Here is a 71,377-nt window from a genome sequence, read left to right on the forward strand (position 1 = left end):
ATTTGAGAATTGAGCCTCCTTACCCTCCAATGGCCCCAGAGGAAGTGGAGAGCGAGCCTAAGGTGTTTGAGGATCCTTGGGCTTGGTAGATAGTGCTCAAGGTACAGCCACCGGCACCGGCACTTCTGCTTCTACTCATGTTCTTATTAGTAGTAATGAGGAAGCTTCCGAAGAAAAGAAGAAGAGGATGATGTTGGAGGAGCTAAGGATAGCTCCAACAATGATGATGATGCCGACGATGGTGCTAGTAGAGATGGCAACGATGATGATGAGGACAGTGTCTGAGTCTTTGGTTTAGCTTCTCTTTCCTTTTTGGTGTCTTGATGCCAAAGGGGAGGAGATCTTATTTACTGTCTGTTTCTTCTAGCCTGAACCTAGAAGTACCAGGTTAACCCGGAAGTTCCGAGTTTTGGCAGTGTCAGTCTCTTCTTCAGCTTTGTCTTTATCTTTCCTGATGTTGGACATGTAAGGCTATTTAATATAATGGTGTAATGAACTATGTGTCATGTGCTAGATGAACTTTTAAATTTATAAGAACTTATAAATGTTAGTGTAAGACTTTTGTGATGCTTTGGTGTAATGTCGTTTTTATCTTCTTTGTGTGATCTATCTTGTCATACGGTTTTATGTTCATTTGCAATCGTTGCACCCCACAAACACTAAGATATAGGGGGGCTCTCGCAAAAATCCTTTTTAATATGTGCATTTGATGTCAAAATTAAATTTTAACCAATGCACTCATTTAGGGGGAGCTTACCATATACCTAAGGATTTAAAATCTTTGATTAAATTATCTTTTATAAGCTTTAATTGTGTTATCATCAATCACCAAAAAAGGAGAGATTGAAAATACATCTAGGCCCCCATGTGACTTTTGGATAATTGATGATAAATGATTAATGGACTAATGAGATTATGAACAGTTTTAGTCCTGTTACAGATGTTAAACGATATTGGCGTCCTTCAAAAAGAAAGCGGCACATGGGTACTCAATAGTTTTAATTGATTTTATTTTTTGAATTTGAGTATAGGCATGTCGTACTATAAAGAGGGATGTGTTTAGAATGTCTTGAGGATGTCTCAGTGCTCAAAGTATCCTTTTATTCAAAAGATGAGAAACACAAATCAACCCACGAACACCGGGTTTTTCAAAGTTGCTCCCGGAACTTTTGAGTAGCCAGAATATATGGGTGGAGCTCTGAGCAAGGGTACTTTGTTTGCTTTTTTAATCCAACCTAGAAGTTCCAGGCTAGCCCGGAAGTTCCAGGTAATCAAAACCTCTGAATTCTTTTCGAGCAGGGGTCCTCGGTTACTTTGTCTCGAGCTAACCTGGAAGTTCTGGGTTGAACCTGGAAGTTCTGGGTTAGTGCAGAAAAGCTACATAACGGCTAGTTTTTAAGGGTTGGGTATAAATACCTTCCACCCCCTCCCTTCATTGGTTGATGAGAATCCACGAAGACAAAAGCATTCATAGCCATTAAATAGCTCTCCCACTCCCTTAGGCATTAAATCTTGAAAGGTAGTAGGGTTGAGTAATCGATTGCTAGTGAGCTCCATTCAAACCTTTGAGCACTCAAGTGTGTCGTCAAGCTGGTCGGTCGATTTCGCGTTTGTTATACTTGCAGCTTTGAGCTCTTAGACGGCTAGGCATCGCCCACCGAGTATCCAAGCTTGTGAAGTGTCACAGGACGTTTGTGAAGGTTCACCCTCGTCTCCGCAAAGAAAGAGGACTTTGAGTAAGCCCAAGCTCGATCTTCATGATCACTTGGTGAGGAATAGGATTGAAAAAGAACTTGCTCTTTGTGTGCACCTCAACGGATATGTAGGATCACTCGATTTGTTTAATTACTAAAGCCACCAATTCCACCACGCTCCGAATCGTAGAGGCTGACACGAAGAAGAAGAGGGGGTGGCAAGAAGTAACTCATCAAGTTCATTGCTGCGGCAGAGGTGTGGAGGATAACATGGTGGCGGTGATGCAAAGAGCAAAGAGGTGATTGCGACAGGCAGCTAGTGAGGTGAATGGGATCGGGGAAAATGAGGGAACAAAGGAGACAGATATGAGAAGACACGCTGTGTTGGTCCAGTCAGATGGTTGAATCTTACTAGAAACTCATAGTTCGGCTTGATGCCCACTGGAACGCTATTTAGTGGGCAGGGGCAAAAGGTAAATAGAGACTTCTCACTACAACATAAACATTTAACACTGTCGACTGTGAAACTCCCTTCTACCAATTTTAGAGTCGACAATAGACAACGGATAATAATAGTCCCCGACTATCCTTATCGGTCCGGGAACCGACAATGAAAGGGTTATCATTGTAGGCTAAAGGCTTCAGCCGGCAGTGATTGTCGATCTCCGATTCAACGTGTGTGTGACCGAAAAAAGCAAAAAAAAAATCTTTTGCGACCAGAGGCACCCGACTAACTACTTGTCGGAGAGTGAACTCCTGTCGCAGGGATCCCGAGAGACCCCTTTTTAGAGATTCGGCCGGGGGGATGATCCTAGAAAAGCTTGCACGGGAAATGAGCGGAAAAGGAAATAAAATGCGATGGCTTGCGGGGACACCGGGTTTTTGGACAGGTTCGGGCCGCGCGGAGGCGTAACACCCTACTCCTGTATGAGTGTTATATCTATCCTTGAAGGAGATCCTTCAAGGGTATATCTGGTTCTCGAGGGAGAGCTGTTTACAAAGAGCAGGAGGCTCTTATGTTCTAGCTAGCTGGTTTCTTGATTGTCTTGTGATCGGGGGTGGTGATTTCTTGTTCTTCGACTGACCTCTTGTTTTTCTCTTGTCCTCCTCTTTTTCGTTGTTCGTCTCTCTGTCTCCTCTAGCGTCCTCCTTCCTTTCCTTTTATAGATGCGCCGACCTCGACATATCCTGAATGGGAAAGAGGGGATGCCAATGCCCAGGTGCCACGGAGAAAGGCCTAATCATCTCATTTTGGCGAAGTGACAGGGGCGGTGGAGGAAGGCGGCGCGCATTCGACCACTAGCCGCTGCGGAAGCTTCGGGGTGCCAAAAAAAAGGCCCACCGGACAGCCTCAGAGGTGCCCGGTGCGCCCACTCTGTCTTGTTCTCCTGCCAGGGCAGGGTGGCAGGCCGAGTGCTTCGATTCTGGTAACGTTATCCCGAGGTGCGCAAGTGGAAACGGGACGGGACCCGTGCATTTAATGAACCCACGCCCCCCAGCCAGGGCATGGCCGGGTCTGACACTGGGGCGTGGGCAGCCGAGAATGTCAGGATGTCAGAATGCCAGGCCACGCGCGCCTATTAAATGCGGCATCGGGCCCTTGACTGGATGACACTCTGGCGACGGGGCCCTTTGAGTCTTTGAACGATCTTGCGCGAACCCTCTGGGGACCGAGTCCCCGGGGGCTGCCACGTGCAGCCCCGAGCACTATTTCCCGAGCATCTTGGGGGGACCTTCGGGGCACCGAGTCCTCGGGGGCTGCCACGTGCAGCCCCGAGCACCCTCTCCCGAGTACTTCAGTGAGACCTTCGGGGCACCGAGTCCTCGCGGGCTGCCACGTGCAGCCCCGAGCACCCTCTCCCGAGTACTTGAGTGAGACCTTCGGGGCACCGAGTCCTCGCGGGCTGCCACGTGCAGCCCCGAGCACCCTCTCCCGAGCACTTTAGAGGGACCTTCGGGGCACCGAGTCCTCGGGGGCTGCCACGCGCAGCCCCGAGCACCCTCTCCCGAGTACTTGAGTGAGACCTTCGGGGCACCGAGTCCTCGCGGGCTGCCACGTGCAGCCCCGAGCACCCTCTCCCGAGTACTTGAGTGAGACCTTCGGGGCACCGAGTCCTCGCGGGCTGCCACGTGCAGCCCCGAGCACCCTCTCCCGAGTACTTGCTTTTACCTTGCAGGGTGGTGATATGTGGTGGGCGGCCGGTTTGGCCTCGGGACTTAGGGACCCCTGGTTCTAAATACACCGACAGTAGCCCCCGGGCCCGTTTGGCAGCCGATGGGACAGAGACTGCGAATGGGCCCTTCGTCGCGACCGAGGTCAAGGCGGGCCGAATGCCACGCGGCAAGCTTTCCGGAGGTGGCCCCTGCGGTTTCTAGACATCAAGCAGACCCCAACGGGCAAATGAGTGGACGCGTGTCCATACAACTTCCGAGGGGTGTGATAATCATACGGGCGGCCCGTGCGGTTGCCGCGCAGATCGAGGAAAATACGCCTGGCAAAATGCTGACATCGCGCGATCGGCGGGAGATTCGCCTGTCAGTTGCGTCGATCGAGGCGACACTTCGCCGAGCGAACCGTCGGGGCGGCAGTTTTTGAATTTTGAGATATAAAAGGGGGGAAGGATCGGTCCGTTCCCTTTTTTTCACGCTCCCTCGCACTCGCGCTTCTGCTTCCTTCGTGCTTCTACTTTTCTCTCTCCTTCCACCGAAAACCACCCTCTTCTCCGACGAGATGTCGAAGGTCGGAGGGGGACGCCGGGATCGGGCTCCGATCAGCGTTTTGCCGGAGTCTCGCCTGAGGAATGAGGAGGCGGCGGACAAAATTAGGAAGCTGCTGGTGCCGGAGGGTCAGGAAGGCGCTGTGGCGGTGAAGCCGGCAACTCTGACGCCGGCGACGACCGTTCCCGGACGAACGGTCCTCTTCACCTCCTTCGTGGCGGCGGGGCTGGTGCCGCCGTTCTCCGCATTCTTCATGCAAGTGCTGGAGACTTACGGCATCCAGATGGCGCACCTGAGCCCCAACTCCGTCGTGGCGCTGGCGGTCTTCGCCCATCTCTGCGAAATGTTCGTGGGGGTGGTGCCGTCGGCGACGCTGCTTCGCCATTTCTTCGTCCTTCGACCGGTGGGGAAGAAGAGGGGGCACTCCACGGCGGATGTTGCGGGGTGCTGCAACCTTCGGCTTCGGGAAGGCCTGGGGGACCAATATATCCCCCAGGTGGTGCGCAGCAAGTGGGAGGAGTGGCGACGGGACTGGTTCTTCGTCGACACCGACCCCCACGAGCGGCTCGAACTGCCAGAGAAGGCGGCGGAACCTCGGCGATCGACGTGGGAGGCGCCGCCGCCAGAAGATGCGAGGCTAAAGCCGGTGCTGGAGCGCATCCTGGAGCTGCGCGAGTCCGGGCTAACCTCCGTTATGGTGGTCGCGGACTTCCTGCGACGTCGACTGGCGCCCTTGCGGGAGCGGGCCCGGCCAAGCTGGTTCTACACCGGGCCGGAGGACATCACCAGGACCCAGATCGGCGCGAGCTGGGATCTGGGGCAGGCGGAGCTGCGAGGGATGATCCGAGTGATCACCGGGTCGGAGGACATGAGCCGGGCGGAGCTTCCGTGGCCGGAGATGGCGCTCTGCGCCAATCCCGACCGGGTGGCTATCCTGAAGCGGCTGCCGGAGTTCGACGCCCAAGGGCCCGTGGACCGGCCAAGAAGCCGGAGTCCCGAGGCCTCCGAACTCCCCGGGCTGGAAGATCTCCTGGGCGAGGAGGGCGTTGGCAGCGCGGCGCAGGCCGGCGACGGGGCTGCCGCAACCAGCAGCCGCCGCGCCGGAGAAGAGGCTGCCCCCGAAGCTGCCGCGGAGTCGACGCCGGGAGACCGGGGAAAAAAGACCCCGGAATTTGATCCTGCCGCCGGAGTCTCCGCCGTCGCCGACGGCAGCGGCGGCGTTCCCGGTACTGGAGCCGCGCCTGGTGCGGATGGGGCCCGCGCCGACGCCTGCGACCACGCCGGCGACCTGCACGGCGGAGTCCGAGACTCGGGCGGCGGCACCCGAGGCCCGTGCTGTGGCCCAGCCGAGCCCCCAGCGAAAGAGGCGGCGGGAGGGGTCCGGACCGACGTCACCGGACCCGGACGTCCGGCTCCCAGCGGCCAAGTGGCGATATCGGTGAGTTATTTCTCTTGCTTTCCCATGGGTATTTTCGGCCCGAACTAAGTTTTGACTCTTTTACTTGTCTCCCGTAGGCCGGCCGCAGCCGTTGCGGCGTCGGAGAAGGAGCAGGCGCCAAGGGCGGAGCCGAACCTGCCCGCTGCGCCAGCGCAGGCAAGTGTAGGAACGGCGGAGGCGCCGATTGACGTGGAGGCGTCAATCGACGGGGCGGCTGTGGGGAGAGAGGTAGTGGCGGCGACTACGGAAACGGCGCCGGCGGAGCCTACCCCGGGCGCGGAGAGCCCGGGGCGGAGAATAGTGGAGGCGGATGCCTCGTCGGGACCGGTGGCCAAGGCGGCTGATGCAGGAGCGCAGCCGCCGTCCGAGGCCTTGGTTCCGGAGGAGCCTACCCCGGTCAGTCAGAGCCCGGGGCGGATGGCGGCGCAGGGCCCGGCGGAGAGCTTGGCCCCCCTGGAGGGATCCGGCGGAGAAGCCCGGGAGCCCTCGGCGCTCGCGGTGCCCGGCCGGCCTACCGATCCCTTCTCGGCCGCCATTGAAGGCGTCCGAGCTGCCGTCGAGCAGTTGGGCGCGGCGGTGGATGCCAAGGAGGGGGAGCTCGAAGCCGAGCGCGCCCGCCTGGCACTGGAGAGGGCGCAGCTGGCCGGCGCCCGAGAGGAGGCCCGTGCGGCAACCGTGCGGGAGCAAAAACTCCTTGATGACATCCGCGCGGGAGCCGCGCGGGAACTTGAAGACGCCGCCCGCCTGGCCGAGGCGTCGAGGCGGCAGGCTGCCGATGCCCTTGCCAGGATGGGGCAGGCGCAGGTGAGGGAGGCGGCGGTCACGTCCCGGGAGCGGCTTGCAGAGGAGCGGCAGGCCGAGCTGGCCCGCCGAGAGGGCGCGGTCGAGAAGACGCGCGCCGACCTCCAGCGCTGGGAAGACGACCTCCAGAGGATCAGAGGAGAAATCAAGCGCTGGGAAGAAGACGTCTCCATCCGGGAAGTGGACAACGCGCTGTCTGCGTCTGACCTCGGAGCCCGGGAGGACTCGGTGGTCCAGCAGGAGGAGGCGCTGGCCCGGCGGGAGAGTGAGCTGAGTCGCCGGGAAGGCGAGCTGAGTCGCCGGGAAGGCGAGGCAGCTGCCGCGGCGGCCGCCGCGGCTACCAGGGCGGAAGAGAACGCGAAACACGAGGCGGAACTGACCGCCCGTGAACAGGCCCTGTCCGAGGTGGTGGCCAAGGCGAAGCAGGATGCTGCCCCTGCCGCAGCCGGCGGTTCTTCTGGTCCGGCCGGGGACCAGGGACTTGAGGCACAGCTGCGGGTCGCCAAGGAGAAGCTCGAGGCGGCCTTCGTCTCGCGGGTTAACCTGGTGCAGATGCTGGAGGATATACTCCGGCGGATGCGACGGGCCATGGAGAAAGGCGGCCTTGGGCGGCTTGTCGGCGGCACGAAGGGCGACGGCCCCGCACGGCAAGTGCTGGAGCTGCAGCAAGTCTGCGAGCGCCTCGAGACCCTGCCCTGGGCAGTCCAGGAGCTCGCTGCCCGGGAGGGACGTGGCCTGGCTCATGCCGTGGCTGAGCATGTCCTGGCCTGCTACCGAAGCAGGGACCCGAACTTCCCGCTGGAGCCGGCGCGGGAGGGAGTGGTCGAGGCTGAGGAGGAGGCCGCCCGGGCAGCGGTTAGCAGTACCGCCTCTGCGGTGGCGGCCGGCTTCAGGCGGGAGGTGCCACCATCGCCAGCCCCCGGGGACGACTCAGAAGACTCAGCCGACGCCTCTGCCGCAGACTAGGCCGTCGGCGCCCTTATCTTTTTTGTTGCAGATGTAGGAGTGAACCTTTAGAAAAAGCTTTGTCCAGGTCTTGTGAATATAATGGCAGCTTTTCCTTGGGCTCGAAACTCCAATTTCTTTTGTATGCTTGAGGTTTCTTTCCGGCGCTCTGTCTGGAAGTCCCGAGGAGTACTCAGTCGGGCCGCTCCCGACCTTTCCATCCCCGAAAAACGAAGTAGTTGTAGTCGCTGGTGTGTGTTGGCGCAGCCAGCCTTCGAGCTCTCGCGAGTCCGTACTGCCTAGCTTAAGAAACAAAGACACAGACTCCCTGCTCGGGAGATAGAACGGCCCTGCCCGGAACACGCCGTGCCCAGTGAACACCTTTTCACTTTGCGACCACTCAGCCGGTAGAAGGGAGACGCGTGCGAGCGAGAATGTGACCAAGAGTCCTCGCGGTTCGGTGGTGCCCGGGCTCAAAAAAGGGCCGGACCGAGTACTGACAGCCTGCCCCCAAGGCCTGAGCTCCGGACTACTCGAGCAGCTCGAGTGATAGGATTACCCAGGGCACCTGAGGACTCGGTAGTGCTCGGGGTCCTTAAGAGCGGACCGACCACCACGACCACCACGAAGGGCTTCGGTCGAACGTTATCGCACGCACGGTACTCCTTTCTACGAACCGCTCTGTCGTTCTAGAAAAAGGCCGACACGCGGCAGGGTTTGTTCACGGGCCAGGAGACCACCTCACCGAGCAGATTAAAGTGCGAGAGCCCCCGAGAATGACTCGGGAACATAAAGTTACTGAAAGCAGATTTGTTTGAATATAACCACTCACCGGGCAGCCGTCGGCCTTCCGGCCAGCCGACCCAGAAGGGGTTGATTCCGAGCCCGGGGGCCCGGGAACTTGATCCTTTCAACGGAGCGCCCGACCGCCCATGGGCATACGAGGCTCCTAGGGTCGGGTGATCCCGACCACCCAAGCCTAGGCGGTAGGACCATCCGAAGAACCCTGGGGGCCGACCAGAGACCGGGGCATTGAAGCCCTCGCGGCCGAGCTGCTTGTGATTGCTGTCCTGTGACTTGATAGAGAAAATGTAGAATTTCTTTGTCTGGTGCGCTCTGTTAGTGCGGTACTTGCCTTAGACTGCTCTTGTTTTTTCGACCCGAGACCTCTCGAATACCCGAACCGGAAGACAAGGGCGGACAGAGGCATAACCTAGAGGTCCTATGGTTCGGTGGCACCCGGGTATGACAGGCCAGACCGAGCACCGACAGCTCGCTCCGGGGGCCTGAGCTCCGGCCTACTCGAGCAGCTCGAGTGATGGGATTACTCAGAGCGCCCCGAAACTCGGTTAGTGCCCGGGAGCCCGTCACGACACCGAACACCACAGCCTACCACGTCGGACGTAAGTCAGCGGCGACTGCCCGCATGTATACCGATTGGGATTCTTTTATCAATGGGAAAAAACGAGAGAGCGAACTTTTTCTCGCACAACCGAGCACCTCACCAGACAGGTTAAACATAGGGAATCCAGAGAAATAATTCGCCATAGTGATTGCTTTATTAAAATACTGAATGTACGATATTTACAAGGTTGGGCGACAGCGATTTACCATACGGGGCGAAGCCTCCAGATTGCTCGGGCGAGGAGAAGCCCCCGGCCTTATCAACCTGAACCGCGAGCTTGACCATCTACGGGTAGAAGCGTCGGAGATGCTCGATGTTCCACGGATTCGGGAGTGGCTGCCCCTCCTCCGTTGCCAACCTGAAAGAACCTGCCCGGGGGACCGCGATCACGGTGAACGGACCTTCCCACACAGACGAAGAACACTGGAAGTGGAGCCGGAACACTGGAGACGATGCCCACCGGCCATCTTTTCCTGTGGAGAAAAAAGGGAAACAAACAATCTAGGGATATTCCCCCCTACCTGGCGCGCCAGCTGTCGGAGAGTGAACTCCTGTCGCAGGGATCCCGAGAGACCCCTTTTTAGAGATTCGGCCGGGGGGATGATCCTAGAAAAGCTTGCACGGGAAATGAGCGGAAAAGGAAATAAAATGCGATGGCTTGCGGGGACACCGGGTTTTTGGACAGGTTCGGGCCGCGCGGAGGCGTAACACCCTACTCCTGTATGAGTGTTATATCTATCCTTGAAGGAGATCCTTCAAGGGTATATCTGGTTCTCGAGGGAGAGCTGTTTACAAAGAGCAGGAGGCTCTTATGTTCTAGCTAGCTGGTTTCTTGATTGTCTTGTGATCGGGGGTGGTGATTTCTTGTTCTTCGACTGACCTCTTGTTTTTCTCTTGTCCTCCTCTTTTTCGTTGTTCGTCTCTCTGTCTCCTCTAGCGTCCTCCTTCCTTTCCTTTTATAGATGCGCCGACCTCGACATATCCTGAATGGGAAAGAGGGGATGCCAATGCCCAGGTGCCACGGAGAAAGGCCTAATCATCTCATTTTGGCGAAGTGACAGGGGCGGTGGAGGAAGGCGGCGCGCATTCGACCACTAGCCGCTGCGGAAGCTTCGGGGTGCCAAAAAAAAGGCCCACCGGACAGCCTCAGAGGTGCCCGGTGCGCCCACTCTGTCTTGTTCTCCTGCCAGGGCAGGGTGGCAGGCCGAGTGCTTCGATTCTGGTAACGTTATCCCGAGGTGCGCAAGTGGAAACGGGACGGGACCCGTGCATTTAATGAACCCACGCCCCCCAGCCAGGGCATGGCCGGGTCTGACACTGGGGCGTGGGCAGCCGAGAATGTCAGGATGTCAGAATGCCAGGCCACGCGCGCCTATTAAATGCGGCATCGGGCCCTTGACTGGATGACACTCTGGCGACGGGGCCCTTTGAGTCTTTGAACGATCTTGCGCGAACCCTCTGGGGACCGAGTCCCCGGGGGCTGCCACGTGCAGCCCCGAGCACTATTTCCCGAGCATCTTGGGGGGACCTTCGGGGCACCGAGTCCTCGGGGGCTGCCACGTGCAGCCCCGAGCACCCTCTCCCGAGTACTTCAGTGAGACCTTCGGGGCACCGAGTCCTCGCGGGCTGCCACGTGCAGCCCCGAGCACCCTCTCCCGAGTACTTGAGTGAGACCTTCGGGGCACCGAGTCCTCGCGGGCTGCCACGTGCAGCCCCGAGCACCCTCTCCCGAGCACTTTAGAGGGACCTTCGGGGCACCGAGTCCTCGGGGGCTGCCACGCGCAGCCCCGAGCACCCTCTCCCGAGTACTTGAGTGAGACCTTCGGGGCACCGAGTCCTCGCGGGCTGCCACGTGCAGCCCCGAGCACCCTCTCCCGAGTACTTGAGTGAGACCTTCGGGGCACCGAGTCCTCGCGGGCTGCCACGTGCAGCCCCGAGCACCCTCTCCCGAGTACTTGCTTTTACCTTGCAGGGTGGTGATATGTGGTGGGCGGCCGGTTTGGCCTCGGGACTTAGGGACCCCTGGTTCTAAATACACCGACACTACTGCTCACCCACCCACAACCGGAAGCTTGGATACTAATCACTGCTCACTCGCAATTTTTTCACGTAAGTTCCAAGACTCGAACTCACGACCTAAATTAAAAGCTCCACGTTTGTGACCTCTCTAACCATCTCACCACTCACTCGTTCTTTAGTACAATAGCAAAATTAATCTTTTTTACCTCTTCTGTATTAACATTTAAACGGCTATTTACACATCTAAATTATCCTAAATGAAAAGGTTATCAACTACAAAGTTGTACATCTCATCGAGTTCTACAATAGTAATGTAAAGTTTGTCTCCATCTGGCTCCATATGAAAAAGTTTATGTCCAATCTGTGTAGTATTCAGTAAAATAGTTATAATTTTTGCATACAAAGTCCAATTTCTACGTCCAACCTCTACTTTCAAAGCTAACGAGGAGACGCATCTGTAGCGAAAATAGCCCTATTAAGTCATGATTGTGATGTTGATAATTAATGACAATATAATCATTGGTACTAACATGTTTGTCAAGAATATATGTTAGTAGGTCTCATAGATGCAATACATCAAGAAGTCACTGCAGTCGGGATAAAATTTAATTGAATTGGAGAAGTCTCAGAAGAATTAACCTCACAAGAAGGTCTAGTGTAGAAGAGTTATACACACCGGAGCATTATGCACAGTGGCTGATAGCCTCACAAGATAGGTCGGTGCTCTATGTGTTGATGACCTCACCGGATAGTCCGGTGATCTGCACTGGGTAACACCAGAGTATTTCTTGCAGAGAGAAATGCGAGTGTAGAAATCAACACATCCCGGAAGGTATACAATGATTAAATACTTTAATTGGTATCATTGTCAATTCATTTCTACATTTAAGCTACCTCCATACATGATACGACTTAAACTTCCTACCTCTACTTAATGTCTAGATGTGCCTATATTTCTACATTCCTACAAGTGGTATTCACATGTCGGTCTTATTATATGTATATATAAAGGGGGAGTTTAGATTATATCATGTGAGTTTCATGAATTATGATTCTTTCTTATCTTTTTCAATTGATATTAATGTCTCTTATCCTCATAATTGGTATCATGAATTATGTTCTTACAATTGGTATATCTTTTCAATTGGTATTAATTCATTGGATTATGATTTATAAAACTCTCTCCCTTGTCCTCTAACGCTTTTCGTCGAGTTCAACATATGTTTGTAGCCCTTTTTGAGATTATTGACAAAGAAGGAGAAGGTTGATGACCAAAGCAAGAAGCAAAGATACAAGATATCTAGGAATGTTGAAGTTGATAAAGTGGAGAAGAAGAAGATACAAGAAGCAACATAAGGCACCTAGGTTGACAAAGAGGGAGAAGCTTTTGCATGGATCGATCAAGGGAGATAGTGACAATGGAGAAAGGGGAGCCACAACAAAGGGGGACTAAATGGTAAGAACATGTATCCAAACAATGTGGTAAACCTTTGTGCTCTTTATGATTGGTATTATTTATTATTTTTCACTTGTTACTGAAGAATGAAGATTAACTCACTGAATAGTCTAGTGATCACAGAGATAGTTGTACCGTAGCATTTCTACGGAAAAGAAAAGAAGGTTCAACTCACTGGATGGTCTGGTGTGAATGGAATTAACACTGGATGAATGCACCAGAGCATTTTATACAGAGAGGCTGGCTCAAGATAACTCATCGAATGATTCGGTGATGGATTTGAAGGCACACCGTATTGTACGGTGTTCACAGAGGCAGTGAGTGGAATTTCAACGGCTAGTTTCTGACTTTGTACTCACCGGATGATCTAATATTAGTACTACTGTTCTCACTGAATCATCCGGTGTTAACAGCTTTTCTGAGCCATTGAAAAAATGGCTAGTTGGCAGATTTGAAGCTATAAATATTCCTCCACTCAATCATTTGACGTGTGGCATACTGCTGAAGTTTAGAAAAAGCTCATATACACTTGAGAAGATATCGAAGCCACTAAAGTGCTTAAAGTGGTCATCTAAGGTAATTAAGTACAGATTAGAGAGTGTTTAGTGCTTATAGGCCTAGTGTGAGTTATAGCTAGGTGTTGCAGCTTGAAGAAGGGATCAAGAAGTGATCCTAACTTATACCGAGTGGTACGTCGGCATCTTGGAGTCTTGGTAACTCGTTAGCATCTTGGGCCTTGGTGGCTCAACCTTGTTGACCCTCCGACTTGGTGTGAAGCGGCGGGAAGACACGTGTACGTGGACGCGAAGACCCTTGTCTTGGTGGCTCAAGCTCTGAAGTAATCACGATGGCAAGTGACCGAAAGAGAAACTAGTGGTGAAACCTTGCCTTGATAGCTTGCTGGCTCATCGTGTTTGAGATCTTGTCTTGGTGACTTGGTAGCTCAAGAGCCGTGATTAGAAGAGACTTGATAAGTGGGACCATATCCTTTGTGGAGCTCCAACGTGGACTAGGGATGTCATTCATGTCATTGATACCACAGGATAAAAATCCCTTATGTTGAGTTTATCTCTCTACCTTATTTATATTTCTGGCATTTACATACTTGCAATTTACCTTGCTAAAGTAGGTTGCAATCCTCTTGAGCCGTAAATTAGACACACTAGATAAACCTAGAGCACATTTAGATAAAAATTAATATAGGTTTATCTTGTTAAGTTTTTATTAGCTAATTTATTTTATGTCCTAATTCACCCCCTCTTCTCTTAGAATGTCACTGTTCCTCATAGCATCTAAAAAAATTAATCTTCTTGACCCTAAAAAATTGATCTTCTTTAGACTTGTACCTTTCTTGACCTAAAAAGGCTCAAAAGACGCTCGACGGGACCTCTGAAGTTTTTGGTCGAAAACTGACTTTCTCTGATTTGCCTGAAAATTTTTATAGACATAATGTTACGTTTGAAAGTTAGTACTGCACAAAAGTTTATCAATCCAAGTTACCAAACTCATGATAAAAAATTTTAAATTTATAGTTTTTAACTTTATGGTCATGTATATGTCTTTTCCCATGATTCCTACTAGTGTTTTACACTAGATCTAGATCAAAAGTTTGTAATTAGGTATATGGCTCCCTCTATACTAGTTTTAGACATTTATTTGTGCATCTATATGTCTTTAAATTAAAAAATGATCAATTATAAAGTTGTAGATCTTATCGAGAGCTATAATTTTCATATAAAGTTTGTCTTCGTCAGACTTTGCATGAAAATGTTATGAATTTTTTAAGATGAGTTATCATCGACCACGGCTAAAACTTTGTTAAGATTATTTGAGCATTTAAATAACCTCAAATTAAAAAGTTTTCAACTACAAAATTGTAGATCTCGTCGAGTGCTACAATTTTCATATAAAGTTTTTCCCATTCAACTTCATATGAAAAATTATAATTTTTAAAAATTAGTTATCATCCATTATCACTGGAGGCTCGTCACACGAAACGACAATAATACTCATTATCAATGTCGATTCATAACACGAACCGATAGTGATACTTGATAAACTATCACTGTCGAGTCATGGCTAGAATCGGCTGTGATATTTCAGGTATCACTGATGGCTGGTACCCTCACTTGGCAGTGAAGCATCACAATCGGCTCAAGCCATCAGCCGGCAATGATGCCCTTTATTCCTGCTGATTCATAAGCCACATTCGTTGATTCTTCTCGTATGGCTTTTGAACATACAGTAATGTCTTATAACTATTAGCCTATTAACAACCGGTAGTGATGGGTCGGTATACGGTAGTGATGGGTCGGTATATATATTTGGCTTTGTAGTAGTGTCTAGGTGCATGAGTACCTGTATGAATAGTATTTTGGTAGTAATTATTACATATTCATCATATGTGCACCCCTTTAGCTCAAATTGTGCAATACCATATAGCTCGAATTGACCATGTTCCATTCAAATTTATACATGTTGCTTTACCTATGGTGAAATGGTGCACCCAGTCATCTCTAGTAGCTTCACTCGTGCCAGCAGGTACCCGTTGAATAACAATTTTACAAACATTTGCGGTCACGCATCGTCAACTTCGTAACGGACGCAAGAAAACAAATCAACTAGTGCCTTCACTTTTCTTTGTTTGATCTTCTTGCTCACATTGTGTTTGTTGTAAATTAGCGTCGTCGCGACTCGATGGATCCTTTTCCTAATTCCCGATCCTAGAAAGTGGCGTGAGAGGGTGGTAGAGAGATTCCGTTCCCTTCCCAAAACCTGAGCACAACACCGGAGAAAGAACACAGTCATGTAGATGGAGCTTCAGACCTTTTCTCGTTAGTCGGTAGATGAGTACAATTGTACAATATATAGAGAGAGGGAAAACCCACCAATAGTACGTTTGATTGGAGGTAATTGATGGGAGGGGTAGTGTTTTAAAAATATCTCATTTCTTTAGTGGGAGTGGGGGGTTGGTGGGATGAGGAATGGGAGTTTGGATGCGAACTCCTGCCGATCTCTTCTTAGGTGAGGGGTAGTAATTATATGGAAATTATGTGTTTAGTGAAAAATGATCACAACTACAATGCTTATAGTAACTTATGTTCAATTTTTCACTCTAAAACTCACTAACCAAACAGTGAAAAAGAACACTCTTTAATTCTCTCACTTAATTCTCATCACATGCCAAACGAAGGATTTAGACTAAAAATCAAACTCATATATTTAGGGTTGTTTGGTAGAGTTTTTTTTAATCTAAATTTTTGGAGGGAGTGATCATCTAAAGAAAATAATTTTATGGCTGAAAATAATTCTCTACAATAAACTTTATAGAGGAAGTGATTCTGTGCAAGAAGTGAATCATGGGAAACTACTTTTTTCAGTACCCAGTATCTAGTTTATTTTAGGAAATTACTCCTATAAATTTTACTCTAAGAACTAAAACTAAAAACTGCTATTTAGTAGAGCTTCCTCTAATTTTACTCAAAAAACTATTCTATAAACTTTATTAAACAGATTCTTAATTCCTCTGCTAACTCCTACCTCTAGTTCCCATACCCATTCCCATAAGCTGCCAAACAAGCCGCGAGGGTATATTCGGTATTAAGCCCAGTTAACCCTAATCAAAGGGTTTCACAACAATGCTTACGTGACTCTAATTGGCCTTATAAAGGCTGGCTAGGCGGCAGACCAGTGGGACGCGGGTGCCCCCTCGGGCCTCGGTTCGACCGGCGCATGAGAACACGCGCGTGGATGGACGGAACCGAACGAATTGGGGCTCTGCTGCCCCAAGACCTGCGCAGGGATGGGGCGAACCGAACGATTTGAATGTGTGGGTGGGCTGCACCAAAACCTGCGCGGCTGCGCCCTCACCGGTCATCAGCGGCCCGTGACTTCGCGCACGCAGCCCAAAGGGAACGGAGGCTCGCGAGGATCAGTCTGGCCCGGACGGACCTCCCGTTCGCTCGCTTGCAATCGAGCAGTCAGCAGTCTCTCAAGACCACTGCGGCCCGCGTAACGCTGCCGCGTGCGGTGTTTTTTTTATTTTTATATTTTTTAACATTAATATTTAAATAAATAGATTTTTATAATAAAATTTATATAAATAGATGTCTACCATCCTTAAAAAACGGTTAGATCATTAACACCCTTTGAGTAAACGATAAATAGTCTCCACATTGTTCTATAACAGCAAAGGTGCTAACCGTCCTTTGATTGGGCGGGTTGGCTCTTACGTCCTCCTCAAATGGCAGTTACCACTCGGTGAACAGTACCCACGCCTAGTACTATTCATATCTCAATTTTTCCTTCTTATATTCTCTGTACAAAACAATAGTGTTCTGTGGTTTAAAAATCTTAGAATTTTTTTAGTATTTCATAATCTATGTGCAACCCATTTTAATTAAATTCACTTAAAAAGTCTATGTAGAATTTAAACTAAAATTCTCCAAAAAGTTTACTTTTATAAATTTAAATAATTGTTAATGTCTCCAATAAAATTTCAAAAATCTGAAAAAAAAATCATAAATATTTTTCTTATGTGATGGACTAATTTCTAAAATTATTTGCATCTCTAGGTTATATGATGAAAAAGTAAGTTCTTTTGTGATGCTCTATTTATATGCATTTTTATCATTTCATGTGATATTCTTCTTTTAATTCAATTTGAATTCAAACATATATGCCCCTTGATTTTTATTAATAATTTGAGAAATATCATGTATTTAATGAGACACAGCTAGAACTCAGTGTACATCCTAGAGAAGAAGTCAGACTCTTTCGAAAATATCAACTACGGCTACACGGAGGCTGAGGCAATGAGACGCGCGGACGTTCAACGGTCGAAAATGTTTATTGTGCAAATAGTTATCCAAACGGTATAACGGAGTGCTTTAATTATCGTATAGTCGAAAATGTTATTGTACAAATACTAATTTTGCGAATAATAGTAGTTGTAAAGCACAATTATCATATAACCTAGTACAGAGGTTACATACGCTGATAAATATTTTATAGGATATAGTGTTTATCATTGTTGTACGAATGTATCTTAGCCATAAAGAGATGAGGATAACAAACTTTTGCATATATGACATACCTAAAGACTAACCTAATAGCGTACCACTGCTAAACGTAACATGCATTAGAGAATGAAAATGTACTAGGTTACAATAGATACTCTCTACTGAGTGTACCTAAAGACTAACCCAATAGGGTGTATATATTTGAATTCAAATTGAATTAAAAGAAAAATATCATATGAAATGATAAATATGCATATAAATAGAGTATTACAAAGAAACTAACTTTTTCACCATATAATTTAAAGCTATAAATAATTTTAGAAATTAGTCCATCACATAAGAAATATTAGTGAATTTTTCTAGATATTTTGAAATTTATTTGAAGCCCTAACAATTGTTCGAAGTTATAAAAGTAGTATTTTTTAAGAATTTTAGTTTAAATCCTACAAAGGTTTTTTGGTGAATAAATTTAAAATAGGTTTCACATGGATTATGAAACATATATATAAAAAATTCTAAGATTTTTAGAACTACAGAAGACTACTATTTTGTACAGAGAATATAGGACGAAAAAACTGAGATGTGAACAGTACTTGGCACCGTTACTATTCATCCCAACGGTAACAGTTCTCTAAGGAGGCGGTAAGACTATCCGCCCCATCAGAATGCGGTTAGTACCCACGCTGCCACAAAGCGACGTGGGGATTGCTTACCTCCATCTGAAGGAGCAGTAAGGGCCTAACCGCTTTTTTAAAGGGCGGTAGGTGCATATTTGTGTAAATCTTTTTATCAGGGGTCTATTTATTTAAATATTAATATTAGAAAATATAAAGATAAAAAAACTTGTTGCGTGCGTTCTTCCGAAGTGGGGTTTCGCAGGTTGCGTCGGTTGCTCTATGGTGTAGCCCATGCGCGGTTGTAGCATATGTTGATGTGCGTACAGACATCTCAATCTTACACACGCACATCACAACTCATATTTATATACCTACACATATAACTAGACATAGCTGAAAAGTCGCATCCTTATACCTAGTTTAGAAGTGTAAAAAAAAAAAAACCTTACCACTGTTCTGTGTGTGTTTTCCTGGTGTTGTCTGTTTGCTTGCTGACTTCGGGTGACTACTCAAATCAAGATGCTGCTCTGTTTTAGATTATTGTGATTTTGTAATTCATGCTCAGGTGCTCAGCTCCTTTTCAGCTGCAAATTGCCGCAGATTTAGCATAGGGAGGTGCATCATCCGGAAAGAAAACTGAAGTATGCCTGCACTTTAGCGGGCATAATAAACTGGGCGTGATTTGCTCTCCAAAAACAGTTAATCCTTCCCGTGCCGGAAATATGTTTTCGTCTGCCAAGTGAACCATCACAGCATCGACGACTTTGTTGCCCGCAAACAGGTGCCATGCTGATGTTCTCTCCCCAACCTTTCGAAGGAGATCACAGTTCTGAAATCCGGATTCATATCCTCTGGTACATTTATTCCGGATTTAACAGTTAGGACTAATATTATGATACTGTTTATCCTCTGATTTTGCTGATACAAATCCCTGAAACCCATAACAACTTCAACAGAGAGAAGGAAAGGAGGCCTTTTTCTGAAGCTGTTTTGGTGGAGATCCATGACTAGAAAAGGGCTGTTTGGTTGCCAGAATTCTGGTGCTATTAACGCGTTTTGGCATTAATTTGTACAGTCGGATGACGATATATTGGTAAGATTCAGTTGATATTTTCATTGTAACTCTTATTTGCCAATTTTCTAGTCAACTAGCTTGGCATCCTGTAAATTTTTTTGCTTTCCCCCTGTTCATTCTTTCATGGCCAGCTGCTGTGCTGTTTCAGCCAATTCGTTTCGATCAGGCCGTCACCAGTTTCATGGTCATTCAACCGTGGCATGGTAAGTTCTCTCAATGCATTTAATTTCCACGCTCTCCGAACGATAGAACGAGCACAAGTCGGGCAGAGCACATATTGGCTGGTACCTAACGATTTACTCACGATCCATTTCTTCGTCGTCCATTGCGCTTGAGTGCCCGCACGCGCGATTTCGAGTGCTGGCTTTCCGTGGTTTTCACCGCTTTCTGCAGGCTGCATCCTTGTGTTTCGACCCATGTTGATCTTGGTTGGAGCGGCCAGAGACGCAAAGCGGTTCCATGATTTAACGGTGCACGCCTTCGCTTTTCTCAGGGGACCATCATAGTACTCCTCGGAGCTATTGATCGCTGTGGAGCTGGTTGGTGCGAAATGAGTTGCTCGCTCGGCCTTGATTGCATGGGGTCATGGGATGGTTCGAACTTTGGCCCTATTTGTTTCTATTTGGATTATAAATTCTAGCTTTTATAATTTTAAACTGAAACAAATAGATTATTTGTAGTCTTAGATTCTAAGAATTCGATTATTGGACTGTTATAATCTAATAATCTAGACTCCTCCTGTGGCTCCAATTTACGCACTGCCACTGGCCACCGAGCCGCGCTACCTCCATCTCGTAGCTCTTTCGACACCGTCGCCTCCCCACCGGCCCGCTGTCGCAGGGCGCTATCGCCCACGCCACCGTGTCGTGCCTCCTCATCGCTCCACACCTGTGCAGCCTCCACATCGTCACCGCGCTTGTGCAGCCTCATTACCGCCGCCCTTGTGCGGGCTGCCGCCGATCGGTGTCGCCTGGAGCACAACCCTCCCCCTTCGTGCTCCTGCTGCATCGCTCCGGCCTCCCCAGTCGTCGCCTCCCTCGCTCGCTCGTCCTACTGTCAGTAAGCTCCACCTGACTATTCCTCCCCTCGAGCCTCCTCTCTCTTCCTCCCCTCTAACCCCTCTTCCTCTTCTCTGGCCTCCTCTCTCTCCCTCCGGCCTCTCTTACTACTCTCCGTCCTCCTCTCTCTTCCTCCCCTCTGGCCTCCTCTCTCCCTCCAGCCTCTTTTCTTCTTTGTGAGCCACCGACTGGCCTTATCCACACGCACCCCCTCCCTCTCTCACGTTGTCGAGTGGGCCCCACCTCCTCTGTGAGCAATAATCCAACCATTATAATTCAGATAGCCAAATAGTTCTTAGCTTTTACTACTTTAGCTTTTCACAATATACAATCCAAAAGTTATTTGTCACAATCCAAAGCTGAAACAAATAGAACTTGACCGTGCATGTAATTAATGGCGGAGCCAGAACAAAAATAATCAAGTATCCCACTTATTAAATTAGAGATTCGAGTGTTTCCATCGTTAGGTTAGAAATATCCTATAAATTTGTTACATATGATATATCGTTAAAAAATAAAAAGTTACCTAAGTATACTGTACACCCCTGGCCTTAACGCGGTCCGTCTCTGCATGCAATCCAAGTCGCCATGCAAAAGTCAAGGCGGGTTCCGCGAGATCTGCCGCTGCACAGGAAGAGGACGGTCCCCAAGATCGGCGGCCTTGATGACCCAGATCCACCGAACACCGGAGCAGAGGAAAAGACACGACGCGGACGCACGACAGGACGGGAGCTGAAGTCTGAAAGACTCGAGGGTGGGTGAAAGAGACAGGGAGAAAGAAGGCGTCGATGGAGGGGACAGCATTGGGCCACCCGTCGGCGAGGCGAGGCCCGCCTGATGCATGGGCGGAGCAGAGTCCCAGTCTCGCCGCGGAAGCTGAGGGCTGAGAGGCAGAGGACTGGGGAGGCACCGGCACCGCAAATGCCGCAGGCCACGTGGACCCAACCCCACCACATGGGGCGTTCCCCTGAGACTTGCCTGAAATGGGGTGTAACTGCCTCTCAACTTCCCATGATCTCACCAAACACCGCGATCCCGCTTGCCTCTACGGGGAAGAGGCCGAAAGAGACGGGTACCGGGGTACTAGCGATGGATTACACTGACGAGCGTGGTGGAAGTGGAACCAGCCGGCCGCCGGTCGAGGGGGCCATGGCCATCCAACGTGTATGTAAGCGCCTGGCACGGATCTGCAGCAGCCCTGCAGCGAAGGTACGCCTAGATCGACGTGACAACGTTCAAGGGATCTGCTGCTCTGCAACGGATACATGCATTCAGCTCCTGCTGGTCGCTCAGGACAAACAACAATAATCGACGCTCTTGGGCAAAGCATTGATTCTTTTGCTCGTCCTGAAGAAAAAAAAGGAGATAAAACGGTATCAACTATATATATCTATGATCGCAGAACCAAAAAATAGGTACACCGACAAGAATATGTCGGGTCGGATGTTGCCGCGATGGAGCACGCCCAAGGTGTGGTGTACCGCGCTGCGATCGCACGGCATCCATCCATCCAAGATCCACCGGCAGTTCCGAGTCCGTCGCTGTCCGTCTGATCCGATCCATGTGCCTCCACATCCACATCGATGCCGGTACATACTACATATACGTTGTACGCAAGTATAGAATAGATAGATGGATTCCAGTGTACTGTGTACGTCTACTGTGCACCCATGCTGATCTATGCCGAAGGACGAGAGTAATGCATTTTACAGTGTACTGTTTGAGATTCACTCGCTACACGACGGCACAGTTTCATCGACAGAGCAAGTTCGATGAGCAAGTTCTATGGACGCTGTGTATAGGAACGCCACTTGGACAAAGGCATTGCAAGCTTGTATGATAGGTAAGGACAGAGGGATTTACCGTGGGGTCTGGGTGGACTCAAGCCGTCCTAGCCAAGAAGAGGAAGAGTGATATTTTCTCCATCTCAAAATAGATAATATTTTATTTTTTTCTATAATATTCAAAATATATAATGTTTAATGATTTTGAGGTAATTTTAGTTCAAAATTTTCAGTGTTACCTCTCTATTAAATAGTTTTTTTTTCTAATACAAATCTTATTTCTCATACAATGAATGATATTAAAGAAGATAATATGATTATTTTTCTTTCACTTAATACTTATACTTAACCCTAGAACGTTATCTATTTTCAGACAGAGAAAATATAAAATAAAAGGAGGAGGAAGAACAACCTTACCCTACTTAGTTTCCATGCGTCCCACACACCTACTCTCACAATTGCTTAGTTCCTCAATGATCTTGCATCCTTGGATTAGGTAGGGGTAAAGTACACAAATCAAGCCTCGGCTGGCTTGAATAGGTAGTAGAAGTGGTGGTATCTTTGTTTATTAGAGACTAAACTCTAAGTTTGTTCTATTAAGATAAAATTTTCTTAGTGATGTATTCATCGACAGTGATACATCTATGATAATTTTATTAGTTTCTAAGTTTTACGTCTTTAGTAAGTAATATGTGAATATATACATATATCTACGAATTATATTAGTGTTTCTTAAAAAAAAATACACTAGTTTATTGGCCAAATGCACCTCAAAAGCGCCAAACCGTACTCCTCCATGTGCTAAATCATCAGAAGATCGAGCGAGGTCACATGCACATGGGGCCATGCTAAATCATCAGAATATCATGTACGCATGTTCTTTTCTCTACTCCATAACAAGCGTTACCGAGAAGAGTTGACGAGCTAAAGAGAATGGTAGTGGTACACTAGTCATCGCCTCGTCGCGGGAGTTGTACCACCACTACTAGTCGAAGTCTACTACGATGACCTTGTAGGTCGAAGCCTAGGTAGCTCGATGTACTAAGCCAGGTGCGAATGGCTCATGGCCCGGGAGGTAGGAGCTCCCGATGGTTAGTGGGGCCGTGTGTGGCAGTAAATCTATCAAAATAGTTCATGTTTACTGGGTCGGCTTGAGACTCATCATGGTAGACATTGTCCAGGTATGACACGGTTCAAGCGTAGATAAGTCGTGCCTAGGACGAGCGCATTGCACAGCGGGCCAGCACGGCTTGGCTGATATGGGTCGACCTGGGTACAGCATAGCACGGGTTGGCACGGTATGACCTGGTCGAGCACGGCCTGTCCTGGCACCCTAATGGCTCGTGTCGCCCGGCTGGCCTGGCTATACACGGCGAGGCCTGACGGGCCCAGCATGGCAGCAACCCGATGCGCCCCGGCTAGGAATGCTGCGGCACACCTAGCCCGGCCCGACACGACACGCCAACGGCTAGCACAGCATGCAGTAGCATGGCTAGCCCGGTCGACACGACAGGCCTGGCATTAGCCGTTGGGTGCATGGGGTCGGCACGGCCAAAGCACGGGCAGCACCGGCGGCACGTGAAAGCACATAGGGGCACGACCGGTTAACGGGTTAAATGAGTTATGCCTAGCCTGTTTAACCCGTTAACCTGATTTTTTTGAATTTTATAGTCGTTTTATGACTGTTTGAGATATGAAAAATTCAAAAAAAAAAAGCAAAAATCACTATTTTTCACCTATAAATAGAGCACTACCCTACCATTTTATTCTACACCAGCAACATCATTTGCTCTCTTATTTCATCTTCTCATTCTTGTCTTGAAGTTCTTGCGAATTTGCAAAATTTGGCACAATTAGGTTGAATTGTTGCCAAAAATCTAAGAAATTTCAACACCGTCATTTTGCTATCTTGAAGAAATCTTGGTGATTTTTTTTCATCGTCGTTCTTTGTTGTTTCTTCCTATTCCAATCTTTATTTTATTATTTGATTATTTCTAACTCTGAATATTTGAATTATTTGTAGTGCTATTTGGTATTGATCATGGATGCTAGTGATCATGATGATACGTCCATCAATCATGATTTTTTTTCTTCAAGGATTCTTAGGGGACTATAGCAACTTTGATACCAGTGTTGCAGATGAAAAAGGACCTAACAGTGAACTTCCAGCTGGTTCACATACAGCATCACCTCTGTCGCCAGACTCTACAAGTGCACATATGTTAGTAAGCACCGGCTCCAAAAGACCAAGCGTCACTACTTCCGAAGTTTGGCAAGACTTCGAAAAGATATACAGAGAGGAAGATGGGGTAAGTGTCAGGTATGCTAAGTATTATATTTGTAAACATAAATTATCTGTAAAGTCCTAATGTGAAACATAACACTTGAAGAGGCACGTCATAACTTGCAAGCGAAAGAGTGGGGCAGCCATGAAGCAGACAATGCTGCAGTACAACACCGACGGCTTTGTTCATCATTGGGGGTATAACTCCACCAATGCTAAAAAGAGTTATGCCTCTTCATTGCAAGAGCGGATTTACCACTCAACATTGATAAGTCTGCTACATTTGAAGATTACATTAAGAAGCTCATAATCCTATGTTCACGCATATTTTTAGACAGACAACTATTAGAGATATGGTAAAATACTATAATGTGTGTCATAACAAACTTAAAAAAATTTGCAAACATGTATATTTTCAGTTGCTTTGACTTCGGATATATATGTGCAGGTAGGGCTAGAGAGGATTATCTTAGTGTGGTTTCTCATTTTATTAATAATAATTGAGAACTAGAAAAGATAATAATAGATTTTCGGTTGATTGATAATGCGCATACCCGTGAAAATATTGCTGAAAAATTATCTCAAATAGTTGAAGATTTTGGGCTCATAAATAAATAAATTTCTATCATTTTAGATAATGCTGGTGTAAACTCTAGAGCAATGAATATTCTTACGCCGTTGTTTAATATATATGTTGAATCTTTCTAGTTGCATCAATGTTGTGCTTGTCATATTATCAATTTTATAGTAAAATCTGGTTTGAAGAGGTTGAAGCAATACATAAACATTTTCATACTGTAATACCTTTTGTAAACTTCTCTAATCAACGAATTGCAATATATAAGCAGGATTGTATTATAATGGATGTACGTCTATATAAGTTTATTGTGGACATGTCGGTAAGGTAGAGCTCTACTTTCTTGATGCTCAAAAATATTCTACCATATAAGAGCACATTTGGTGTATTTATTCATACACACTATCATCAGTATGCGTCCAGACTTTACTCATAGAAGCGCATTGATATGTTTCCAAAAGGATACTTGAGTTTTTTAAAAAAAAATTATGATACAACTGTGAGTTTATCATAAGTTAATTATCCAATATATTATTTAGTAGTGCATAATATTGTTAAAATTACTACTAATTTAAACAGCTATAAAAAATGGCAATCTTCTAAGAGATTGTGTAGTTACCATGAAATCTATTTTTTTAAAAACATTAGAAAAACATTCCTTTATTATATGCATTTGCCTTTATTTTAGATCCTAGAGAAAAAATTGCAGGTTTGTAGAGTTCTCACAATTCTAAGTGATGCTCTTGATCACGATTATTCTACTTATTACATTAATATTCGTTCTAAGTTATTTGATATTTATAGTAAATATGAAACAAAGTATGCCGGAATTCGCCTACAATGACCTCTACTAGTACCCACAACAAGTAAGGAGACGACAACGTGTGAAAAATAATTGGAGGAGGTTCTTCATCAATAAGTTCAAACTCTTCATCACGATCGTCTATGTGCGTCGGAATTCCAGCATTTGGAGGGGAGCTGACAACCTTCATCTACAGTGACGCTATCAGCCATAAACAAGAAAATTTTAACATACTGCAATGGCAGCACGACCACAAGACGAATTATCTAGTACTTTCACTGTTAGCATAAGATTTATTAACGGTCCCCGTATCTACAGTTTCTTTTAAGGCTGTCTTTAGTCTTACTGGAAGGATAATCTAGGAGAAAAGAACAAGTCTTACAAGTGAGATAGTGGAACATTATCGTAAAAGATTGGGAACAATCTGAAGTGTAAATGCAACATACTATAAAGAACATTGAGCTTGAAGATTCATTCGAAAAATTGTATCTAGATGTTGATAAGAACGTGTAATTTTTGATTTTTTTTAAAGCTAGTTTGTACTCTTTTTTCTTTTGCTAGAAATGTTTTTAATGAGACAATTTATCAATGAAGCTCATTTTTAGAATTAATTATGTGTCTCTATTATTTTTTATTTTTTCGAAAGCGACCTGCAACCACTTACGAACTCACATCTCTGGCTCTCTCCCTATTATTTTCGATTTCTTCTATTTTTCTCAAAAGCGACCCGTCACCACCCACCTCTCGTCTTTGCCTATAAATAGCCACCATCTTAATTCTTAAACTTCTAAAGTTCCAGTGATCATATCGGTCATCCATATCTCTTTCTCTACTTTTTAGCCAAAGGCACTTGCCCACTTCAACAAATTAATTTCATATTTTCATTCATAGATCAAGACAAATGGGGAACACGTAAGACTTGCTAAGTGTAATATATGTGGCAATAAAATAGGTGCTAGATCTACATATGGACAGGGCACTTGAGTCATGTTAAATATTGCAAGCAAAATTCTAAGGTTTCTATTGAAACCATGCAATTTTTTATATAGATTATACTCTTTTTTCCTTCTAATAGAAAGAGTTTTAACAAGACAACCAATCAATAAAGTTTATTTTTATATATTTTTAATATCTATTTTTTAAGAATTTTATAGCTATTATTTTTAATTTTTTTTTCTATTTTTAATCTCTTCCATGCCCCTGACCCCTTCACCGCGCTCGGACCAGCCATGCCGCGTCATGCCACCGGGCCACGCTGTGTCGCTGGGCTGCACCGTGCTAGTGGGCCTCGCCATGCCTTCAAGCCAACCGTGTCATCGAACCGTAATCGTGCCCAAACCGACTCATCACGACACGATGACTAACGTACTGTGACATAGATTGAGGACGCGACATATGAACCGGTACAACATAACCCATCATACTAAACAGGCCTGTCGAGACGGATCGTAACTGGGCCATGCCTTGACAGATCCATTTGGACAGCATTAAGTGGCAGCGCCTCCACCTGCTCGGGTTGGAGTTTTAGGAGAACTCAAATGCGCACAAGGTCTAGGTAGTTAGAGGGTGCGTGTGTGCGTTTGTATGAAAAAAATGTACTGAGCCAGGTCCTAAATTTGGTTGCTAGACAACGGTTTGTTTCTCGATCATGGGGCTCGAGATGGATTCGGTAAACCGTATCAATGCAACCTGGACCGTCAATCCATCGACCATCTTGTTCTTCCTTCCCAATGCTATTCACTTCCATTGCAAGCTTAATATCTCGGCAACCGATCGACAAAGTTGATGTTCTCTTCTCCTCCACTCACTAAAACTATTAGCACCTACTGCTGCTACGTGCACGAAGGAACCGAAGGGACCCACTGAAAGGTGGGCCCACAACGGGGAACCCATATGTCAGTGCATTTCACAAATGCTAGTTGCCTCAGCAAGACGAGTTTGCGCCTAGGTTTTTTGAAATGCAGCCTTGTTATATACGTAAACCAAATGAGGCCTCTCCTCCTTGCACTCTTCCTCCTCACTTTACCTCACCAGCCACCACCATTGCCATCCAAGAAAAGCTGGGAGAAGAATGAGGCTTCATGGAGCTCTTGCTCTGCTCCTGCTTCTGTGCGTCCATGGAGCAGAGGCCGGCGGTGACGGGTTTGTGAGGGTGCAAGGCACCCGCTTCGTGCTGAACGGCAACCCGTTCTATGCCAACGGGTTCAACGCCTACTGGCTCATGACCCTCGGAGCCGACCCCGCCCAGAGGGGCAAGGTCACCTCGGCGCTGAGCCAGGCCGCCGGCTACGGCCTCTCCGTGGCCAGGACGTGGGCCTTCAGCGACGGCGGCAGCAGCAATGCACTGCAGTACTACCCCAGCCACTATAACGAGAACACCTTCCAGGTCCGGCCTTAATCACATCAATTTGGTTCTCGTGAAAAAACTTATCTTGTGTTGACACTTAGTTTCTTGAGATGTTCTCTCTTGTTTTGCTTTGTTTTGTGAGCTGATACATTATTTTTCCTGTGCATTCAGGGGTTGGATTTTGTGCTATCTGAGGCTAGGAAGTATGGGATTAAGGTGATACTAAGCCTTGTGAACAGCTATGAGAGCTTTGGAGGGAGGAAGCAGTATGTGGAGTGGGCAAGACAGCAGGGGCAGTCCATTGGATCTGATGACGAGTTCTTCACTAACTCTGTTGTCAAGGGCTTCTACAAGAACCATGTCAAGGTAACAGAGCAATCAATCATACTAGTATTTTTCCCCGTTTCGTTTGTTGAGCTATGTTTCTTGCTAGGATCGTTAGTTGAGTGAGTGAGCTTCTCTTTTTTTCTTGGTTGAAAAGATGTTTCTCTTTGGCAAGATTTAGGACGATTACACCACCCGTTTATAATGCTTTTTTAGTTCTTGCTTCCTTCTAGTCTCATTCTCTTCTGATTTTGTGGAGGAAAAGCTGGAAGATTCAGCTCCAGATATAGGCTGTCATGCAATCTTTGTTGATTGTTTGCATTGAAATCTTTGCCGTCATACATAGTTATTGTGAAACAAAGATTCTTTCTTTTTTTGGGTAGAGAAATAAAAAATCGTAGAGGTTTGGCTTCACGAGAGAGATCATTTTCCTCGTTGTTTCGATCTGCGGAATTACTGCGGTAAAATATTCATCCTTGTGACGGTGCAAGGTGGCATGTTCGAGGTCACAATAACTGCGGAGTGGTTTTGTCAGGGAGTCATGCGCCTACAGCATGTTTCTTACACGATAACGTTCGAAAGACTGATTCTTACGCACAGTCCAATGCGCCTAACGTGACTTGCAGTAAAATTATTTTGATCTGAACACTGTGAGTTACAGTGAATTTCTTTTGGTTGAATTCCGCGACCCTGTCGCCGCTGTCGGTGGAGAAAATTGTACACTGTTTGTACTGCACTGCACTGAGATACTACTGTGCTGCATCCTAGTTTTGCACTTGTTGTAAATTCCTGCAAAACAGGCAGGGAGAGGTCATAAAGTTGCAGACATTGTGGATCTTGTTGCTCTGCATCAGACAATTAGTCAAACTACACTCAGAATCAGATGGCCCGGTGCTTCCACTGTCACACAACATCTACTTACAAACATCATATGAGTGGCCATATGTTCAAAATAAAATTTACATAAGATAACATCAAACATATGTATAGTATTGTATACATTAAAATAGATATAATGAGTGATTTCTTATGCCATCATATGATAGATCTGCTATTTATTTGTAACTATTTTTATTTCTATTATCTCCGGGGATGAATGATGGTTTTTCCCTGAGTTGCAATGAAAGCTACAAATTTACATATGATAACATTGTTGATTTCTCTAAAATCAATCATCATCGAAATATCTTTCAATCATATTGTTACTCTTGCCCTTGTCTTTACTCTCTACATCATATCAATTGAGTACCTACTACCGTTGAGCCTGCGCAAACGAAAAAAATTATTAGATGCATCATATAAGCGAAGTACAACCAACAACCACAAATCAATAAATAAGCAATAAAATACATCGATTATGATGTGAGCACCTCTCTGTAGACGATATTCTTAGTGCACACCCCACTTTGCTGTGAGCGTTTCTTCTTTTTCTTATCTTCATCTAGGGCGGTGAGGATTTTGATGTTCCTTCTGTTAGTGGTTCTAGATAACGCGATGTATACCTGGTCATGAGAGAACACTGGTTGGGGGAAGGTACACGTTAATATTCGAGATGGTCTGTTTATGTACCTTGTTGATTGTCATGGTGAAGCGTTGCCTGATAGGAAACTGCTTTCGTTTGAACCGGAAATGGAACATCTCATCATCAGAGGGACATAAGGGATATGAGATAGGAAAATCCTCTTCCCAGCATGCTACCTATCGGTGACATGGGAACCGGGGGTCCCCGAGTTTCGAGGTCAGGACAACAGAGTGCCACGTGGCTCCCTCTCTCGGGGATTATCTCCCTGAAGTCCGAGAAGATCAAGTTTCGGGAGAGGGTGTGTCGGAGGGTTAACTCTTGTCGCAGGGATCTTGAGGGACCTCTTTTTAGAGATTCGCAGTCCCTTTTTAGAAATTCGACCGGGGGATGATTCTGAATAAGTTTGCCGGAGAAATAAATGGATATGAATGCGATGATTGGTGGGGTGGAATGATCTAGTGCGGAATGAAGTAAATGCACTGGGGGTTTAGACAGGTTCGGGCCGCACAGAGGCGTAACACTCTACTCCTATGTGGATGCTATAAATGTCCTGAGAATGTTTTCCAGGAATGTGCTAGTTACAAGAATGTCTGTCTATCCTAGAGCTTGGGCCCCTTATTCTTCGGTTTCTATGCTCGTACGAAGGTGTTCTTCGATCTGTGGGTATCTGTTGACTTTGGGTGCCCTTGGACTTCTCAATCTTCTCTACTTCCTTAACTTCTTCAACCGTGCAGACCTTGCTGAGCCTTTTTCAGCCTTCGCAACCCTTTTCCTTTGTCTGTGCTGTCGGTCGCTTTAAATACCCGCCAGCGGTAGCGTGCCCCGAATGGGAGGGCACGAGTTTCAAGGCACCATAAATAGAAAGGGCGTCATCATAGCCTCTGTGCGAAGTGACAGGGGTTGAAAACGAGTCCCGTGCCTGGTCATCAGTCGTCATGATGGCGCTGGCAACGGGCACCGTGGAGGGGGCCCACTGGGCAGCCACAGAGCGGGCCGGCGTGCCCGCCCTGTCTTATTCGTCTGCCACAGCAGCGCGGCAGACGGAACGCCTCGGGCCTTGCGACGTTATCCCGAGACGCGTCGGATGGCACGAGATGGGACCCTTGCACTTAATGTCCCCACGCCCTTCTGCCAGAATATGGCAGGAACTGACACCGAGCGTGGCGGGAGCAGTTGGAGGTGACAGGCCACGCGCGCTCTTAAATGCGGCCTCGGGCCTTTCACCTGCTGACACCTCATCGTTGGACCCCTGTGGGGGCCACTGACGGAGGGGCTTCCTGGGTCGTCGGGGAACCGAGTGCTTGGGGCCACTGTTCACCTCCCCGAGTACTATCTCCCGAGAACGCCCTTCCTTGGTCCTCGGGGAACCGAGTGCTTGGGGGCCAATGTCACCTCCCCGAGCACTCTCCCGGGCATGCTTGTACCGATCCTCAGGGAAATGAGTGCTCGGGGGTCATGGCTCGCAGCCCCGAGCACTCTCTCCCGGAACTTCCTTCAGTGGGTCCTCGGGGTACTCGGGTGCCTGGGGGGCTACTGCTCGCAGCCTCGGGCACACCCCTTCCGGTACTTGGTTTTCTTGGTCGTCGGGGGACTTGGGTGCTCGGGGTCACTATTTACCTCTTCGAGCACTTTCTTTCCGGTCACTTAGTCTTCGCAGATCATCAGGGAACCCGGGTACTCGGGGACCACTGACTGTGGCCCCGAGCGCCCTCGCCCGGGACTTAGTCTTTTTTACCTTACGGAGGTGACCCCGCGGGATGGGGCCACGTGACGGATTGCTGGCCTGGTCTCGGGATTTGGGGACACCTGGTTCCTGATTCATCGACAGCAGCCCCCGGGCCCATTGGCAATCGATGGCTCAGAGACTGCGGATGTGCCCTTCGTCGTCAACGAGGCCGAACCCAGCACCGACGCCACGTGGCGCGCTCTTAGGTGCTGGCCCTTCCGGTCCGGGCTTCTAGTACGGCTCAATGGGGAGACGAACGGACGCGCGTCCAGCCGACTCCCGAGACGACCGGCCAGGGCGTCGGAACCCCGGGACTATCCTGCTTCCCGGAGTTCGACGCCCAGGGGCTGGTCGACCGGCCAGGGCGCCGGAACCCCGGGACTATCCTGCTTCGAGTGCCCCCAGCGGGGACGCCGCCAGAAGCAGGTCGCAGACGAGCGGCATGGAGGCTGCAGGCGGCCTGACGCAGACCGGTGGCTCGAGCGCCCCGGGTGGGGGCCGCAGGCCAGCCGTGGGGCTGCTGCAGCAGCCGCCACGCCGGTAGTGGGGCGGCGACAACGCCGGGGGACAAAGGGAAGCGCCCCCGGACTTTTGTTCCTACGCCGACTTCCTTGTCGTCACTGTCGCCACCGCTAATCGTGCAGACGTGGGGCCAGCGACAGAGGCGGTATCTGCGGTTCTGGAACCAGATCTTGATCTGCTTGGGCTTGATCTGGAACCCAGAGACCAAGATCGACACGGGAGCGCGGGCACAGCGAGTGCCCAAGCTGGCCCGCCGCCAGAGACGAACCCCGTGGCGGCCCTGCAGAGCCCCCCGCGGAAGAGGAGGGAGGACTCCGGGCCAAAGCCGTCGGGCCCGGAATACAAGATCCCGAAATCGAGATGGCAATACCGAAGACCCAAAACTGCATAAGTTCCCCCCCTTTTCCCTGAGCAAGCCCTCCCCGGAGTGAGTTCGGAGACTGACCTTATTTTCCTTTTCAGGCCGCCTAAGGATGCCGCCGGAGACCAAGGACGGCCGGAGGCTGAATCCAGCCCCCGAGCCGAGCGCGCCGGTGGAGCCGGAGCCGCTAAGCGCGCCAGTGGAGCCGGAGTTGCAGAGCGTGCCGGTCGAAACAGAGGCACAGGCACCGCCCTGCCCCGAGCCGATGGTAGAGGCCGCGCAGCAACCGGCGCCAGCGGAGCCCGCCGCGAGCACATCGCAGGGAGGATGGCCTCATCGAGGGCGGTGCTTGCGTGGCAGTATTCGGGGACCCACCCCGAGCCCCTAAGAGGGGGCTCGCAGGGGACCCAGCGCCCGGCCGTCGCCCAGTCGGCCTGTAGAACCCCTCCCGGACGTACTAGGAAGCGCCCAGGAGGTGATCGAGCGGCTGGAGGCGGCCGTGGTGGGGGAGAGGACGCAACTTGAGGCGGGCCGCGTCGCCCTTCTTGAGGAGAGGGAGCGACTGGCCGAGGGCAGATGCATTTTTGAGGCCCGCGTAGCCGCGGCGCGCGCTGTCAATGAGAATGAGCGGCGCGCGATAGAGGCGGAGCGGGAGGCCCTGGAGGGAATACGCACGGAGGCCGTGCAGGAGCAAGAAGAAGCCGCCCGTTTGGTCGAGACATCGTGGCGACGGGCCGCCGAGGTACTCGCCAGGGAGAGGTTGGTGCGGGCTCGGGAGGAGGCAATCCTGTCTCGCGAGAGGACGGTGGAGGCCTCCCAGGCGAACTTAGCCGGCCAGAAGGATGAGGTTGAGCAGAGCCGCACCGAGCTCCAGCGTCGGGAGGAGGAGCTCCAGCGTCGGGAGGAGGACGTCGCGATCCGCGAGACCGACGTTGGCATCACGATGACGGCTTTGGACGCCCGGGAGGAGCTACTGACCCGCCGGGAGGCGAAGGCTGCCGAGGCGTCGGAGGCCTTAGCTGCTCAGGAGGAGCGGGCCACCATGTGGGAGTCAGAGCTGACTGCCCGGGAGTAGGCCCTCTATGCCCTCACCGAGCAGGTGAAGCAGAAGCAGGCCGAAGTCCCGACGTCCGGCGCCGCCCCGACCAGCACGACCGAGGGACAGAGCCTGGAGGAGCGGCTGCACATCATGAAGGACGAGCTCGAGACCGTCATTACCGAACGGACCAATGTGAAGCTGATGATGGAAGACATCCTTCAGCAAGCACGGAGGTCCGTGAGAGTGGCCGGCCTCGGGCGAGTCCACGTGGGAGCGAAGGGGATGGGCATCGACCACATGGCCCTCGGCTTCGAGAAAATCAGCCAGCGACTCGAGGTGCTTCCTCAGGCCGTGCAGGAGCTAGCTGCCCGGGAAGGGCGTGGCCTGGCCCAAGCGGTGGTCGAGCACATCCTGGCCTGCTACCGGAGGCGGGATCCGAACTTCTCGTTGGAACCAGCTCGGGAAAGGGTGGTTGAGGCCGAGGAGGAGGCCGCCTGGGAAGCTGTCCGGGGCATCGCCGCCGAGGTGGCGGCTTGTTTCATGCGGGAGCCGCCGCCGTCTCCGGACCCGGGGAGCAGCGGCGAGGAGGCCCCGCTACCTTCTGAGCCCGACGATTCCAACTTAGATTAGGCTTTTGTAATTTTCTTTTTCTTTGACTTGATGTAAATATGGGAGTGATCCCTCAGAATAGCTTGATGAAGTTTCTGTTCCTTTTACTTGATGTCCCGAGGAGTACTTAGTCAGACTGAGCTCGACCTTTACCTCCCCGAGAACGAAGTCGCCCTGACCACTCTTTGCGCGTTCAGCCCCCGAGCCCTCGCGAGTCCGCAGCGGCTAAGTCAAGAGACAAAGGCACGGACTTCCTTGCTCGAGAGATAGGTCGATCCAGCACGGAGCACGCCACGACCACTGAACACTTTCCCATTTTGCGACCACTCAAACAGGTAGACTGGAGACACGTGCGGGCGGAAATGCGACTAAGAGTCCCCACGGTTTGGTGGTGCCCGGGCTAGGACGGACCGGACTGAGCACCGACAGCCCGCCCCCAGGGTCTAGGCTCCCGATCGCTCTTTGCTCGAGCGGTGAGATTATCCGAGAACCCTAGAGGCTCGGTAGTGCCCGGGGCCTTTTAAGCGGACCGAACACCACGATCACCATGAAGGACTTCGGTCAGACATCGTCGTTCATACGGTACACCTTTCTACTGTCCGTTCTGTCGTTCCGGGAAAAGCGGACACGTGGCAGGGTTTTGTGCGCGAGGAGACCATCTCGCCGAACAGATTAGAATACGAGGGCCCCGAGGATAACTCGGGAACAATATATTAATGAATGTAAATTCGTATGAATTTAACCACTAACCGAACAGCTGTCAGCTTTTCGGCCGACCGATCCAGGAGAGGTATGCGCTCTGAGCTCGGGGTGCTCGGGAACTTGGTTCCTTCGGCTGGAGCGCCCGAGCACTGGGGAGCGTGATGGGGAGCCCAGGACCAGGCGATCCCGACCACTCATGCCTGAGCAGTAGGACCACCCGAGGACCCCTAGGCCTGAGTAGCGACCTGGGCACTGAGGCCCTTGGGGTTGAGCTGCTTTTTGCTTTTGATTGTTGGTCTGTGATTCAAGAAAAATAGAAAGATTCTTTGCTTGTTGCGCTCTGTTAGTGCGCTACTTATTATAGGCTGCTCTCGTTTTCGACCCAAGACCTCTCGAATACCCGGATCGGCGGACTATACAGGCAGAGGCATAACTCAGAGGTCCTATGGTTCAGTAGCGCCCGGGTACGACAGACCAGAGCGAGCACCGACAGCCCGCCCCTGGGGCCTAGGCTCCGGACTACTCTTTGCTCGAGCGATAGGATTACTCGAGAACCCCAGGGACACGGTGATGCCCGGGGGATTGCCACGACACCGAACACCACAGCTTACCACGACAGACATAAGTCAGCGGCAACTGCCCGCGCGTACATCGATCGAGATTCTTTTATCAATAGGGAAAATGAGAGTGCAAAAATTTTCTCGCACAATCGAGCATCTCACCAGACAGATTAAACAACTGGTTTCCAAAAAAAAAAATTTGATATAAGAACTGGACATTGATAACATATATATTGTATTGACAATTTTTACAAGACTGGGTGACTTACCCGGTTAGTGGTAGCCCTCGGTCAACTTGGGCGGGGGGAAGCTCTCGGCCTGGTTGACCTGAGCACGCATACATGCCATCTACGGGAAGAATTTGCGCAGATGCTTGATGTTCCACGCGTTGGGAAGCTGCTGCCCGTGCTCCGCAGTCAGCCGAAAGGAGCCTTCTCGCGGGACAACGATCACGGTAAAGGCGCATTCCCACATAGGGGGACAGTTTATTCCTTCCTTCGCGCGATTGGACGCGTCGAAGAACTAGATCCCCTACCTCGAGAGACCGGGCCCGGATGTGACGCTGAAGATAGCGCCGCAGGCTTTGCTGGTAGCGGGCTGCTTGGACGGCGGCACGCCGTCGGCGCTCTTCCAAGTAGTCGTCGTCGTCGCGCCTTCGCTGTTTCTGTTCGCCTTGAGAGTAGGCATGCATCCGAGGGGAGCCTAGAGTGAGCTTGGAGGGGAGGACCGCCTCAGCGCCGTACACAAGGAAGAAAGGAGTCTTCCACGTAGCGTGACTTGGCGTGGTCCGATTGGTCCATAGCACGGCAGGCAGCTCGTTGATCCACCCTTTCCTGTGCTTTGCGAGCACGTTGTAGGTCCGGGTTTTGAGCCCCTTCAGTATCTTCGCGTTGGCGCGCTCGACCTGCCCATTGCTCCGAGGTCCTCGCAGTTGTCCCCGAACAGGGCACTTGTGAACTAAGTGCTATTGTCGGTGATGATTCAGTTCGGGACACCGAAGCGACTGGTGATACCGCGGATGAATCGGAGCGCCGTGTTCTTGGTCACCTTGACGACTGGAACCGTCTCCGGCCACTTGGTGAACTTGTCGAAGGCGACATAGAGGTACTCATAGCCCTCGATTGCTCGGGGAATGGACCTAGAATGTCCAGTCCCCAGATTGCGAAAGGCCACGACAGGGGGATGGTTTGAAGAGCCTGAGTTGGCTGGTGAATCTGCTTTGCGTGAAACTGGCACGCCCTGCAGCGCCGAACAAGCTCGGAATTATCCTGAAGGGCTGTAGGCCAGTAGAAACCTTGTCGGAAGGCCTTCCCGACCAATGTCTGGAACGATGCATGGCCACCGCACTCGCCCTCGTGGACCTCAGCGAGAAGCTCGCCGCCTTCTTCCTGGGTGATGCATTTCAGGAGGACATCGTCTGCGCCACGTCGTTAGAGATCCCCATCTACCATGGCATAGCGTTTGGATTGCCGAGCAATTTTTTCAGCAGAGGCATCATCCCCGGGGAGGAACTTTTCTTTCAAGTACCATCGGGTCTCGTCCATCCACGAGGCATCTTGAGAACAGCCAGCAAGCGCAGCGCACTCGCTGGGCGGCGGCACCCTGTCGGGGCTTCCCACTGAGGGCGCCGCCGGGGTCCCTTGAATTGGGCTCGAGGTTTCCCCTTCGTTTTTTCGGCAGGTAGGACGGAAGGCTGTGTGAGTCTTTCTTCAAAGACCCCGGCAGGGATGCGCGCACGGGAAGAGGCTTGGCGAGAGAGGTCATCGGCCAGAGCGTTGTCGTGGCGAGAGATGTACCGCAGCTCCAGGCCGTCGAAGTGCCTCTCCAGCTTCCTGACTGCCGCCACGCACGCCGCCATTTGAGGATCCGTGCACTGATATTCTTTCGACACCTGGTTGACCACCAGCTGGGAGTCTCCCTTTACCAGGAGGCGACGAATCCCGAGGCCCACCACGGCCCAGAGGCCAGCGATGAGGCCCTCATATTCCGCCATATTGTTGGTTGCTCGGAACTGCAGCTGCACGACGTATCGGAGTTCTTCACCCGTTGGGGAGGTGAGAACCACTCCGGCCCCCGCACCTTTCAGCGTGAGGGAACCGTCGAAGTGCATAATCCAGAACCCAGGCGCGTCGTGCCCGGGATATGCGGAAATTTCTTCTTGGTTGACATCGGGGACGGGCATCCACTCTGTCACGAAGTCAGAGAGCGCATGGCTTTTGATTGCCTGGCGGTTGACAAAGTGCAGGTCGAACTCCGCCAGCTCCACCGCCCACTTGACGACGCGTCCAGTGCCTTTTCGGTTTCGGAGGATGGGCCCAGTGGGTACGTGGTAACCACCGAGACTTTGTGCGCCTGGAAGTAGTGGCGTAGCTTCCAGGAAACAACGAGCACGGCGTAGAGCAGCTTTTGGGCTTGGGCGTATCTTGTCTTGGTATCCTAGAGGACTTCACTGACGAAGTATACCGGTCGCTGTACACGGCGGGCCTGTACTGCGGCTTCACCCGAGGGCCTGCCGCAGCCCCCGAGCTCGGCGACGTGGTCGGGGATGGCCAGGTGCTCGGGCTCGACTCACTGGTCGGGAGGAGCCAAGTGCTCGGGCTCGGGCTCGACCCCCTGCTCGGGAGGAGCCGAGTGCTCGGGCTCGACCGCCTGCTCGGGGGGAGCCGAGAGGACTGGGAGTGCTCGGGGGCGGTCGGGAGCTGGGACCCAGCATCTTGCCCCGAGCACTCGTCGCGTTCCACCACCAGTACCATGCTCACGACCTGAGGAGTGGCCGATACGTAGAGTAGTAGTGGCTCGCCCTCGGAGGGGGCCACCAGTACGGGCGGCGAGGTGAGGTACTTCTTTAGATCACGGAAGGCTTGCTCGGCCTTCGGCGTCCAGTCGAAACGACCGGTCTTCTTCAGAAGCTTGAAGAGGGGGAGTCCTCGCTCCCCAAGTTTGGAGATGAAGCGCCCGAGGGCCGCCATGCAGCCGGCGAGACGCTGAACCTCCTTGAGTCGAGCCGGGGGTCGCATATGCTCGATTACCCGGATCTTCTCTGGGTTGGCATCGATCCCTCGGCTGGAGACCAACAAACCGAGGAGCTTGCCCGCAGGCACCCCGAAGACGCACTTCTCGGGGTTGAGCTTCAGGCGGGTAGTGCGGAGACTGTTGAAAGTCTCGGCAAGATCTTCAAGCAGGGTGGCACGGTTTCGGGATTTGACCACGAGATCGTCGATGTAGGCCTCGACGTTGCGGCGAACCTGCGAGTCAAGGGTGATGCGGATAGCGCGTTGGAAAGAAAACCCATCGTTACGCAAGCCAAAAGGCATCGATACATAGCAATAAGTCCCCACCGGAGTGGTAAAAGAATTTTTTTTCTTTTTCCTCTATGGCCATGCGAATCTGGTGATAACCAGAGTTTGCATCTAAAAAATATAAAAGATCACATCTCGCGGTTGCATCTACAATCTGATCTACGCGGGGTAAAGGGAAATGATGTTTTGGGCAAGCCTTGTTTAGATCGGTGTAGTCGACGCATGTGCGGAGCTTGTCATTGGCTTTCGGGACGATAACTGGGTTTGCCAGCCACTTGGGGTGGAGGACTTCTCGGATGAATCCGGCGTCAAGGAGGTTACTGACTTGCTCCCGGATGAACTACTGGCGCTCGGGCGTCTGCCGTCGGACTTTCTGCTTCACCGGGTGTGCTCGATCACCTCCCTAGGGATCCCGGGACAATCGGACGGCTGCCATGCAAACACGTCGATGTTAGCCCGGAGGAAGGCGACGAGCGCGCTTTCCTATTTGTCGCTTAGGTCACCGCTGATTTGGACGACCTGGGAGGCGTCTTCGCCCACCACAACCTCCTTCGTAGGAACGGAGGCATCGGCAGCGAGTCGGGGTTTGGATGAAGAGGGTCTCGGGCCCCCTGGACGACCTTCGACCTCAGCCCGAGCTGAGACCAAGGCCGAGTATAACTGCTCAGCGCAGGAGATGGCGCTGCTGGTCTCGGTAGACACAAAGATGGGGCCCGCCGGGCCCGGCATCTTAACCGTGAGGTACGCGCAGTGCGTGGCCACCATGAAACGAGCGAGCGTCGGGCGCCAGAGGATGGCGTTGTAGGGGAGGGGGAGCTCCACGACGTCGAAGATGACGTTCTGCGTCCGGAAGTTGTCCCGGTGAAGCAGAAAGTCCGGCAGCAGGCGCCCGAGCGCCAGGAGTTCATCCGGAAGCAAGTCAGTAACCTCCTTGATGCCGGATTCATCCGAGAAGTCCTCTACACTGAGTGGCTGGCAAACCCAGTCATCGTCCCGAAGGCTAATGGCAAGCTTCGCATGTGCGTGGACTACACCGACCTAAACAAGGTTTGTCTAAAAGATCCTTTTTCTTTATCCCGCATAGATCAGATTGTAGATGCAACCGCGGGATGTGACTTTTTTTGTTTTTTAGATGCAAATTCTGGTTATCACCAGATTCGTATGGCCATAGCGGATGAAGAAAAAACTTCTTTTACCACTCCGGTGGGGACTTATTGCTATGTATCGATGTCTTTTGGCCTGCGCAACGCTGGGTCTTCTTTCTAGCGCGCTATCCGCATCACCCTTGACTCGCAGGTTGGCCGCAACGTCGAGGCCTACATCAACGATCTCGTGGTCAAGTCCCGAGACCGCGCCACCCTGCTTGAAGATCTTGCCGAGACATTCAACAGTCTCCGCACTACCCGCCTGAAGCTCAACCCCGAGAAGTGCGTCTTCGGGGTGCCTGCGGGCAAGCTCCTCAGTTTCTTGCTCTCCAGCCGAGGGATCGAGGCCAACCCAGAGAAGATCCGGGCCATCGAGCAGATGTGACCCCCGGCTCGACTCAAGGAGGTTCAGCGTCTCGCCGGCTGCATGGCGGCCCTCAGGCGCTTCATCTCCAAACTTGGGGAGCGAGGACTCCCCCTCTTCAAGCTTCTGAAGAAGACCGGTCGTTTCGACTGGACGCCGGAGGCCGAGCAGGCCTTCCGCGATCTGAAGAAGTACCTCACCTCGCCACCCGTACAGGTGGTCCCCTTCGAGGGCGAGCAACTACGGCCCTACGTATCGGCCACTCCTCAGGTCGTGAGCATGGTACTGGTGGTGGAGCGCGATGAGTGCTCGGGGCAAGATGCTGGGTCTCAGCTCCCGGCCCCCCCGAGCACTCCCCAGTACTGTCAGCTCCCTTCGAGCAGGGGGTCGAGCCCGAGCACTTGGCTCCTCCCGACCAAGGAGTCGAGCCCGAGCACTTGGCTCCTCCCGACCAGTGAGTCGAGCCCGAGCACCCGACCAGCCCCGATCACGTCGCCGAGCTCGGGGGCTGTGACAGGCCCTCGAGTGAAGCCGTAGTTCGGGCCCGCCGTGTACAGCGACCGGTGTACTTCGTCAGTGAAGTCCTCCGGGATGCTAAGACAAGATACCCCCAAGCACAGAAGCTGCTCTACGCCGTGCTCGTTGCTTCCCGGAAGCTGCGCCACTACTTTCAGGCGCACAAGGTCTCAGTGGTTACCACGTACCCACTGGGCCCATCCTCCGGAACCGAGAAGGCACCGGGCGCGTCGTCAAGTGGGCGGTGGAGCTGGCGGAGTTCGACCTGCACTTTGTCAGCCGCCAGGCGATCAAAAGCCAGGCGCTCTCTAACTTCGTGGCAGAGTGGACGCTCGTCCCTGAGGTCGACCAAGAAGATATTTCCTAATATCTCGGGTACGATGCGTCCGGGTACTGGATTATGCACTTCGACAGTTCCCTCACCCTGAAAGGCGCGGGGGTTGGAGTGGTTCTCACCTCCCCAACGGGTGAAGAACTCCGGTACGTCGTGCAGTTGCTTCGAGCAACCAACAACATGGCGGAATATGATGGCCTCATCGCTGGCCTCCGAGCCGCGGTGGGCCTCGGGATTCGTCGCCTCCTAGTCAAGGGAGACTCCCAGGTGGTGGTCAACTTGGTATCGAAAGAATATCATTGCACGGATTCTCAAATGGCGGCGTATGTGGCGGCAGTCAGGAAGTTGGAGAGGCACTTTGACGGCCTGGAGCTGCGGTACATCTCTTGCTGCGACAACGCTCTGGCCGATGACTTCTCTCGCCTGGCCTTTTCCCGTGCGCGCGTCCCTGCCGGGGTCTTTGAAGAAAGACTCACACGGCCTTCCGTCCTGCATGCCGAACAGGACGAAGGGGAAACCTCGAGCCCAATTCAGGGGACCCCGGCGGCGCCCTCAGTGGGAAGCCCCGACAGGGTGCCGCCGCTCGGCGAGTACGCTGCGCTTGCTGGTTGTTCTCAAGATGCCTCGTGGATGGACGAGATCCGAGTGTACTTGAAAGAAAAGTTCCTCCCCGGGGATGATGCCTCTGCTGAAAGAATTGCTCGGCAGTCCAAACGCTTTGCTATAGTAGATGGGGATCTCTACCGGCGTGGCGCAGGCGGCGTCCTTTTGAAATGCAACACCCGGGCAGAAGGCGGCGATCTTCTCGCTGAGGTCCACGAGGGCGAGTGCGGTGGCCATGTATCGTTCCAGACATTGGTTGGGAAGGCCATCCGGCAAGGTTTATACTGGCCTACAGCCCTTCAGGATGCTTCCGAGCTGGTTCGGCGCTGCAGGGCGTGCCAGTTCCATGTAAAGCAGATTCACCAGCCAGCTCAGGCTCTTCAAACCATCCCCTTGTCATGGCCTTTCGCGGTCTGGGGGCTGGACATTCTAGGTCCATTCCCCCTAGTAATCGGGGGCTATGAGTACCTTTATGTCGCCATCGACAAGTTCACCAAGTGGCCGGAGGCGATTCCAGTCGTCAAGGTGACCAAGAACACGACGCTCCAGTTCATCCGCGGTATCACCAGTCGCTTCGGTGTCCCGAACCAAATCATCATCGACAATGGCACTCAGTTCACAAGTGCCCTGTTCGGGGACAACTGCGAGGATCTCGGCATCAAGCTCTGCTTCACCTCTGTCCCTCATCTTTGGAGCAATGGGCAGGTCGAGCGCGCCAACTCGGAGATACTGAAGGGGCTCAAAACCCGGACCTACAACATGCTCGCAAAGCACGGGAAAGGGTGGATCGACGAGTTGCCTGCCGTGCTATGGGCCAATCGGATCACGCCAAGTCGCGCTACCGGGGAGACTCCTTTTTTACTTGTGTACGGCATTGAGGCGGTCCTCCCCTCCGAGCTCACTCTAGGCTCCCCTCGGGTGCATGCCTACTCTGAAGGCGAACAGGAACAGCGAAGGCGCGATGACGTCGACTACTTGGAAGAGCGCCGGCGTCGTGCCGCCATCCGAGCAGCCCGCTACCAGCAAAGCCTGCGGCGCTATCTTCAGCGTCACATCCGGGCCCGGTCTCTCGAGGTGGGGGATCTAGTTCTCCGACACGTCCAATAGCGCGAATGAAGGAATAAACTGTCCCCTATGTGGGAAGTCCCCTTTACCGTGATCGGTGTCCTGCGAGAAGGCTCCTTTCGGCTAGCTGCGGAGGACGGGCAGCTGCTTCCCAACGCGTGGAACATCGAGCATCTGCGCAAATTCTTCCCGTAGATGGCATGTATGCGTGCTCAGGTCAACCAGGCCGGGGGCTTCCCCCCCCCCCCCCCCGCCCAAGTTGACCAGGGGCTACCACTAACCGGGTAAGTCACCCAATCTTGTAAAAATTGTCAATACAATATATATGTTATCAATGTCCAGTTCTTATGTAAAATTTTATTTTTTCTGGAAACCATATGTTTAATCTATCTGATGAGATGCTCGATTGTGCGAGAAAAAATTTGCTCTCTTATTTTTTCCGATGATAAAAGAATCTCGATCGGTATGCGCGCGGGCTGTTGCTGCTGACTTATGTCTGTCGTGGTAGGCTGTGGTGTTCGGTGTCTTGGCAGTCCCCCGGGCATCACCAAGTCCCTGGGGTTCTCGGGTAATCCTATCACTCGAGCAAAGAGTAGTCCGGAGCCTAGGCCCCAGGGGCAGGCTGTCGGTGCTCGGTATGGTCTGTCATACCCGGGCGCCACTGAACCATAGGACCTATAGGTTATGCCTCTGCCTGTGTAGTCCGCCGGTCTGGGTATTCGAGAGGTCTCGGGTCGAAAACAAGAGCAGCCTATAATAAGTACCGTACTAATAGAGCGCACCAAGCAAAGAATTTTTCTATTTTTCTCGAATCACAGATCAACAATCAAAAGCCAAAGCAGCTCGACCTCGAGGGCCTCAGTGCCCAGGTCGCTGCTCGGGCCTAGGGGTCCTCGGGTGGTCCTACTGCTCAGGCATGAGTGGTCGGGATCGCCTGGTCCCGGGCTCCCCATCACGCTCCCCAGTGCTCGGGCGTTCCAGCCGAAGGAACCATGTTCCCGGGCACCCCGAACTCGAAGCGCATACCTCTCCTGGATCGGTCGGCCGAAAAGCTAACAGCTGTCCGGTGAGTGGTTAAATTCATACGAATTTACATTCATTAATATATTGTTCCCGAGTTATCCTCGGGGCCCTCGTATTCTAATCTGCTCGGCGAGATGGTCTCCTCGCGCACAAAACCCTGCCACGTGTCCGCTTTTCTCGGAACGACAGAACGGACAGTAGTAAGGTGTACCGTACGAACGGTGATGTCTGACCGAAGTCCTTCATGGTGATCGTGGTGTTCGGTCCGCTTAAAAGGCCCCGGGCACTTCCGAGCCTCTAGGGTTCTCGGGTAATCTCACCGCTCGAGCAAAGAGTGGTCGGGAGCCTAGACCCTTGGGGCGGAATGTCGGTGCTCGGTCCGATACGTCCTAGCCTGGGTACCACCAAACCGTGGTGACTCTTGGTCGCATTTCCGCCCGCACGTGTCTCCAGTCTACCTGTTTGAGTGGTCGCAAAATGGGAAAGTGTTCACTGGTCGTGGCGTGCTCCGTCGCAGGGTTAACTTCTGTCGTAGGGATCCTAAGTGATGGGCTCCACTTCTTCGCTGGAGCTGGAACCGGTGCGTTGGAGACAATGTCCTCCTACCATCTTTTCTGCAGCAAACAAAGTGGATTCAGGGATGCACTCCCCCTACTTAGCGCATCAGCTGTCGGAGGATGAACTCCACAAGCGGGGATCCGGAGGGACCCCTTTGAAATTCAACCGGGGGGATGATTCTGAATCTGCCTCGTACGTGAAATAAATGGGAGTAAATGAGATGCATGTGGGTTGGATGATCAGATGCAGGAGGAAATAAATGCTAAGGGGTTTTTAGACAGGTTCGGGCCGCATGGAACGTAATACTCTACTCCTGTGTGTATGCTATAAATGCTTACGGAATGGCTCTCTGACGATCTCGTGTTACAAGGATGTTTGTCTAAATCTAGAGCTTCGTGAGCTTGTCTCGGTCTTGAGCCGTTGTCTCCTGTGTGTCTCGATCTTCTTCGTTCGGTCTATCGATCCAGAGTCTTTATTCTCCGGGGAGCCCGCCCCTCTTTTATACCCTGTCGGGCCGGTAGTTTGCCTAGAAAGGATGGCGCGAGTTCCGAGGCGCCATAAATGGAAAGCAACCATCATGGGCTACAGCTTGATGTTACGGGGAGGGTTGACAACGCGCCCCCGTTTGGTCTTGTCGTCATCATCCTGCTTTTCGGCGGGTGCTGTGGGGAGGGCCCACCGGGCAGCCACTGAGCACCCCGCGTGCCCGCCCGGTCAAAGCGAGCATGACACAACAGAGTGGCAGGCGATATGCCTCGAGCCCTGCGACGTTATCATGAGGCACGCCGGATGACGCGCGATGGGACCTGCGCATTAAATGTCCCCACACCTCTCTGCCAGGGAGTGGCAGGAACTGACAGCAAGCGTGGGGGGAGTGGTTGAAAGTGACAGGCCACGCAAGGTCCCCACAAGGGTCTTAAATGCAACATCGGGTCTCTCACCAATTGATACCTCACTGCTGAGCCCTTGTGGAGACCACCGGTGAAGGACTTCTCGGGCCCTCGGGGAACTGTGAGTGCTCGGGGACTATTGTTCATAGCCTCGCGCGCTCTCTCCCGGATATGCCCTTTCTTGGTCCTCGGGGAACTCGGGTGCTCGGGGGCCACTGTTCATGGCCCTGAGCGCCCTCGCTCAAAATTGTGTCTACTCAGGTCATCGGGGATCACTGTTCATGGCCTCGAGCGTCCTCTCCTGGTTGCTATAAACCCTCATGTTACACATGAGCCTTAGATATCGCATGCGCTCCCACATGTAGGACTTGTGCAGCGTCGAATCAGGACATCTGGCCAGCCCATTATATCACATATGATGTTGTCCAGGAGGCTTCATCCCACATAATCAGTGATGCCGCCTGCAGAAGCTTAGTCGTCCCACTCTGCTTTGTGAAACTATAGAAACCCCCATCATCAATGGTCAAAGGTATCTTGAATCACGAGTGTGCGGTTCTTCCTTCAGGCATTAGAGAAGCGGCAACACCAGACGTAGCCGTTGCCATTGCGATCTTCCCCTGGCCGCGGACCATAGCAAGTAGTGCCTGATAAAGAAAAGTCTTCCATATGCCTCTCGGGCCATCAATGAAGAATAGGCCTCCTTCGCCGCTGTTAACCGCGGTTAGAATCTCGTTGTAGGTGACCCTCTGCTTGACATTGAGGGAGTTAGATAAGGTTGTGTGCTCATGGTCCACATTGAGCATAGACTCCTTAAATATCTCCCTCGGCACATCATTTGCCATGTCAAGTGCCTCGTCGATATCAGGTTGAGGGAATGATCTTATATACTTCCCTATCAACTGCAGCATGTTCCTAACATCTATCAAAACCTTCTACTCGATCGTTTGTGTGCATTGATCGATGCGGCGGTAGTCATCTGACATTGCCTCATGGTGTTTGTTCTAGAGGCCACACATGTCGCTAGGCTCATAAAATACTAATATTGTTGCAAAGAGCCTTCGGAGCGACGATGGCATTTGGAACAACTCAACCTCTGTGAGGCACTTGTTCAGCGTATTGTCTGTCTCAATCAAACCCCTTCCTCTCCGTGGCATCACGGAAGAACGGTAGGATCTCACCATCAACTGTCCTTAGGTCCTCATAGGATGTGCTGCCTATTACGTGGTTCAGGAGAACCCAGAGGTAGTAACGTTCCCCCTCAGCCGGATGGGCCATCACAATTCTATCGACTTGTCCGCCACGTTTCCTCGATTGCCAAAACTTTCTATTTTTCTCTGTTTGCCAAGTAAACCACTCGAGGAAGTCACGGTAGAGGATGCCTCTTGCTTGCTTGTATACTCTGTTTGCCTCAAAATACTATATCAGCATTGACTTCTAGGCATAATCATGGTCGAGCACCTCTTGTATGTCCTGGCCCCCCTCCCCCCACGATACGAAACTATGTGCATGTTAGGGAGATAAAGTTGCAGTTGCATCACAGGTAGAGAGTTCTTGCTCAAGTCAAAGCTGTATATCCTCCACAAGGCTTCAGGGGGAGGGGGTAACCCACCTCGCCTCCCTGTATTGCTTGATCTCATCGATGTAATTGTTGTCGATCTCGTTCACAGATACGAACGCTTGGTCATGACCCTTGTATATGTACTTGAACAGGTACTTGACAGCCTTTATGCTCGAGCAGACCTCAACATTGAGGTGACAGTGAACAACCGCAAGAGGTAAGGGTTGTAAGAGACGATCGACCTGTTGTCTAGATGGCATTTTTGAACTGTTGCATGGTGACCATCATCACTTCTCCTGTACACTGGGTATGTAGTCTACATCAAGATCGGGTTGAATATCCATGACCTAATCTGGAATTTGTAGCATCAGTTCCTCATAGAGACGCACAACTTGCTATTTGAATTTGCGCGGAGCGTAGGATGACAGATGCTAGTGCGAGATATAAACGAATGCAAATGCAAAACCCATCTAAAAATATTAATTGTGCGAGAATATCAACCTGGATCCTTGTTATTGTTACCCCGAGCTGCATGAGTCACCCTAATCGTATCCATGTCGTATCCATGGATACGTCAACCTTTGGGATATCATGATGCCAACAAATTTTGCCTCTCGTGAAGAAGAGAGGATACAACAGGGGTCATAGCATGCATGATATGGTCGGATGCCATGCGTCTCGTTGTTGTGCCCATGCAGGATAATGCTACAGTTAAAGTTTTTCCGTTGCTCGCTGCCCTTGATCCACACGTCTGTCACCAAGTATGCCAACCAGCCTCGCGATGACTTTTTGGTCTTGCCGGTATTGTTTCTCCTGGCGTCATCGATACCGGTGCTCTAGATTTCGGTCATCATCATTAAAGTGCATCTCTAGATGCTAGGAGTCCAAGCCATTAGATCTAAATGAATGTATGTTATGGTACATTTGGTCATGGGCTCGAAACGTGTTCTATACTTTTGTTAAGGTCCTAATTTTATTGAGTATTCAGTCACCCATTTAGCAATCCTGCATCACTAAATTTAACTCAAGGCAACTCAACGAATTCATATAGTTAGGTTATCGAAATTAACCGCATGGCAATATGGCATAGAACTACGGTAGGTTGCAATTTGCAAATAATGTCACTGGATAGTGGATTCGGTCATTCAGATGGAGATTCAAACATGTCAAGACTTGGGACCAACCATTGCGGTTGGAGATTCAACTCAGCTTTCCAACTTTGTGTTAGCACAATAAATCGAGCTCCATCAACCGAAATAAAACACCTCCACGAGCAATGCCAGTACTCAGCAAGTAAGATGTCTAGGTATTTGAGAATTATTGCACTAACCTTGACCTCATCACTGTGCCTAACCCATCCTCACCGCTGAACTAAACTCACTCTTTCAAATGGATAAATCGGTTTTGAGCTGCTCCAAATTCCACTAAATGCTGAAACTAAGTATACAATCGAAACCTTTCTGTCGCAGTTCGCTAATCGTAGAACGAAAACCCGTAACTGCCCCCGCTCAGATCCAAAATCTCCCTTTCTCGCAAACTACGCAATACAGATCAAGAAAGTAAGCCCTAAGAAACACGTAGGAGATAGAGGGGCAAAGAATCAGAGGCACTTACGCTGATATTGTCGCCGATGGAGTGGATCTCCTTCTTGGGCCGACGGGGAGCTCCGACAATGGGCGATTGGCGACACCGTGATAGTGTGAATGTGGATCCTGGATGGTTGGATCAAGATCCAGGCGATGGCGGGGTCGGTGCCTCGGCGGACGGCGGTGACATGCACTGCATAGAGCTGTGCAGCCTAGCAGGTGGTGGGGTGCGGGCTTGGGGTTGGGTGCAGCATGCACGGGTCACCGCATCAGGCCGTCAGGGCGTGCGGTCATTACGAAACATGGAAGGAGCAGAGCGTAGGGTCGAGGAGGCCACCTGGGAACAGGAGCGCCAACGAAGACGTAGGTGGCAGGGTAGAGAATAGGGGGACAAAGGCATCGGCCCGCAGGCAGACCAGGGCGCAGAGGGCCGCAGGGAGTGGCGGCGCCGTCGGCTATGCGGAGCGGAAGGCTACCCTTAGACTTGGGTGCTATGAGGATCTTGACGAGGGGATGACGACAGCGAGAGGAGGCAAGGGAGATGGTAGCTGCTAGGGGTAGGAGCAGGGGAAGCAAATTATGTGAGACCGAGTCTCACACGTAGACTCTTGTCTCTGTGTGACATGTGTTTTTCACCACATCTGCACGCACATCCGTGAGCTACATATAGATGTCTCACGAGGGTTTTTCTCCCAGAGGTCTCACAGAATTTGCTTCCAGGAGCAGGAGCATGGTTTGGGGAGGGGCGTGGGATCGGGTTTTGGGAGGGCCCACTTGTTAGAATTTGGAGAGGTAGGATATGGAAATACAAAATACTGTGGATTTTTTAAGTAGTAGAGATTTTTACTAATTTTTTGTTAGTTCTTACAATTTTCCTCATCTTCTTTTGCACGATCAAAGACCGTGCTGACGAGGGTGAACACGATCACGGGGGTGGCGTACAAGGACGACCCGACGATCATGGCGTGGGAGCTGATGAACGAGCCCCGGTGCCAGTCCGACCTGTCCGGCAACACCATCCAGTCGTGGATCACGGAGATGGCCGCGCACGTGAAGTCCATCGACGGCAAACACCTGCTGGAGGCCGGCCTGGAGGGCTTCTACGGCGCGTCGTCGTCGTACCGCAGCTCGGTGAACCCGTCGGGTTACCAGGTTGGCACCGACTTCATCGCCAACAACCAGGTGCTAGGCATCGACTTCGCCACCGTGCACTCGTACCCGGACCAGTGGCTGCCCAGCTGGGACGACCAGTCGCAGCTGCGGTTCCTGGGCAGTTGGCTCGACGCGCACATCGCCGACGCGGGGGGCGCGCTGGGGAAGCCGTTGCTGATCGCCGAGTTCGGCAAGTCCCGGAAGGACCCCGGGTACAGCGGCGCCCAGCGGGACGCGCTGTTCGGCACGGTGTACTCCAAGATCTACGACTCGGCGCGGTCCGGCGGCGCCGCAGTTGGCGGGCTGTTCTGGCAGCTACTCGCGGAGGGTATGGACTCGTACGGGGATGGGTACGAGGTCGTGTTCGCGCAGGCGCCGTCCACCACGGGCGTGATCACGTCGCAGAGCCGGCGGATGCAGGTGCTCGCCAGGGCGTTCGCGCGGGTGCGCAAGGCCGAGCGCGCGCAGCAGGCTCCAGGGAAGACAGGCAAGCGCGGCAGCTGAAGGTGACGAGCTAACAAGACGAGGGTACTTTGCAGTAAGAACGCGTGTTTTTTTGTGCGTTTCTTGTTTCCAGGGTTGGGAAATGTGTGTGTGTGTGTCTGTGAGTCGATGTCTCTTCGAGATGATTACAAGATACGTCCGGGAGCAAAGGAGCTATATCCGTCATCCTCCTCCGTGTCTAGAGGGCATGCTTTTTAGTGTTCTTATGCATCACGAGAGGAGAGAAGTTATGATGCAAGGCTGTGGAACGCAGCCAGCGCTAGTAAGTTCGTAACTCAATTATTTATATGAGGGATGTTTTGCTACTGATAATGAATGCTTCATCTTATTACCTTCATTTCTCATCACTTTAGTTACCTTATATCCTCAGTTTTATAGTCCATACGGACTGCTGATCACTCGATTTCTTAGTGCCTCTGGTTCCTTAATATCAGAGAAAAGAACTGAGACTATGTCCATCGTACATTTGCTTGCTGCTCGGATCACACAAGCATATTATTGAGCATGTAAAAGTATATGCATACATGCTTGCAGGACATAAACCCGAGCTGAAAAGCAAATGCTGCAGGGTTCGTCCGATCACCACGGGGACCTTATGCCGCCTCTGCGAAACCGACCTTCAAGTTGCCATAGTCAAAGACGGTGTGGTAGGCTCCCATGAATACGTCGCCCAAGATCCTGCGATAGCAAGTTCTTAGTATCAGACTGAGGAACAGCAACTTTATTTTTCTTTCAGCGTTGCATTTTTTAGAGGAGAGGCTAATCAGTTAACACAGCAAAGATTCGAAGCAATCTCATAAAGAATAAACTCGGGCACATCTTAATTCCTGAAGTTTGAGAAAAGCCAAAAACCTTTGCATTTTTTACATGCCAAATAATGTAAAATAACAAGCACGCTCTATGATGCTCATGTATTTGTTTTGGATGAGAAAATGCTGTAAGAACCTTAAAGGTGCATAATTTACCAGATAGGTCCACGAGGAGGAGGAATGTCCATAGCCGTGAAACCACTGATGCACTGGGTAGCAGGTCCCTCACCAATCTTCAGGATATACTGAAGAACAAAAAGCAGAAGGAAAATCAAATCAGTTTTCTGAAAATCAAAATAATGTAGCAGAAGATATCAATTTCAATGTATGCAAATAGCATGATAAAATTGAGGGTTAAACCTTAGAGTTTTTTACTATTCTTGTAAATGTACCAAGAGGTCAGGTACCGAATTTTGGTACCTCCCAAGTTATAATTTTGGCATCTCTTAAAAACCTTCTAAACCTTATATGAATCTTCACCAGCTAGATTCAAATAGAAATTTGGAATGATGCTTACATCTAATATACAGTCTTATCTAGCATGCCTTTATGAGAAGTTTGATAACACCTGATCAGAACTGATTATTGAGATTTGCAAGACCTCCGATCCATGAAAAGAATATCTCTAGTGTTCTCCTTAACTTAATATAAGATCAAGACTTGCATTCTTGCGGGAAGAAGATCTAGGATTTTAAATAAAAACATTTATACTTGCTAAGCTTGATGACTAATCCGGATGCAGTTTCCACACACACACAAAAAAACAAGTTAGATCATAGCAACAGAGAAAAAGCAGTACTTGTTCTGGTTTGAGCACAAACTTTCTGCCCCCAATGGTAAAGGCAATGTCAGGCATGGATGCAAGCCTGCTGCAGTCCACAGATGATTCTCCCATAGGGCTAGGAAGCCGTTCACATAGCTGCAAAGTTCAACCTTGCAACATTTGTGAAAATTATTGAAGTACGGTTCTTGAATTGGTATTACAACCTAGGAAACTAACCTGATTAATGTATTGCAACACTAGATCCTGAGTTTGATTCTGTGCAAGTTGGTTCTGCATCCATACAACAGCTGTCTCACAGGCATTACACATAGCATTACTAAAGAGACAATTTGATTCCCCAACTTCATCATCTACCACACTTCGAATACCAGCACTGCCATTATTGCACACGAGGCAACCATAAGTAACAATCTCAAAACTATCAGACATCAGGCAAACAATGTGAAAGGCTGAAAGCTTAAAAATAGAAGGAACACTAACTTCACACAATTCACCCCTTTATAACAAGCTAGCAAAGTTGGTCAGCACTAGTAATAGCACATAACAGCACTCACATTCAAGCAATTGCTATTTGTAGAATTGTGAAGAGAAGTGATGTATTCATAATAATATATCCAAAACTCGTACCTGACACCATGAGTTCCATCAAAAGTACATAGACCAACTGAAGAGCATATTTTTGCCGGTTGTGTCTGCATTGTGAGCAGAGAAAATTCACCATTCTTTCCACGCAATAAATTTGAGGATTTCATGCTTTAGAAATGTGCAAACCTCTGCTAGCAGCTGATCTAGGATCTGTTGCCCATATTGAGAAACAACTGCCTTGCATTCTTGGCTGACTACCCCAGCAGCACCAATCTTTTCATTTATTTGAGTAATTATGGCCTGCACATCCATATAGATTCACTAAGACACAAAAAGATTAATTAAAAACGCAATACACTAACAAGGGTAGAGATATCAATCATAATAAAGATATTACACATTAACTCATCAATATGATAATCTACCTACTGGGTACACATTAAGTTACCTTTACGTGCTAAAAAGTAAATTTTAAGCAGAAAGAGTAGTGGTCAAATTGTTTGCAAATCGCTTTGTCAGGTTACTAGATATATTAACAACAGAAATGTGAAATCTTATACATTTCCATAGGTATCACGATTCAGGAAATAAAGCGATGATAACAGCCCCCAGGATTAGATGCAATACACCCATTTTCCTTGCTTGTGGACAAAACAAAAACGAAGTTCACAACATACCGTCGGACCAGCAAGCAACGAAGTTCCAGAATCTGCTATTGCTGCACAGCCAGCAGCACAGAATCCTAGTAACACAGAGAGGCATTACAAAAATGAGCAGAACATTTTGCATTTAGATACAGGTATATTGGACTGAGAACAATAAACCAGTACCTGTGGACTTCCCTCCAATCAGGACGTCGCCCATATCAAACTGTAGGAAGTGAATGAGAGGTCAATTCATGGATCAAAGTGTTGTCAGCGAAAAGCGTTTCCCTTTCTAGTTACCACTGCATTCAGTCCAAATTTAATAATTACTCAACTAACTGTAAAGGGAGGTTAACCTGCCAGTATCCCTTCCTAGTGACAGGGACATATGTATGATTTCCCTTATGGTGACTAGGATCAATTCCTCCAAACACAATTTCACCTCCCTGCCCTTCCTCAGCATGTCGGTTGAACCAGAATGAGAAAACAGGATCACCAACGAAACCTTGTTTAACCATGTTGTACCTATAAATTTGTTTGCAGTAAATATGCTTATCTGCTTCATATGAGGGATGTGCAAAATATACAAGACTTAATCGTTACAATTTTGCAGTACAATACATTAGCAGAACTAGTCCAAAACAAAAATCAGGAGCAACACTGTTTGGATCTAATTGCCATAAAGTACACAAAAAGGGAATATTCATTTCAACTGTTGATATTACCAAACAGGCAGACATTAGATATTCACTATGCAAGTCATAATTGCTTACCAGACAGGTACAGCATCTCCAACTGAGATTTCCTTAAATCCAAGCCCAAGAATGCCGTCGAATTTTGCAACCATGAAAGTAATACTTGGCTCCCTTGTAGCTTCAATAAAACTCTAACAGAACAACCCAATAAAACCAGCATATTCTCAAAAAGAATGTACATGACCAGATAAGAGAAAACAAGTGTACACATGATGATAGGAATAAACCTGATTTTTCACAAATACATCACCGATTTTCACACTGTCCTGGCTAAAATAACCAGAAATTGCACCAGTACCATAGTGTATTGAAGCCGGTTTTCCTGCAAAGAGGGAGCAGTGATGAATTACAATCCTGTTAACTGAACATCTTACAGCTGCTTAATAGAATAAAGGCATGTAATGTTGTTTATCCTATTAAGGATAACGGGAATGAACTTAAGTTTATGCCTAGCACAAAATGTTTTCCATGTTAAGTCTAAGATTCACAAAGTAGACATTGCTGTCTGAAAAATACCAATTATCTGAAAAGGCGTTGGCTAATAAGTGTTGAAAGAGTACTTTGGACTGCAAGCAGCGCCATGTCAACATTACCCAAATCCCCCAACCCAGGTGTCGGAGATGAGTGATGAGAACCCCCACCAGACTAAAGAATATCTTAGTTCAGCAACCTACTAAAATAAGCATACATTATGATATTTCATTCTTTTCAGATATCCATAAACCGGCAATTAAATCTTGGTTGTACATGAACATTACGATTCAGTGGATTCCCACAAAAACATCTATGTTGATATGCCCATTAAAAATATATTTCATGTTCATGAATATCAGAATTAGTCATGCCGATGTAACTACTCACTACAGCTACTAAAATTGCATTAGGCATTGACAGAGTATTGATTAATCACATGTATTAGAAATACAACACTGATCTGCAATAAACTGTAACACTATCAAGCTTAAGAAGGGACACTAGGAACTAGGAAAGTAGGAAGGCCGAAGTCACAAACCATTCTTCTTATAGGTGTTCGACTGGCCAGCCTTGTACCTCGCGTGGAAGTAACAAGCGATCTGCAGCAAACACCAAAAGGGCACACTTCAGTTCAGACTCCAGAGCCACACACAAGTACACTACTAAACAGTCATAATCACAGAAACCAACACGGTGCGCACCGACAAGTAGCACTTGGAGGAGGGCACCCAGAGGTTGGAGCTGCCAGTGTCGAAGATGACGGTGAACTTCTGCGGCGGCGCGCCGATGCCGACCTCCCCGTAGTACTGCGCGTTGAGGTAGTTCTTCAGCGCCACGATGTCACCCTCCGCCGCGGCCTTAGCCTTCTTCGAGGCGGCGCTGGCGGCGTCGTTGCTGCTGCCGAGGAAGCCACGGCGTCGCTCGCCGGCGAGGCCGCCGTTCTCGTCGACCGGCCGCTTCATCAGCGCGACCCGCACCAGGCCCTCCGCCGGCGCGGGGAGGAGCGCCTGGAGCAGGGCCGCGGAGAGGAGAAGGAGCGCGATGCGGCCGGTTCCCATGGCTGCGCTGCGAGCTGAGAATCGGAGCAAATCGAAGCCAAATTACGAGGAGGAAGCGAGAATGCGGGATTGATGAAGGGAAGCGAGACCGCTCGGAATTGGGAGAGTTGGGTGGAATCGCAACAGCTGCTCGAACTGATCACCAACTTGGAAGATATTAGGAAACGAATTACCAAAAAAACAGAAAAAACAAAGCTAAACTCAGAGCGCAGGTGTCACGGTGAATACAAGAAATTAGCTAAATCTACAGAAAAACGGCAAAAATTCGAGTCAGTTTGATCCATCAGCACGGGGAAAACCCACCAAAAACAGTTAGAGGAAGGGCACGTAGCGAGAGACCACGTCGCCGGCAAAAGAACTAAAAATTGCTCGACTCCCCCACCAATTTGGCAGAGCCGAAGCGGAAGAACACACCACTCACCAGAAGTTCGGAGGTGTGGTGAGGCGAGGGGAGCAGGAGCGAACCGCCCGCCCCGTGCTGCGAACTGCGAGGGAAGAGTGGCGCGCCGAACGGGGATCCTCGCGCGGCCTGCGCCGACGTGGGGCAATTTATAGTGACGTGGTCAGTGGCTGAGGGGCCGGACTACGAAACGCGGCCAATTTGTGGCTGTCCGGTCTTTCGAAGGTGTTGGATCAGCCGTTGGATCGAGAGGTTATACGGTATGTTTTGCTACGATCACACGGAAAGGCACCTGGAAGAGTTTACAGGGCAGAAGATACTTGTTTCGCTTTGGTTTTAGCGGAGAAAGTTTGTTTAGATGGGTCGATAGCTCAGAAGTGCGTGGAAAGTGAATGCAAACAACAACTGTTTATTTGTTTCATCTTCCAACTGAAACAAAACTTACAACTTTTTAAAAGTATTGGTAGTGTGCAAAGTAGAGCACCAGAAAAGGTAACATATTAGATATTCTTCGTTCTAATGGCTGAAAAGACATAAAGTTTCAACAAGAAATTTTTTGGTACTTTCATAACAACTATGAATGGTGTCAAAAGTCATGGTGTTTGTTTGTCTAATCACTGCTCATAATTTTCTCGTACTTCTAGAATAATTATGCAAGGCACATAAAAGCCACAAGATTTACGATAATTTCCTAAAAGAGAAGAAAGATCCGCTGATATTTTTTTCATACGCTTTCAATAATAGTGGGAGGCAAAAAAGAGCCATGCGATTTTATGCCAAAAAAGGTTACATAACATCGGCAAAAACAATCTTCACACTTGAAAAATTATGTGTGATATAGAAAGAGTGAGATGAGAGTGTCATGTAGCGTCTAGCTTCTAGTTACACAATATTTTTTTTATGCAAATATAAGGTGGGACAATGCAACTGCGACAATATAGAAGTATCCCAAAGTATGGACATAACTAAGACGTTAATTGTTTGGTGCACCAGAATTTTTCATATGATTTGTATTCTCCGTCAGATTTATGTGAATTCTTGTGTTGGGCCTAAAAGTTGAGATAAACCAGAAAAAATATAAGTCTCACAAGTAGCAATTGGGCTCAATCCATCTAAAAATACAATTGGGCCCATTGTCCAAGGGAACCCCTACCTGAAATGGAAATGTATACCGTGCACGTGGTAATCGATAATCATTGCCAAGTCCACTTAAACTATCGTCCTTGTCTTCCTTGCTCCCAGTTGCGCTGGCACCTCCTCTTCCGTGGCTGGTTAGGGTTAAGGTTAGAATTGGGAGGGTTATGGTTCAAGGTGAGAGGCTCCTGTGCTTAGAGGGAAGTCTTGGGCCGGTGGTGAGCAACATCTCATTGGGGTGGCGAGGTGGTGGTAGCATCGTGGGCGGTGGGTAGTGTCAGTGGCAGAGACATCAAATCAACAATGGTTTAGTGTGGCAGTGGCCGGCAGCAACGGATCCGGCGATGGGAGCCATCGGTATGACACCTCAAAAATCCTAACCTATTAATAAGGCATTTATACGCATCATGATATTATATTTATGTATTTGACTTTTGTTTTAAGTATTCAAAAGTGTTTTGTAAAAATTGCGTCGTTGATCAACGCGTGTTCCCACCATATAATTATTGACTGGGTATTGTTTAGAAATGGTTAGGAAGCTCTAAGACCATTTAGGTCGGAAAAGAAAAAAGAATAGGATGAAACAGAGAAAAGAAAGAAGACTTTTAACACGTGGGCACTACCCATAGTTTGACCAAACCTCCCCGCGGTTAGACCGCCAAAGCTCAGAGGTGCCACTTAAAGTCAGACATTCTTCCACCTCGAGCTCAACGGAAGTCAAAGAGCAAAGGAGGAGGTCGCCCTTAAGTTCCGCACGTCGTCCCCGAGCTTATCCCCAAGCACCCTCTCGCTGGAGCAAGCCACGAGTCTTCTTCCACCTCTAGGTCGGTCGGAGCACCCCGGAATCAATCTCCACATCGGAGCTTCCCTGGAGCCGGCAAATCCTCAAGAAAGCTTTCCCACCCCAAGGTGAAGCTTCCCAACCCCTTTTCCCTCGCTTTCCCCGAGTTTCCCCCACTTCCAATAGCCATAGATTGAGCTCCACCTAGCCATGGATGTCGATCCATGGGGTCCAAGCTTTTATCCCTATGAATGTCACTCAAACCACCTAAAATGGATCTCCCTAGAGCATTTAGGTGCTAACCTTGGTCGAAGGCGTCGCCGGAATCATCGCTGGTGATCTCTCCATGTGCCACTGGCCGAGCACTACGGTTTGACCACATCTCATATGACTATCGTTCTAGGAGTCAGACAGCCCTCGGGTCGGCCTGACCGCCGAGTATCAAATCGACGCACTTCCTAGGAGTCTGACCGCTCTTTACCATAGTTCGATTACCACTTACAGTGGTTTAACTGTCCATATTGGCGGTCTGACCGTTGTCAACTCAGATAGAACCGTTTTAGCGCAGTTTAGTATTTTGCTAAAAATTATAAAATTCATAATAAATTTTTTCTAGCTCCAAAAGTTGCAAAACCATTTTTTTCATAACAGTGCCCTTTACCTATTAAAAATATCTAGTCATGAAATAATTAATTAATTTTCAAATATAAATTAATTATGTTAAAACTTCATTAATTTACTATTAGTTCATTACAAGTCAAAAATTGGTGTACTTATGATATGGGCTAACTAGAAAAAAATATTTTCATGACATGTCATGTTTCATTTTGTTCATGATAATACATCATGAAGTTTACTTTATGGTATTTTATCATACTTATTGCGATGCATTTTTCTCTTTTAGTGATCGACGAACTGGAGAGTGATGAGTTTTCTTAAGAAAGTTTTGCGGTTGATCTTGATTTGAAGCATAGCAACAAGGCAAGAATCTATCATGTTTCTCCCATATTTTAGTGAATTATTGGTCAATATGTTAAATATTACTATGTGTCATATATGCATGTTTAGCTAGTCGATGTCGGAAATCGGGTAGAACCTATCTTGTTGTATTTATCCCTATCTTGTTATTGCCGATCTCAATCCTTGTAGCCTGGGGATAACTATGTTAATATCTAATTTAAAATTTATCTGAAATACTTAGCAATGCATGGGTCACCGGTAGAAGTCGAGTGGTGCAATGTTCCATCGTTCACGAGCTATAGTGCTTAATTACTTTCACAATGATAATGAAGCTGGGATGGATGAGTTGGTGAGAAAGAGACGAGATGTGAGCGGTGCTAGGGGTAGGTCGGGAGAGGAACCCGAATGTCATAGATTGCTTGCATCGATTAAACACTAACTGTTATTTGTTGTTGCCTTAAGTATTTTTTGTACTTTCATATATTCAATAAATGTATGAATGAGCCGATTATCATACACCATACTAACGCTTAACTTGCGACCCTATGACGCGTAAGAGAAAAAGAATGAGGAGAAGTAAGGTGATGGGGAGCCGGAGTTATTCGAGACACGCTTGCGGTAACCTAAGTGTCATAGGGGCATGTGTAAGTGGATTATTCTGGGTATTAGAAAGGTTATCTTGGGGGCTAAGAGGATGGACCCGAGTCGTGTGGGTAAATATGTACCCCTTGTATGGTGTAAGATCAATTCGAATTATCATGATGTCGGTTATGAGCATGCTTATGTCCATACGCATTAATCACAGATTTTCGATGTTGGGATGTATGTGGTGTGTTGGGAAGTGGTTAGTGATGATTTATTCGAGAAGAGTATGTTCATATATTAGTTATGGTTATGTTCTTATGGTTAGGCTAGGATAGCCCATGAGTTACATACGCTCACATATTTAAGTTGTTAGTTTCATTGCCTTTCGCATGATTCAATTTAATCTTATGGCATATTCCTTACTAATTCATCCAAATGCATTATATGTGTAAGTTTTGCGAGTACATTCGTACTCACCGTACTTTATTGATTGTTTTGCAAGTGAAGTTAGGTGATGGATATTTGTATCCCACCGAGAGCGGTGTCGTGACGAGTAGTCACTATACTACTCCTAATCCTGGTCGGTTGCCTTGTGAGAAAATGACGCCACCAGTCTTCATTTTCTTTTAGATGTTAACTCTACTGCGATTTATGTATAATTATGCTAGATGATACTTGTCTTTTGTTTAATTTATCAACATGTAACATTTTGAGCTTTTATATAATCGTGATGTTGTGATATACATGTTGGTAGAGATATTTGTGGATAATAGCTCTTCTGAAAATTATCAAAGGACACATATCAGGATTGCCTTTGTTTTAATCATTTAGTGGTTCCGATGGTTGTTTTGATATGTGGGTTAGCACATGATGTGTCGAGAGACAGACATGTGCTAGCTCTCATTTTATTAAACGATCGCCTGATTCGATTAACTTGAATGCAATTTAGAAGGATCCTCACAGTCTGAGACAAAGCCAGAGGGCAGGGAGGGGCGAGGAAGGAAGAAAAGAGGCTTGGCGAGGAAGATAGACAATGTGCACGAGACATTACAGACACTTGAAGCCCACTTGAAGCCCATCTCCTCCCCCACTTGAAGCCCATCTCAAGTTGGAAGTGCACATGCCCCATCGGTCCATCGTCCATTCATTCATCCCTTGTTTGCCTGCTTTCTTCTCTAGATCGCCTTGCCAGCGAAGTGGTGAGAGCCAACCACCATCACCCGTGATCTGTGCTGCAATCATGCACACGCGACTCCTCCTATCTACATCCTGCATACGCCAGGTGTGCATGAGAAAATTTCTCACATCACGGTGAGGGCACCCGTAGTGTGTACAAAAGAGGAGGGATCGCAAGTCAAATAGGTACTCTTAAAACTCGCCCTTTATAAGGGAACCTTAAGATTTATGTTGCTATGGCTGGTCTTTAAGGTTGAGATGAGGCCTAAAACAATAAAATATTGTTTTTATATTGATTCTCCTCTCTACCACTAACCGAATCCCTTGTGAATAATTCTTTTATTTTCAAGTGAAATCTACCTTAGAATCCAGTTTAGGATGTAATACAAGCTGACCTTAAACCAAACGATTACATGCGAGACTCATCTTAAAGTTTATTGAGACCTTAAACACTACTATATCATGGAACACCTCTAGCGCGCTGCTACTGAATCGCCTCTTTTTATTTGCTGTGCAGGCGAAGGCAGACTCTAGCTGCCCTGCCGTCTCCTGGAAGCCTCCGCTTCTTTGCAGCGGAAGGTATAGCCTTTTCTACAGTTTTCTGGAACTTTGTAGCACGGCTAATGCGTGAGTGCCTTACAAGTGGGTATCAGTATGAGTCTCGATGTCGGTACATGAAGTTTATAGAATATTGTGTTAATTTTAGAAAGTGTGACCATAGAAATGTTAGTTTTGTGGCAGGTTTGTTTTATGTGGTTCAGTGCCATTTGGCTCATGCCCCCCCGGATCACACAGTGTTTTAGTTTCAGAATCAGATTATTAACTTGAACGAATCCACGGGAGAAAGGATTAATCATTGATGTTTCATGTAGAATTTAGGATTTGTATTTTCGGTTTACAGTAATTCAACTGGTGAACTTAGGAATTGATACTCTCGGTTGGTTTAAGTAACATACACTGCTTATATGCCACTGAAAAATGCAATTGGGTGCTAGGCGCAACTCTTCAAACATTTTCCTCCAATCCGACATGAAGGAAAGCCTCTTTTTCATGCCTTGCCCCTGTGATATTCCTGTTAGATACATTGTTGTAGTCGACAACAATGTAAAAGTCGACTTAGCTAATTTCCGAACCTCTGCTTATGGTTTTGTGAACTCATGGCTAATGACCAAAGCATTATAGGGATGATTGGTTTAATGGGCGACTAATGAACAACATATACGACCAGTGTGCGGTATCTCCGATCAGTGTGCAGTACCTCCAACCATAAATAGTAATAGTACCCCCAACTAGTGACCAGGCAACACGGATAGATGTTTGGATCAAGAAAGTAGTCGAATCGAAGAAGGCCGAACTACAATAAAAGGTACTCGGGTATATATATGAGAATTTATATGGTTGAATATAAAAAATATATTAGTTATAGAAAGATCAGAGATCAGAAAGCATAGACAAATCTTATATATGTAAGTTTTATTCAATTTGTATTAGGAGCTATGATCTTATACGGCTAAGACCTGTCGTCCTTTAAATATGAGAGGTTTATGACCGATTGAAATCATCAATTGATCGATCAAACACAATTTATATTACCTTTCATCTTTTTCCTAGCTCATGTATTCTCATTCTCTTTTTCAATCTACATTGATGCATGTTCTTGTCTCGATGACCAATGACGAGTCACCAACCATCTGCGCTCCGACGGGTCCCTCTCGAGCGTGGATGACAATGAAGGTCCGATGACACATCACCATGACCGGGGTATCCTAGGTGCTACTTGTTAGATACTGCACATGAGTTGCTCAGTGTTTAGCATGGCATATTTTCACGTCAACACATTTTTTGGCCACTCCACTGGGGAAGAAGATTTTCGGCTATATCTGGGCCGAATTCTTAAATACTAGGCATGTATACTCTGGAAATCGACAAGGATAATATTATTATTGCGTACAACAATGAGTTGTTAGAAGAAGCGCATTTGGCGATCAAAGCTGACCTATAGCAACATTGGCAACAACAACAACTGATCTCGCACTATGTGAAGACTCGGCAAGACGTATTCAAGAAAGAGGATTCTTCACTGTACACCGATCAAAACCTTAAGGTACAAACCAATGTGAGTACTCAACCCTCTCCCTCTCATCAAGAAGTTGTTGTTATGATATCAATCTATTCGAACAATCATGGCTAATAGTGTTCAAAAGTTGGTTGAGAAAACGTTGGTTGACAAGCTTTGGCCGTTAGTTTTGTAAATACATGAGGAGAAAATTTTGAAAAAAAAAATGTTGCTAGTAATATTGATACTTTGATTCCTTCTAGTGTTATTAATACATTACCTAATGCTCCTTTTGCTTACCCTAATAATCCCCATGATGGCCAAAATTACATGTGTAGTGTTGCACCTAATCATGTTACTTCTTATGCTATTAAAACTGAAGTGACACAAAATACATATCAAACACCATATGCTAGGCACCATGCTTCAACTTCAGCTCAAAGAGACAAAAGTTATCCTAATATGCAAACAACTTATTATCAAACTGTAGCATATAGTGTTTCACCTATACCGCCGCAAGGGTCGGAAACCCTTTTATGGGCCAATACTTGAACAAAACTTCACCACACCACCTCCTATCACGTCTCATGTGACGAATACATCTATGCCACAACTTAAGCCAATAGCTAATCCTAATCGGATTGTGGCCGATTACACCGAAATCATGCGAGAACAACTAACTACTGTGCTTAGGGAACAATTCGGTTAGTAGGTTAGAAGAAAAGCCCGTGCAGACCAAAAGCCATATCCCAAATATTATGATACAGTCTCATATCCCCATGGTTTTAAGGTTCCTGATTTTGTAAAGTTTAACGGGAAGGATAATAAAACAACTAAGGAACATGTGGATCAATTTCTTGCACAATTAGGTGAAGCTAGTTCCAATGATGTGCTGATAATTAGATTATTTCTTTTGTTATTATCTGAAATTGCTTTTACATGGTTTACATCCTTTGCTCCTAACTCTATACATGTGTGGTCTCAATTAGAAGAAAAATTTCATGAATATTTTTATAGTGTTGATATTGATTGTGGTTTTCACATTTAACATCGGTTAAACAAAAATACATTGAACATGTTGCTGATTTTATTAGAAGGTTTAGAGATTAAAAAAACTGATGCTTTAACTTGACACTTTATGTAAAAGACTTGGTTGAACTAGTTTATTTGGGTTTATTGTCTCATCTTAAGGAAAATCTAGAGGGTTGTGATTTTTAGGGTATTAGTCCAGTCTTGCAAAGAGTTCTAGCACAAGAAAGCCAACCTAAAGAGTCTAGGAATTTTCAGAAATCAAGTGATAAATCTAGATGTGATCGTCCTAATGTTCACATGCTTAATATGAATCTAAAAATTTGGACGATGATGATGTTGATGTATGTGTAGCCGAGTGCGCTTGGTCTTCTAAGTCTAAACCATTCGTTTGCTTTTCTCTTAAGCCGATGCATCCTAAAAATCGGCAAGAAGAATTTAAATTTACTTTTGATGTAGCAGAGTGTGATAGGATTTTTGATTACTTTCTACAAGAAACAAATTAAGTTGTCTCATGGTCAATCTGTTCGAACAATCATGGCTAATAGTGTTCAAAAGTTGGTTGAGAACACGTTGGTTGACAAGCTTCGGCCGTTAGTTTTGTAAATACATGAGGAGAAAAATTTGAAAAAAAAATGTTGCTAGTAATATTGATGCTTTGATTCCTTCTAATGTTATTAATACATTACCTAATGCTCCTTTTGCTTACCCTAATAATCTCCATGATGGCCGAAATTGCATGAGCAGTGTTGCACCTAATCATGTTACTTCTTATGCTATTAAAACTGAAGTGACATAAAATCCATATCAAACACCATATGCTAGGCACCATACTTCAACTTCAGCTCAAAGAGACAAAAGTTATCCCAATATGCAAACAACTTATTATCAAATTGTAGCATATAGTGTTTCACCTATACCGCAGCAAGGGTCGGAAACCCCTTTATGGGCTAATACTTGAACAAAACTTCACCACACCACCACCTATCACGTCTCATGTGCCGAATACATCTACCCCACAACTTGAGCCAATAGCTAATCCTAATCGGATTATGACCGATTACACCAAAATCATGCGAGAACAACTAACTACTGTGCTTAGGGAACAATTCGGTTAGGAGGTTAGAAGAAAAGCCCGTGCATACCAAAAAGCCATATCCCAAATATTATGATACAGTCTCATATCCCCATGGTTTTAAGGTTCCTAATTTTGTAAGGTTTAACGGGAAGGATAATAGAACAACTAAGAAACATGTGGATTAATTTCTTGCACAATTAGGTGAAGCTAGTTCCAATGATGTGCTGAAAATTAGATTATTTCCTTTGTTATTATCTGAAATTGCTTTTACATGGTTTACATCCTTTGCTCCTAACTCTATACATGTGTGGTCTCAATTAGAAGAAAAATTTTGTGAATATTTTTATAGTGTTGATATTGATTGTGGTTTTCACATTTAACATCGGTTAAACAAAAATACATTGAACATGTTGCTGATTTTATTAGAAGGTTTAGAGATTAAAAAAACTAATACTTTAACTTGACACTTTATGTAAAAGACTTGATTGAACTAGCTTATTTGGGTTTGTTGTCTCATCTTAAGGAAAATCTAGAGGGTTGTGATTTTCAGGATGTTAGTCCAGTCTTGCAAAGAGTTCTAGCACAAGAATGATAGCCTAAAGAGTCTAGGAATTTTCAGAAATTAAGTGATAAATCTAGATGTGATCGTCCTAATGTTCACATACTTAAATATGAATCTAAAAATTTGGACGATGATGATGTTGATGTATGTGTAGCCGAATGCGCTTGGTTTTCTAAGTCTGAACCATTCGTTTGCTTTTCTCTTAAGCCGATGCATCCTAAAAATCGGCAAGAAGAATTTAAATTTACTTTTAATGTAGCAGAGTGTGATAGGATTTTTTATTACTTTCTACAAGAAACAAATTAAGTTGTCTCATGTTCATGTAATTCCACCGTTAGAAGAATTAAAGAGGCGAGCTTATTGTAAATAGTATAATTCTTATTCTCATGCAACTAACGATTGCAATATTTTTTGTTGAAATATTTAATCGACCATTAATGAAGGATGATTGAAATTCTCGAAGATACAAGTTGATAAGTAATTGTTCCTAGTTAATGTAATTGATCTCCAAGACAAGAGCATTATAATTTGGCCAACTCAAGCCGAATCAGCTAAAGGAAAAAATATAATCGTTAGTGAGAAAAGGCCTAAATCTTTAGGAGGAAACAAGAACTTGCTAAGAGAGGTGCTACTTGTGAAGACTCCCGAAGGCAGATAATCACTTAAAATTGTGATGAACACTTCAACTGTCGGGGGGGCATGGTAATGCTAAGGTAAGGATGATCAAATCGAAGAGCCTGAAGTTTGGTAAGTGGAAAATTAATGAAGCAAAGAGACATGACAAGAAGTTCAAGCCAGCTTTCAAGCAGCTTCTGTCTAAATATGAGAAAGGCAAGGCCGTTCAAGCAATTATGAGTCAGCCAAGTGGAGTTAAGCAACCTAGATCACCTTAAAGTCAAGCAGTGCACAATCATTGTCAGCCAAGGGAGGATCATGCTATCTACCCGTCACTTGGTGTGTCACCATGGCATTGGGCTCCCCCTCCCATGCATTTTCCTCCTTGTTCAACTTGGAGTTGTAACGGTATGTGGATGTCTCCTCCTCCTATGCAATTCCCTCCTTTTCATCCAGGATGGATAGCTCCACGAAGGCCAGTATTTGATAGAATATCATGTCATGTCCATGACCGATTGGAGCATATAAATTGGTCTAGTGATGTTCAACCTGCTAAAGTTGTGAAGAAGGTATACCGTGCTAAGGAGAATGGAGTTTCTATTCAAAATTCAGATTCTAATGTTGATGAAATAAGGACCACTGCTGCTAATATTATTGAGGTTGGCTCAATGAAAGTGGTCGTCAAAGAGCTTGATAAAGGACCGATTGTTATTAGCAATAATTCTATCAAATATGAAAATGTGCAAATTGTTGTCCATGTTGTTACAAAGGCTAATAATCATGAAGCAAGTAGCAAAAAGCCGCTTTCTAAATACCTACAACCAAGGTGGTGTTCCTTTGGCTTATTTCACACAAAAAGAGGAGATTGCAGTGGCCGCACAAGCAAGAATTGATGGAACGACAAGCTGAAAAATTACGGGACGATACTTTCAATGAAGTTAAGCCGATGCAACCTGTGGAGCAAGTGTGGAGACCAAATCTAGATGTTATAACAACTCCTATAGCAGCCCCTTTGCCAACAACAACACCGACGCATATGCAAGATGATGAGGAAGATGAGGAGTTAATTTATTATAGTGATTCACCAGTGCACATTAATGATGCTTGTATGGATGTCAATATAGTTTTCATGTTACGTTCGGAATTTTGTGCTATGGATGAAGGTGAAATGGCTCCATTGGACTTGGGACCAAAAGAAGCTATTTTTTAGAAGGCCAAGGAAACGGATTGGTATTTGAAACCATTATATGTGAAAGGTCATATTAATGGGAAGCTAATTTCAATAATGCTTGTTGATGGTAGAGCAGCAGTAAATTTGATGCCATATTCAATTTTCAAGAAGCTTGATAAAGATGATAGTGAATTAATGAAGACTAATTTTGTGTTCAATGGATTTGTAGATGATTCTAATGAGGGAAAATGTGTTATCTCTATGGAGCTTACTATTAGAAGCAAGACATTTTCTACCGCTTTTTTGCCGTTGAAGTGCAAGGTAACTATAGCGTTATTCTTGGACGTGATTGGATTTAATTCAAGGTACCTGACTAGTGACCATGCAACAAGGATAGATGTTCAGATCGAGAACATAGTCGAATCGAAGAAGGCCGAACTGCAATAAAGGGTACTTAGGTATATATGGGAATTTACGATGTTAAATACGAAAGATATATTAGTTATCGAAATATTGGAGATTAGAAATCGTAGCTAAATCATATATGTAAGTTTTATTCGGTCTGTATTAGAAGTCCTGATCTTATACGGCTAAGACCTGCCATCCTTTAAATATGAGACGGTCATGGTCTACTGAAATCATCAACTAATCTATCAAACATAATTTACATTACATTTCGTATTTTTCATAGCTCCTAGAGTATCGTTCTCTTTTTCAATCTACATTGCTGCATGTTCTTGATCTCAACGACCAAGAACGAGTTGTCGGCCATCTACACTCCGACGGGGCTCTTCCCGGTGACGATTAAGGTCCGACGACACAGCACCACGACCGGAGTATCCTTGGTGCTGCTTGTCGGATATTGCACACGAGATGCTCAATGTTTAGTGTGACATCTTTTCGCATCTAACAAGTCTATGACTCTTATGTTTCAAGTCACCTTGCTAATGGCATTGTTTGATGTCCTATGTTCACTTTCATATTTTGCATCACTGAATGGATACATCATTATCTATGCAGTCCTTATTATCAGATGGACTCAGCAGGGCAAGACGAAGCTAAAATGTTGACAACGAGAGGGTGCCGTAGTTCCCCTGAGAGTCAAGGCGATTATCCAATACATTGTCATCTTCAAAGCTGTCTCTACCTGACTAAATTCATCTTGACAATGGAGAACATGCTAGTGGCATGGTGGTAAGTCACCCAGTTATGGTGCTACCGATTAGGACGATTAGGACTCGAATCCTATTTCTCAAAAAAAAAAAGGCGTCTCGTTGTGTGTCGCTTTCAATGTGATCCTGGGTGACAATGGAGTTGCTTTCAATGATGCCCCAGGGTGGCCGGTCTTCGATGCCTTTTCTCGACCTTGTTAGAATGCCATGGGCTGTCTTTCCCTATAGGTCGAGTTTTTTTATTTATACATTAATGCTTCCATGTGCAATTTCACACATAGATTATCCCTGTGCAAGCATCTCATCTATTACCGATTATATTGTGAGGTGTGGAAAAGTCACGCCAACTAACATTTGTTATAATATTCATTTTTTAGTGACTTGGTGAAATATGAAGTAATCATTCTCATATGAATTCTTCTTTTGCAATGTAAGAAGAGGCAAGACAATAATAAGTACATCATAATCATGTAAATATGATTATGTTGTCTGAATTATATTCAGGGTACCTTCTTATGGAGGAAGTATGAACGAACAGTGATGAATTAATTACATGTGGTTCAGGAGCTGTTATGCTCCCAAATTCATTCTATTTATTCTCCAGTAGGAAAAAAAGATGTTGGGAACTTAAGATCACATCTTCTGACCTGGAAAATTTCTTTGTTAGTTAATTCTTACTGCTATGACTACACCTGACACCTTTTTCTTTTAAATGTACCACCTGACACTTATTAATAAGTCTATGCATTCGTGTTATTTCAGAATTAGCAAAGAAAAAGTTGTGTTCCATGCAACTCTAAGGATATATACATCCCATGTCAGAAGATTCTGCTAAAAAGTTGCTTGAACAGGTCTTCATCTTGTATATTTTTTTTTAGTGAAAATCTTGGTTAAGATCATTCCTAAATCCTGCTCCATTGGCTGATACCTGAAAACAGGTGAATGGTTAGGAACTGACAACTGAAGGTGGTATTCTGAAATTGCACAGAGCATGGAAGGTTCTTGAGTTCTTTCAGCTTGTTGCTGTAATTGCTGAGGAAGAAGGTCCTTTCTTTTCTATGGTCTACCTTTGGCCAATAGTCGACTCTTTCGTCTATGCTTTCTAAAAATAAGAATCAAGTCAAGCAACTGCAACCCCAACCGTTTCATCTGTAGAATTTACTTGGTGACACTAACTGCATCTGCTCTTAAGATTATTATGTGAATATTACATAATGGACAGGAGAGCTAGGAATCCTGCTCCGGCCAAACTTAGGAAATTATCCTAGAATTTCTATGATGAATATGGAAATCTCTAACATTTCAGAAGATAGATATCCCCTGATATATCCATGGTGTCAGAATCAAATCACTTCTTGTTTGAATGTTGTTACCTATGCATGATGTTTGTTCAAGTTACATGTGACAATTATATTTAGCATGCTCAGAGAGTTTCATTTAACAACGAAAACACTCCTAAAACTGGTCATGAGTTTCACCACTCCACACAGAAACCAATTAATTTCTTGGTGCAAATTTTTCTTTTGATAACAATGTGAGCGCAGTATGTTAAACAGGTGTGCTTTCCCTGGTCACCATCCAGATGTTCATCTTGTTGGTTGGAATAACGTGAAAATTGATGTTTGGACTCACTTTGTCAGTACGTGATTCATATGGTTCTTTTTGCTAGTTTATTTTGATTTGATGTGTCACTTAAGCAAATAACTTGCATTATCTTCTATTCATACCATTCCTTCCAAAATTGAAGACCTCACCTTAGTCGCAGTGAGTCTGATGGTCAGGCAATTGTTTACTAGCTATTCAATTTACTGTTTTAGGGTTCTGGACTTTGATATTACTCAATTTGCAATATTCAAACCCAATAACCAGGCCCATATGCCTTTTCATTTTTGTGCTTTATATTTTTATTTTATTTTTTTTGCAAGGTTTTCAACATCTTGAGGAAGTCAAATGTTAGATTCTTTTAAGGAATTTACTCAAGTAATTTTGAGAGAGGAGTATAAATTCAGAACACACCTTTGCTTTTTAAGTTTATTACAAATTTGCACAGGGTAGGCATGCTAAAGGTTAACAATGGTAAGACCGCTTGTTTATATTGATCATTTGTTGTGTTTGTAGGAGGTTTGACAGCTAATGATTTCATCCTTGCTGCGAAGATCAATCATCTCAACTTGGAAGCCATTTTAAGCAAGAAAGCTAATGTTCAGAAGTAGCTCTGATGAGTCGACCAAAGCAATCGTGTTCCACATGCTACGCTCAAACTTTTAAAATGTAACTCAATACTTTCTTGAGAGGTTGTATACAATCCAAAAGTTTCTGTGATAGTGAACAAGTATGGTACTTTGCTGATGAAGGTTGAATCCTCCGCAACGAAAACATCTAGCTGTCAATAAAGTTATGGATTGTTTAGCGAGCATGTCAATTCGTGTGATGGGAAACAGACAAATAGCTCGCCAATTGACATCGCCTAAAGTTTACAGCAACCCAAACACGCTTTAATTTCCAGCCAAGTATATATGTGCTTTGCATATTAACATATGAGACCACTGGTTAGTAGGTGGTGATCAGAGGTGGAGCTTCAATCCCCTCAAAAAAAAATGAAGCCACACGGGAAATTTGTAGCAGCACCCAACAGGCCGACACCCTCAGTAAACTCTCATCCCGTATGGCTCTGCAACTCAGGGCTGCAACTTGATCAACTCTTTTTTTTTCACAACAGGCCGACACCCTCAGTAGAAACTGCAGGAGCTTGAAGGACATTGACATGTAGAAACTGCAGGAGCTTCAAGAACCAAAAAAAAAGGTGCATTACAGGGTATGGGAAGCAGATCTGTTAGTTGAGTTAAAACTTTACCGTTACAAGATAGCACCTCCGCAACATCACTATCGAGTAAAACCACGACAGCTGAAATTAGTCCCAGAACACACGCAACAAGTGAAACAAAAAAGAAAGAAAAGGAAAAAAACACACTTCGACGTTGTTGGATGGATGATCCTCTGCTCAACAGCGCTCAACACGGCAGATCAGCTAGTCTGCACGCTTCATGGCACAGCCGCAGCATGCCAAGGCTGAAGGCTCACAGGTAACCTGGCAGTGTAGAGAGGCTTCTCCCGCGAGAGCACAGGCCTTAGAAGCTGTGCTGCCAGAGCTGGTGTGACGGCTGCGATGGCGCCGTCTGGGTATTGTTCAAGCTTCCCTCAGCGGGGTTCTGAGGGTGCTCCAGTGGCAGACCAGCCTGCGACTGGTAGAAGCTTGGGTACCCAAGACCACCGTATTGAGAAGGCTGCTGTGCCTGGCGGAAGCCGGCCTGCTGACTCTGGCCCTGGAAACAATAGAAGTTGCCAGGTGGAACCGCCGAAACCGCTCTTGAACCAGCAGCTCCATGAAGCCACATCGCAGAGCTATCACTCTGAAATAAATAACGTACACTTCAGGATGAAGTGAACCCTCCAAATCGAAGAACTAAAATAGAAGCGAGAGAACTTTTGGCAGTCTGTCATCGTCTCATGGTACAAGGCTACATACAACCAAGGTCACCAGAATTT

At 47.8% G+C, this 71,377-nt stretch overlaps 3 protein-coding genes across 5 annotated transcripts in view; 1 reads left to right on the plus strand and 2 right to left on the minus strand.

The window, feature by feature from the left end:
* The first annotated feature begins 27,709 nt into the window (after positions 1–27,709).
* LOC133908415 (mannan endo-1,4-beta-mannosidase 1-like) lies at positions 27,710–50,291 on the plus strand. Its single transcript, XM_062350432.1, has 3 exons — positions 27,710–28,080; positions 28,213–28,407; positions 49,248–50,291. The coding sequence occupies exons 1-3, from the start codon at positions 27,766–27,768 to the stop codon at positions 50,001–50,003; spliced, it is 1,266 nt and encodes a 421-aa protein (XP_062206416.1). The 5' UTR covers positions 27,710–27,765; the 3' UTR covers positions 50,004–50,291.
* A 37-nt stretch (positions 50,292–50,328) lies between these two features.
* Positions 50,329–55,647, minus strand: LOC133908414 (aspartic proteinase oryzasin-1-like). Its single transcript, XM_062350431.1, has 14 exons — positions 55,534–55,647; positions 54,756–55,126; positions 54,593–54,653; positions 53,808–53,902; positions 53,599–53,711; positions 53,182–53,350; positions 53,012–53,051; positions 52,859–52,923; positions 52,368–52,481; positions 52,224–52,288; positions 51,813–51,969; positions 51,612–51,731; positions 50,969–51,057; positions 50,329–50,681 (listed from the first exon to the last, which is right to left on the minus strand). Exons 2-14 carry the CDS (start codon positions 55,110–55,112, stop codon positions 50,597–50,599), a joined length of 1,530 nt encoding a protein of 509 aa, XP_062206415.1. The 5' UTR covers positions 55,113–55,126; positions 55,534–55,647; the 3' UTR covers positions 50,329–50,596.
* A 15,000-nt stretch (positions 55,648–70,647) lies between these two features.
* The window catches only part of LOC133908416 (uncharacterized), a 9,249-nt gene continuing 8,519 nt past the window's right edge, over positions 70,648–71,377 (minus strand). For all 3 annotated transcript variants that reach the window (XM_062350435.1, XM_062350434.1, XM_062350433.1), the window contains one exon: positions 70,648–71,241. In XM_062350435.1, the coding sequence (XP_062206419.1) occupies positions 70,960–71,241 (282 nt within the window). In that variant the 3' untranslated portion in view covers positions 70,648–70,959. The remainder of the gene's footprint in view (positions 71,242–71,377) is intronic.

Source organism: Phragmites australis, chromosome 2 (genome assembly GCF_958298935.1).
Source record: "Phragmites australis chromosome 2, lpPhrAust1.1, whole genome shotgun sequence".
Taxonomy (NCBI): domain Eukaryota; kingdom Viridiplantae; phylum Streptophyta; class Magnoliopsida; order Poales; family Poaceae; genus Phragmites; species Phragmites australis.

What these genes read in the sequence shown, in the direction of transcription:
- LOC133908415 (XM_062350432.1), top strand. Translation starts at nt 27,766, where the DNA reads ATGAGGCTTCATGGAGCTCTTGCTCTGCTCCTGCTTCTGTGCGTCCAT. An exon ending in ATAACGAGAACACCTTCCAG is followed by an intron (nt 28,081 to 28,212) that starts GTCCGGCCTTAA and finishes CTGTGCATTCAG; the next exon opens with GGGTTGGATTTTGTGCTATC. An exon ending in TCTACAAGAACCATGTCAAG is followed by an intron (nt 28,408 to 49,247) that starts GTAACAGAGCAA and finishes GCACGATCAAAG; the next exon opens with ACCGTGCTGACGAGGGTGAA.
- LOC133908414 (XM_062350431.1), bottom strand. Translation starts at nt 55,112, where the DNA reads ATGGGAACCGGCCGCATCGCGCTCCTTCTCCTCTCCGCGGCCCTGCTC. An exon ending in GGAGATGCTGTACCTGTCTG is followed by an intron (nt 53,351 to 53,598) that starts GTAAGCAATTAT and finishes ACAAATTTATAG; the next exon opens with GTACAACATGGTTAAACAAG. An exon ending in CTAGGAAGGGATACTGGCAG is followed by an intron (nt 53,052 to 53,181) that starts GTTAACCTCCCT and finishes CACTTCCTACAG; the next exon opens with TTTGATATGGGCGACGTCCT.